The sequence below is a fragment of the Arvicola amphibius genome, chromosome 10, assembly GCF_903992535.2.
Source record: "Arvicola amphibius chromosome 10, mArvAmp1.2, whole genome shotgun sequence".
NCBI lineage: Eukaryota > Metazoa > Chordata > Mammalia > Rodentia > Cricetidae > Arvicola > Arvicola amphibius.
Window position 1 is genome coordinate 77586379 of NC_052056.1, and position 54854 is coordinate 77641232.

Here is a 54854-nt window from a genome sequence, read left to right on the forward strand (position 1 = left end):
TCAAGGAGTAACTCACGGAAGAAGGCTCATTTCAGCGCACAATTCCAGGTCACAGTCCATCACTGTGGGGATGTCGAGGCAGGAGCATCACACCCATCCACAGTCAAGAGCAGAGAGAATGAGTGCCTGTGCGCACGCTCGCTCGTTTGCTGGTTTGTGCTCAGTCACATTCAATTCAGCACCTCCTGCCTCGCTGACGGTTAGGCCTTCCCAAAGCAGATAACATGATGAAGATGCTGCTTCTCCACAGTCATACCACAGGGCAACTCGACGCAGACAGTCCCTTACTGAGACTCTCCCAGGGGACTAATCAAGCTCAGAATTAAAACTAACTGCAACAGCTTGGAAGGCACTCTCACATCTAAGTACACCTTCTTTCCGCCACCCACAAGAGAGACTTGTTTCACAGGCAAAGTAGAGAGCAAATCCCCGGGCGGTCACCTTTAAAGACCTTGGCTGCCACACAACCAGGCTCAGCACCTCTGTGCCAACTCCATATTTGTTTTCTAAACTAAGCAAGTGATTATCTCTCAGGACATAAGAATTCAGTAAGGCTTGCTGAAGACCAACTGCTGGCACACACGTCTGGTTTCTAAGAAATTTGTTCTATTTAAATCTACTCGGCTAGACGGGCAGCCACACGGCTCACACACATGGCTCCACGGGCAGCTACACGGCTCACACACATGGCTCCACGGGCAGCTACACGGCTCACACACATGTCTCCACGGGCAGCTACACGGCTCACACACATGGCTCCACGGGCAGCTACACGGCTCACACACATGGCTCCATGGGCAGCCACATGGCTCACACACACTCACACTTGCTACTCTGAGCCACTCAAGTGTGCGCGTACGTGCGCGCACACACTCACAGATATATTTTACATATATTCTCATGCACTTACACAACACATACAATTCCATCTAAACACACTCACACTCTCTTCCTACTCACACGCTCATAGACACAGTCACAAGCACACGCACTGGTGTCCTCACACACATTCATGTTCTCACACACACATTCACACCTCACCTTCGCACACATGTACACACCTGCCATCCCAGTTCTCAGATACAGCAGGTAGTCCAGAGAGAGGAAAGCACAGCTCTGCCTGCCTGGAAGAACACAGAGGGGCTCTGCTCTGTGAGCCTAAGTCTCCGTCCAGCTATGGTGACACATCTAGGCATATGGGAGGCCTCGGTGAGTGCCACCTTCCATCCCTACTACTCCCGGGCTCGCTGGTGTCTTGGCCCAGTGGTCACCCTTTAGGTAGGCATCTGGGCAGTGGCTATGGCTTATTATAGTATGTCCACTAGCCATCAGGCTACTAGTCACCCTCAAACACAGTCAGCTCATTATCCACCATGGCCTGCCTCAGGGCATGCCCAGGGAAGACGCCAGATACCACTACGTGGGCTAGCAGAGTCTGACAAGTACCTTTATCTTAAATCAGTATCTTACTATACCTCAAACTTGTGATCCTCCTGGCCTGGGCTCCCAAGTGCAGGCATCACTGGCTGGACCACTAGACCTGGCATCTACTCTTCATGTGACATTCCTATAGAGAGATGCACCAGTCTCAGGCCTAACTCTAGCAAATCTGGACAGATGTGATTATCAACACCATCAAGGCTCTGGCACTCCACCATGTCTGTAGAGCAGTGTCTCTTGGTCTGGGCTTAGTGCAGATCTGGTCCTCTGACTCCACCTCTGACCCAGTTTCTGCCCAAGGCTCTTCTGTACCTCTCGCCTGGAGCTCTCTGATGTGAGCAGCTGCCAGGGCCATCTAAGCTGCAGACAGCCAGCCTCATCTAGCCTCCTTCCCCAGCTTGTTACAGGACGTGTGTGTTCAAACCACTGGAGGACAGGAGGATAGAAAGCTGTTCCCCGTCCTACCAGCTCCATCTTGGTCTTTCCTCTCCTGAGGATACCACTCCAGCTCCTGTTCTCACTGCTGGTTGCTATCCACACAGGACCGAGATTCTACCACAGAGCCAACCGCTTGCTCTGCCTGGGATCTGCTAGTTTCCTGTGTCCCTCTCAGGTCTTGTCTACAGCTCAATAGGAATGGGTGTTAAGTGAGGAACAGAAGGCTCAGCTCTAGACTCCAGCTGTGTGGACCACACTGGCCTCCAACTGTAGGCAATCCTCTTGCCTCTGCTTCCCGAGTGCTAGGTGTATAGGCCTAAGCCATCACATCCTGCCTCAGACTTCTCCTTAAGTCTATCAGGCCCATGGCAGCCTCTAGGCCTCTGGAGTTATTACCTCCAATTATTGAAGAGTGGAGTGCCAGAAAGCATCAAGTGGCCAGTCTCGAGCCCAGAACTGCCCCAGAGCTGGAAGGTTCAGTGTGTCAAACATGAGGCTTGACGTCTGATCTGTGCTCCCTTGTAGCCCTAGGCAATTGTCTCTGCACTATTAGGCTGGAGGGCACCAGTTTCCAGGTCTCCCAGGATTGCCACCTCTGAATCAGATCTGGGAAGCAGCAAGGCCTCTGGCTCCCATCTCCCTGCCTGCCCCTTCCACTGGCTACACAAGCGGATGGCCGCAGAAGGCGGCTGCTCTGCGCTCTACCTGACACTCTGTACCAGTGTGTGATCTGAAATAAGGCCAGCAGACCTTGGGGCAATGAATGGATCCACTTGGGTTTTATGAAATAATGTTATTTTCTTCTGACTTAAAAACTTAATAAGATAGAAAATGGGCTGGGAAGATAGCTCAGTTGGTGAAATGCTGGCCTTGGGGCTGGAGAGATGGGTCGGTGGTTGAGCATGGTCTGCTCTTCTAGAGGACCCAGGTATGATTTCTAGCACCTATATGGTGGCTCACAACCATTTGTTCCTTCAGTCCTAGGGATCCAACACCGTTAGGCCTTCACAGACACTGTATACGTGTGGTGCACATACATATATGTAGCGGGGAGCAGCGGGCCGTCTTCTCGCTGCCCGGCTCCTGGCCACCGGCTAGTTTATGCCCCGAAATAACAACACACAAATTGTATTCTTTTAAATACTGTCTGGCCCATTATTTTCAGCCTCTTACTCACATCTTGACTAACCCATATCGAATAATCTGTGTAACACCATGAATGGTGTCTTACCCAGAAAGATTCAGCATGTCTGGCCTGGTGGCTGGCTTCATCACATCTCTCTCTCTGAGGAGAGGCACGGCAGTCTGGCTCAGAGAGGAGAGGCAGGGCAACTGACTGAGCCATCTACCTCACTTCCTTCTTCCTGTTCTGTCTATTCCACCTAAGGGCTGGCCAAGGCAGTTTCTTTATTAAAACAGAAGACCCTCCCACATCACATATATGCAGGTGAAACCCCCATACACATAGGATAAAATGAAAAAATAACCTGCTTGCAAGCAGGAGGACCTGAGTTTGATCCCAAATCCATCTCCCTCCCCCTTCCCTGCCCCCGGCCCCAATCAAAGTCAGGCATTGCTGCGTACCGCGACCCCGTGTCTGCATTTGGTGCGCTGGCACCCAGTTACCGAGCTTCGGGCAAGGGGCTGGAGGTTAAAATACAGAGACATACACAGACAGAGAGACAGCGACACGGGTTACCCTTGAATTCCCCAAGAATGCCCCCTTTATTGTGTTCAGGGGCAGATTATATAGAGATAGCCACGACCCAGCCAAACCCACCAGAAACCACTCTCCTGCCATCAGGAACTCCTGAAGGTCTCATGCTTAGAGCAGCTGTAGGCACTCAGATCAGGGGATTACAAGAAATTCAGGATCTGGGGTCTCACTGCTCCCAACATCTCCCCCCTAAATTTTTTATAAAACAGTGTCTAATCTTAAGTATTCGGGGGAATAAGGGGTCAGTATCTCCAGGTAACATGTACTTCGGGCACTGCTGTGGCATCCGTCAGGCTAGGCACCGACTGGGCTGAGGCAATGTGCCTTCCACCACAGCCACCTAGCAAAGCTCTGCTCCAGCTGCCTTCTAGCCCCAGCTGCATTTGTTCTGGGTCCAAAATGGTGCATGGAGTGGAGCAGAACTCAGGGAAGCAGGCTTGCTTCTCTGTAACCACTGAAGGGGCCCCACTTAGGGAATTTGGGCGTTGTCAATCTGTCTGGCTACTTCCTGCTGAGCGGGGACGCTGCATTCTTGGGGGTATTTACTGCAACATTTCAGGAGGTCTCGGTGATTTAAACCACATGAATCTCAGATAAATCCTCAGGTTCTCAACGTCTGTGGAGACAAAAACAGAACCTCCTTTCCAAAACATCAAATTCTTAAGCCCATAAAGTCAAGATACCTTTCTTAGCAGTTCCTAGAATCAAATGTCTTTCTCCAGCCCAGAACACAAAAGACAACACAATCAACATATCATACATCTGTACACATTTATCTTTTTAAGCTATATACTTTCTATCTTTTCCCAATACATAAGTCCCCTCCGGCCGGGGACAACCCTGTTCGTTTACCCCTCTTTCTTGGTTGGACTTTCTGGAACCAAAACTGAGCGAAGGACGTCAGGATTAACACATATACCCCAATCCACCCTCACCTTCTGAGGGCGACCTCTCAGCGTTCCCTAGTTCCTGATATCTCAGCTGGGACCTCCAATTGCCGCGCACCGTGCCTCCGTGTCTGCGTCTGGTGCACTGGCACCCAGTTTGCGAGATTCGGGCAAGGGGCAGGAGGTTAAAATACACATTCACACAGAGACACGGGTCATCCTTGAATTCCCCAAGAATGCCCCCTTTATTGTGTTCAGGGGCAGATTATATAGAGATAGTCATGCCCCAGCCAAACCCACCAGAAACCACTCTGCCATCAGGAACTCCTGAAGGTCTCGTGCTCAGAACAGCTGTAGGTACTCAGATCAGGGGATTATAAGAAATTCAGGATCTGGGGTCTCACTGCTCCCAACATGGCATGGTGGTGCATGTTGCAGTCTCAGCACTGGGGAGACAAAGAGATAGGAGGATCCCTGGAGTTGCTGGCCAGCCTAGCTTAGTCTTCCTGGTGAGCTCTAGTGAAAGATCTTATCCTAATGAGGTGTCTTCAAGAAGACAACAGACTTTTGGCCCTCAAATATTCACCTACATACATGCACAGTTTGCATGCACAGGTGTTTGCAAACACACACACACAAACACACACACACATGCACTCGCGCGCACGCACACACATACACACACACATTTAAAAAAAATGGGGGAACCTGGGACTTGCTTTGTTCATATGACCTGAGTTTGATCATCAGAACCCATTTTTTTTTTCTCTCCTGCCAGGTGTGATCGTGTGTGCTTGTATTTCCAGATGCAGGTGAGTTTGAGGCTAGAGACCCTGAATCAAAAACAAAAACCAACCAACTAACCAAACAAACAAAAGAATGGAAAATACAGGGCTGGAAACAGCTAAATGATGAGTGTATTCTTGGCATGGGTGAGACTTGGAGCTCAGCCTCAGCCGTAAGATGACAACGATGGTGACGATGGTGACGATGGTGACAGGAGGAGGAAGAAGGGAAAAGATGCCGGCAAAGTGTGGTGGTGCACAGTTGTCACTTGTGCTTGGGAGGTGGAGACAGGAGGATCAGGAGTTCAAGGCCAGCCTGGGATACGTAAGATCCTGTCTAAAACAAACAAACAAACAAACAAAAAGAAAATACATTTTTTTTTGTATAGAAAAACCTCTAGTATCTAAGCACCCAGAAGTACCTGATTTTCCTGCAGTGAGCACCAGTTTCCAACTACCCAAGGCCCCAGCAGGTGTCCACTCACCAACTTGTTTTGCCTCTTGTGTATGTGTGCGTGTCTGTGTATGTGTGAATGTGTGTATATGTGTGTGTCTGTGTGTGCGCGCGCTTGTGTGTGTGTCTGTGTATGTGTGCGTATGTGTGTCTGTGTGTGTGTATGTGTGTGTGTGTGTGTACGACCTCAGGTTTCATTCCTCAAATGCCTCCCACCTTTCTTTATTCCTTTCTCGTGAGAGCAGGTCTCTCACTGATCCAGAGCTCACCACCAAGTGTACTAGGTTGTTGGGATGGATGATGTCGGATGTTACAGTGACTGGATCTGCTATCAACTAAGTGCTGGGCACTCCTCTCCTCTCCTTTCTTTCTCTCCCTTCCTCCCCCTTCTTTCTTCCTCCCTCTCTTCCTTTCTTCTTTCCTTTCTTTATGTGAGACAGAGTCCATGTAACTCTGGCTGTCCTGGAACTGGAACTGGCTCTGTAGACCAGGCTGGCCTCAAACTCACAAGATCTGCCTGCTTCTGCCTTCCAAGTGCCAGGTTAAAAGTGTGCACCATCATCCCTCTTTGAGGGATTTTCTTTGTTAGATGATTTAAAATGGAAAGACTCACACTAAATGCGGGTGGCACCTTCTGATGGCAACTTAGATAAAAGGGAGATGGAAGAAGGAAGCTTGCTTTTTGCCTGCTTGTTTTCTTTCTTGCTGGCAAATTCACCTGTTCTGTTGCTGCAACTGCTGTACTCCTTACTGATATTATAACCAGCTTTTTAAGGCTTCGGATGTAGACTGAAGCCTGGCAGCTATGAGGCAACCCACCGTTATGAATGAGCAACTACCAGATTCTTGACCTTCATGGTGTGACACAGTCATTGTTGGACTACCCAGGTTTTATGATATATGTCAATATTAAATCTCCTTTTAATATATATTTATTCTATTACTTCTGTTCTTTTAAATAACTCTAATACAGCCGGCTAGTTAAAGAGGCCCAGTAATCCTTCTGTCTGACTCCCCAGTTCTGGGACATACACCATCCAGTCTGGATTTTTTTTTTTTTTTTTTTTTTTTCGAGACAGGGTTTCCCTGTAGTTTCTAGAGCCTGTCCTGGAACTAGCTCTTGTAGACCAGGCTGGCCTCAAACTCAGAGATCTGCCTGCCTCTGCCTCCCGAGTGCTGGGATTAAAGGCGTGTGCCACCACCGCCCGGCCCCAGTCTGGATTTTTAAAATCATGCTGGCAAGGCAAACACTTTACCAAGAGAGCTGTTTTCCCTAGCCTCTTATTTTGATTTTTTGAAACAAGGTCCCCCAGTATAAGCGCAGGCTGACCTTGAGATTTCAGTTCTCTCTTTGGCCTCTTAAGTGCTGGGGTTATGGCCCCTTGGTGACCAATGTGCTAAAGGTCCCATCTGAAGTCCTCTTTTGACCTATTTTTGACAGGCTTAGAGCCCAGCCAGGTCCCAGAGACGCTGATGAGGCTGAGGTGGTAATGCAGGACTCTTGAGTGGGGAGATGTGTGGTCAAGTTAGATTATCAGATTGCTAGTCGGGACTTCGGCCTCTTTCCACCTGGTTCTGCTACATTCCAGACCCAGCCTGGGGGACCTGGCCTTCAGATTCCCTTCCTCAGAAGGAAGCCCTTGTTTCTGGTGAACATAAAGCTCAGTCCCACATATCCTAGCAGGCTGTGTTAGATCTCACTTGCTCTCCTCCCGACCGAGTGGAAGGCATGCTCTGCCCTATCCTGGAAGCTTGGTCACTTGGATGAAGTACCTCCAGTTTGCACCCGCCTGCCCATCACACCTCACTTGTTCTTCAGGCCTCCCCCACTCCCATCTGGTGGCTCCGAAAAGGGTGTCGAGCTACACGCAACTGGAGGACAGGGGAAATGCAGAGCACCATCTGGAGATGCAGATACCCGAGCCGACTCATCAGGGAACAGTAAGGCAGCATATACTTAAGGAGGCTTTGCCAGGAGCTCTGGAGGAGTTGTGTGGGTGGGGGGAGGGGGAAGACAGATGGATGTGTGGATAGCAGGGGGCAGGGCCTGATCAGGAACCCCCAGATTTGCATGTTGGCATTATCTTCTTCTGGGCTTGTTGCCTAGTGGGCAGCTGTGTCCCCTGGGGGCAGGGAGCTCTGGGGACAGGCTAGACATCAGCCTACTAGTCAGAGAAGATATCTGTAGGCGAGAGGTGGTTTGCAGGGGTAGTAGGGAGATGTGCGAGGGTGGGTTGGAGGAGTGTATGCAGTGTGCACATTTGAGAAACAACAGAGAAAAAAAAAGAATTCCCACCTCTTTGCCTGGCTCTGCCACACCCCAGCCCCAGCCCCCCAGGCCCAGCAGCAGCAGATGACAAAGCATGCTCTGCAGCTTTGGAATGGCCGTGTGAGTGGCTGAGAAAGGGCTGAGAGAAACAAGGTAGACAGCTGGGAACAGCAGAGGCCCAGAGGCACAGGCAGAGTAGATGGGGCCTGGACTGAGCCGGTGCTGGGGCCGAGGGGGTGCGGCAGGCCTAGGCTGATTACCCCCACCCCCCAGGCTTAAGGCACATGGTCCTCTCCCCGTTCTAGGGATCAGTTCAGAACATTTTAAAAAACAGAGTGAGGTTTACCGGAAGACCTCTTGGCTTTCAACAGTTTATACATTACCGGGTTTCTTTGTGGCATTTTCACACACACTCTGCTGTGAATGACCCATCCTGTCCTCACTGGCGTTTTCCAGCCTGTGCTTCATGCAGGCAGCTTTAATGTTCTCCAAGGCTCCCTGGGAAAGCCCAGGAAGAGGCTGCTGCCGCTGCCTGCTACTTTCTTCTGTTTGAGGAAGGAATCCCAACCAGGTGGCAGCAACTACAGTTAGGGGTTCTGAAAGTCACCCCTTCCTCAGGTTGAAGAATTGCCCCTGAAGACTTGGCAGGCAGTGTATCTTCCACTCTTGGTGGAGACTTGGTGGCTGGCTCTGTGGGCTGCCCTCATCTCAGCGTTGGGAGCTGTGTGAGACAGATTGAGTCCTGCTACTGGTGGCTTCTCAGTCACCTTGACGCATTGATGCTGAAGGGCACAGAGAAGGCTTGTGAGTGTCCTATGTTCTGGGGGCTGAAGTCTACTTGCGTTTGTTTGCATTTGCTTACTGGAGCTGAGGCCTCTGGGAGCAAATCCCAGCCTAGCCACTGTCCCCAAGGTGAGCTGGAGGTCACTGTGGATGGATGGGAGGCTCGGGTCTAGACTCAAATGGGGGTTGGATGGGTCCAGGCACATCTCTCTTAAAAGCCACCTGCTCTAATAGTTCTGAGGCACGTTTCTAACCTGGCCAGGTAAACCTTGAAGGACCAGTCTTACTAGCCATTAGGTCTGTAGTCCCAGGCCCTTCACTAGAACAACGAGTGAGCCTTGTCTAACATGGAAGCCCACTACCAAGAAGGACTCTCAGGCTGTTGTCCTCCATACCTTTGACCTAAGCTACCTGGACTGTGGATCCATGTGGCTGCCCAGGCCATTGCCAGGTCTGCAGAGAGATGCTGGGTCTTAGCACCCTTCTCTTATGCTAACAGCTGATCTCTCACAAGCTTCTTCTTTTCTTTTTTTTCGGTTTGTTTTTTCAAGACAGGATTTCTCTGTGTAGCCCTGGCAGTCCTGGAACTCACTCTGTACACCGGGCTGGCCTAGAACTCACAGAGACTGTCCTGCCTCTACCTCTCTTAGTGCTGGGATTCAAGGCATGTGCCACCAAACCAGCCTAAAACATGCTCTTGGCAAAAGTGGTTTCTAGATATAACAAAGCCTTTTAGACTTGATTCAGTTATAGAACTGTGTGTAAATCCTGCATAGCTCTGTGCCTCAGTTTGTTTCCATAGCAACTCCAAGTCCTCATGACTCCTCTCAGCCAAAGACTTCTAAGGGGTGTTTTAAAATTACCTGGTGTTGTGGCTTGATATGAAATGCACCCCACAAGCTTGTGTATTTGAACACTTGTCCTCAGCTGATGGTGCTGCTTGGGACCTTCTGGGTGAAGTGGGTCTCTGGGGAGGGACTTTGAAGGTTTATATTTGGCCCCACTTTCTGGTCTTTTTCTGCTTCCTGTGTGGATGAAATGAGATCTGTTCTTCCAGGATGCTGGGCTGGCCTTATGCTCCTGACATGCCTTCCCTGCTCAGATGGACTGTACCCTTCTGGAACCTTCTATGACTTGCTCTGTTTTTTTTTTTTTTTTTTTTTTTAATCACAGTAATGTGAAAGTAACTAATTCATTTGAGTATTTGGAGATATTATACCCAAATTATGGTATTTTAACATTCATCTGTTCTACTGAAATAAAACTTGACTGAAAACAAAAGCATGTTTGCTGTATTAAAACAGAACTCGGGAAAAATCTAAACAAGGAAAAAGAATGTCCCATAGCCCTGCCTCAGAAACCAGTGAAAGCTTAGTGCATTCACCCAAGGCTCGGCAGTTCTGCCTCCCACCGTGCACCCCTCTTCTGAGAGCTCCTCTCTGCCTTGTTTGAAGGCCCCACCTGCAGGAAAAGAGTTCCAGGCAGAGGCTGGGAGTCTCAGTGGCCAAATGCCTGAGCCACTCCAGGCTCCTGGCTGTGGCGAGGCATCACTGATGCTCCTGAGAGGCCTGACCCCTCTCCTGTCCTCATGGCCGGTGAGACAGACAGTCTCAGGATGACAACTAGGACCAGCTGGCTAGGTGTTCCTCCAGATCCTCAGCAGCTTCAAAACCCTGGGCACCAAGAGGTTCCTGAATCCAAAATGCCTCTCAAAGGCTCATGTTTTCAACGCTTGGTCCCAAGTTGTTGGTACTATTTTGGGAAATTGTGGAGACCAGCAAGCAGAACTTGGCTTGAGGAAGCAGATCACTTGGTGTGGGTCCCTGGTCATCTCTCTTCACACTTCCTGGGTTGGCTTTGAGGTAGACACCCATAAAGTCTGTCACATGCTCCTGCCACCATGTCCTGTGCAAGCACATTGAACCAACCACAGGGTAAACTCTCCAGAATACCTCTAGCTAACACCTTCCTTTTAAAGGGTTTTCAGCTAAGCATTTTGTCAGTGATACAGAAGTAACTACAGACACTCAGAGGGGAGAGATGAAAGTGGTACTCAGGAGTCTTGAATATATGGTTTATTGACAGCAGCACAATGGGCCCCGGGAGACTGTCCTTCTGAATTCATCAACTTGGGACTTGTCCCAAAGATTAGAGAAACATGGTATCTTAGAACAATACGTGCTGTTGCACATGACTCCCAGGAAGCCCCTTGAATAAACCCTTGGCAAGGCCCACATCGCATGTAAATGGCAAAGCTCAGTGTGCATGGTAGGGGTGCAGCGGCCAGCGAAAGCACAGGACTCTGGAAGATGATCCCTGGAGGCTTACAGAGGCACAGCTTGAAACACAGCTTGCTTTATACAATTTGGCCTGGCTTCCCTACAGTATGGCCAGGGCAGTCCTCCTGGCCCTGAGAATACAGCTGAGGAAACCAGGACCCCCATGCTGAAACCTACCATGGGGAGAGGGGGCACTGCATGCAAGACCCAAAAGGGCAGGGGCAGACAGATCATGGTGACCAGCAGGGGCAAGGGCTTTCCCAAGCCCTCCAGGTGCCTGTGCCTCTCCCATCATGAGTCCCGAGACGCCCAAAGGTAGGCTGCAAGTACGTTGCTTCCACACCCTTTAAAACACACCATGTCCTATGCTGGTTTCTGACTAAAACCCTGAAAGCCTGCCTGTGCCCTCCCACCTCTTACTCCTACGGGCTTAGCTGGGAGGCAGCCCGACTGCTTTAGCTTTTGTATCCATGCAAGACACTGGCATCTGTAACTCAGCTCTTTTCCAGCCCACTTAATTTTAAGAATAGACTCTAGTAATACTTTAACCCCTCTCTTCTGGCGGTGGAGGATGGGCTCCTCTGCTCTGGCAGCTGCTCACCTTGAGCAGCTCCTACACCTCTAAAACTCCAGGCTGGAGGGACTGGTATGCTGCATACCCCTTCCATGCCTTGCCAAAGGGTAACTGAGGCCAGAAAGGTACAGTGACTTGTTCAGATCATGCAATGAGATGGCGGCAAAGCTGAGACTTAAGAAGTAGGAACATTCTGGCTAGGGGATCCTCTTGGAATGAGAGCCTGAAGAGGGAGTGGCCAAGAAGTCTTATAGGCTAGATACTGGCAGCTCCAGTCACGACAGAAGAGTCCTTTTCTGTGTCTATGAACTAGCACAAGGCCAGCCCTAAACAGCACGCAATGTGCTCTCCCTTGGCCACTAGGTAAGGATGGAGCAGCGCCTAATGCTGGTCCTGGACTACTACCCAGCAGGGGCTTGGCTATCACCACTGCAGATGGACTGAGGGGACGGGGGAGGCACTCAAGAGAAGCCTGGGAAAGGGGCTTCCCTTTACACCTAGGCCTTGATATCTGGCACAACCTTGTATGTATGAATCAGACCATCAAGGGACATCTATGGGGCCTGAATTCCACTCTTACCAGCAATGAACAGAATAAGATTAGCAAAAAAGGGAGAAAACCAAAGTCAGTATCTCCTTCTATCAAGGTCATTGCTACAGGAAGGCTGGACCAACAACCACACCCCTGTGCTGAGAGAGGGCACCAGGCCTTCAAGATGAGCAATACACAGTCATTATGGTGGCCAATTATCTGAGTGTTTAGGATGACTCCTATTAGACTTTGACCATGAAATCAATTACATGGTCTCAACTCCTCCATCCCTGCTGCAGGAATGGGTGAATGCTAAGCATACAGGTGGTGTGCCCAACCAAAGCTGCCCCCCACCACTGCTGGACAGTGGATTTGCCTCAGGGGCAAAAGCATATGTGCCCTTGCTTCTTTTGAGACAGGGCTTAGGTGTGCTGAGCAAAGCTCTGGCAGCCTTGCTGAGGCTCTGCTCTCTACGGGTGGACTATCATCCTCTCCACGGGGCCCTCACAGCCAAGCTCTTCCCAACGCTGCCCTCCCTGAGCCTCTGCTAAGCCACCCATTATCCTCTGGACATACTGGTGTCTGCATAGAGCAGCCTCGACTCACACTGGACCCTCCCTCGGGCCCTCCTTGGTCCTCTACTCTGGGTGTCCCTCCCTCTGCCTGGCTTTCTTGTCTGATTTGATACATCCCAGCTCTTCTTGATACATCACCCAGGCATCATTGCTGAGTCTCCCATCCACTGCTCCAGGGATGTGGAGGTCTTTCTTTCACGTTGCTCAGGTAGAGGACAGTCACATCAGCCACAGGAGACAGGTGGCGACCATGGTGGCAGACTGCAAGCAGCCTCCCCAAGGAGGTGGACCGCTGGGCTTGCCAAAGTTCCTTAACCATGCACTGTCCTCAACGACTCAATGTGACTGCAAATACACCAAGAGATTCTGAAACTTCTAGCCAAGAACAGTAAGATCTTCCTAGATAGAATCCAGCTAGATCCCAAGGGTAGGCAAGGAGGCCACTGTCACCTCAGATGCTCACAGTCACAGCCTCTGCTGATCACTTCAAGGAAGTTCTGAGGTGCCCAGAAACACAAAGGGACCTTCCCAGAAAGCATGTCAGCCCAAAGCATACCTTCCCACAACAAAGGCTGCTTTTTTGACAACTGAACATGTCTGCCTATCAGGATCCATGGTGGGCCCAGCAGCTCTCATCTACGCCAAAGCTGTTTAAGGCACTTCAATGGCTTATTAACACAACCTAGAAAAGTTTGTTTCCATCCCGATTTAGGGAAACAAAATCAGTAATACTGCAAATGTCTCCATGAATACATAAAAAAGTAAAATACTTAAGTTTTCAGGGACAAAATAAATGCTAAGCTTAGCTTAAATTACATGACCTTGTGGGTCAGCTTGGCACTGATAAAACCTGAATACTGATTCTGGATTAGACCTTTCCTTGCAATAAATCTAAGCACACAAATAAAACACACACACGTCTGACATCCCCTCCCTTGGATGCTCAAGGAAAGAGAGGTCTAGAAGACCCTAGTGGCCTTAGTACTCACTTAAGAGTGGCAGTGGGCCAATCCTCTGGGGCTCCTCCCAGCAAGGCCAACGTCTCCTTTTTGGGAAGCCAGCAGCCAAGCAGGACTGTGAGCCTGTCTGTCAGTACAGACCAAAGCCTCCCAGCCACGGGTATAGTGAGAAGTCACAAACTCTCACTGGGCCAGACACCTGGCTGCAGATCTTACCCCAGGACGGGCCTGAAAGGTCTGTGGGAGGGTCTCCTAAGACCTGGCCTGCGTTTGTGGTTAGGCTGCCAACAGGTGCCTGTGGTTTCTGTCCTCAGTCCTGTACTGCCAAGACCACCTCAGCCAACTTCTCTTTAGTGAGGTCATTTCCTATGCTTCATTCTGAGATCCACTTGCTGCCTACTGCAGTTCATGTGGTTCTGAGGACAGACTGTGGAAGGCAGCATGAAGGGCTGGGTGCAAGGGAACGCTGTGAGAGTGCGCACCCCTGCCCACTCTACCTGTTGGATCTAAGGTCTCTGAAAGGGAGGATCACAAGGGCAAAGGGAGAGTCAGGATGGGGCCTGGGGCCTGGACCACTTAGCTTCTCTGTGAGGTATTGGTCTCAAGTTCCGAGAGGCCAGTGGGCAAGTCCTGGCTTCCTACATCTGCTTGGGCATCCCCTGTTCCCTGGGCTCCACCCTCCAGCAGCTCTTGGGGGTCCCTAAGGAAGACTACCATGACTGTAATGTTGTCATGGGAGCCCCGGTCACGGGCCACAGCCACTAGCTCCTCAGCCACACGCAGCCCGCTGCCCTTCTGCCTGATCAAGTGGCTGTGGACAAGACCCGAGACTTCCTGGTGGGGGACAACATCGAAGAAGCCATCACAGGCAAGCAACAGGTAGTCTTCTGAGCCTGTTAGTTTTCGGGATGCTGCATCTGCCTCGCCAGACACATAGGGCTTCTGGAAGACATCCCCTGGGAACAGACAGACAGAGAGCCTTGTTTTCTACTGCTCATACTTCCCCTCCCCATCCCTAAGGGTATCATGTAGGTGCAGAGCCCAGCTGGCTCTTGAGGGGTCACTTGCCAGTGCTTTCCACCCTCCTGGGAGCAGACATCCTCCCCCAGTTCTACGGGAGCAGCTCACACTCCAGGAATGGCTACCGCCTCCAGTGTGTCCAGAGATAAATAGCGACAGCAGCATAAAGATAGGCTGTGAGGAAGGAGCCAACAAAGACGCTTCAGGAGAGCGAGAGGGGCAGATGCCAAACTCCAAGGACAATATGGAGATGGAGCAGTTGGAAAGGGCAGGTGTACTCTCTGAGTTGGGTCCCAGCAGTGGTGGCATACAGAGGAAAATGGGAAGCCATTTTTCCATGAGGAAAATGGATCTTGACCATTGTTTTTGGAGTAAAAAAAGACTCATTAGCATGAATGGGCTGTGAGAAGAACATCATCTATGGACTATTTAACCCTGAGAGGGGTTTCCTACTGCAATTTAGGGGGACTTACAGAGAGTCCCTGAGGATTTTCTATGTTTCTTCTCAATTATTGTTATTTGAGACAAGATCTCTAGTCCAGGCTGGCTTCAAATACCCTATGTAGCCCAGGATAACCTTGCAGCTCTGATTCTCCTCCATCTACCTCCTGAAGGCTGGGAAGGACCACGGCTGTATATCAGTTTAAGAATCAGCAGAAGTGGGAACTGAGCCCAGGACTCTGTGCATGCCAGGCAGCCACTTTACTGACTGAGCTACATTCTTCCTACTTAGTAGTTTCTGGACTTTATAGTGTGTGACAGTATTCATAGTCAACAGAAACTGCAGCCTGAACCTGGGGCTTTCCTGGGTAGAGCGACCTGGTCCAGCCCTCTCAGCGCTGAGGAGGCAGCAGAAAATGACAGCTTACCTCAGCTGGGATCCTGGAGGCAGCTGCTGACGCTCCCCTAGACTGTCCTGAGCTGGGGTCCACTAGGGTGGGTGGATCACATTCGGAACAAAGTATTTTTAGTTTATCATGGTTTATCTGGGGGCAGCTCCACTGGACATCTGGGAGGTCTGTTATGGTATTCCAACCTCTCTTCAGTCAGATAATGGCCCTGAGTTCACTTCCCAGATCTCTCAAAACCTGTCCGAAACTATAACAAGGCCTATATGCTGTGGGTACTTCAGGGAACACTATGCTGCCCTAAGTCTCTGACCATGCCTGTGGCTCCCCACTCTATAGCAGCCCTTCTGTATCCCCTTACCAATGGCTCTAGACACTGCCAGGGTCCCGTTGACTCTCCAGCAGTCCATGAAAGAAACAAAGCCACCCAGTGCTTCAATACGTTCTTTCTCATCCTGCAAGAGACAGCATAAAGTAGGGTCAGGGTGGGGGTGGGCTTTTATTTATAACCACTATATAAATAAAACTTAAGTCAGTCCAAAGCACTTGAACCAAGTCAAGAGGCTTAGTTAGATATCTAAATTAGACACCATTAAAAACAGGGTAATCTGTAACTAACTTATCTTTTAGCTGTGGGAATGGTCGGTTAATCAAGGAATGGGGCAGTATGGAAGGGTCAGCCATGTAAGCCATGATGCATCTCTAAGCAGGGTTTGGGCCAGGAAGGCACTCATGGGGTGGGAGGATGGTCAAACTCCTCAACTTTAGCCTGGGGCATCTATGTCTACCTCGAAAACAGCTGGGTGAAGCACGCGCTGTGTACAGACGGCCATGTGGCGGGAAACACACGGGGGCCAGGCCACGAGAGGCAGCCCTATGTGCAGCCCTAGGTCATCCCTCTCCCTGCTCACTCCTAGGCACTGTCTTTGTCTGCTAGAAGCTCATGGTACTCCAGCCCTGACTGCAAAAAAATCTGCAGAGACTTGGTCTAGCCACAAGTATCTTGAAACTCTCTTTGGTTCTGTCAGTCCCCTCTGGGGAGGTCTCCCAGATGTAGTTTGTCTCCTGGAGGCTGGTGTAAGTAGCTGAGTACACGCCTTGTGTCCTGTGGGTGAGGGAGGTCACTCATATCCCTACTTTACTAGTTTTATAAAACTGGGATCACACCTTCCTTGGGGCAGAGCCGCCCGGAGGCTTCTAAGTGGCAGAACCCTCCTTTCTGAAGCTCCAAGTCCTTATATATTTGACTGGTCTGAACTGGGCACCAGGGTCAATGATCCCCACCATGACAGGCAATTTGGAAATCCTTAGCCAAGGCCTCTGTGCCGACAGGTCCATCCAGTCTGCAGCGGCGGTAGCACCAGGATTCAGAGTAATGTGTGAGCTGGTTGGCCTTGCAGAGCTTGGCCCTGTGACCTTAGTCCTCTCCTGGTCCTTCTTCCCTTTCCTGGACCCGCCTCAGTCTGTACTGACACAGCCTTGCTCTATGCGCATGCTTGTTACAGGTGCAAGCCACTCATCCTTGCCTGTTTCCTCTGACACCCTCCCCTCCACTCCTCCTGCTTTCTCCTCCCCACCTCCTAAGACAGTCTCTCTGCAGCCAAAGCCCGATGGCGCAGCAGCTGCTATTACCAGCCACAGTACCCTTTTCCTTGGCATCAGGGCTGCGCTCAGCAAGGTCTCAGTATCCTCAGTCCTCAGCATCCCTGTGGACCCTAAGGCCCTTTCCATATCTCCTCAAAGCCTGGACTCCTCCCTCCTGAGGTCACCATCTGCAATTGCCATCGACAACCTCACAGCCCCACTCTTTTGAGACCAGAACTCAGCTTGCCCTCTAGTGGCCTGGACATGAGGGTTGTGGAGTTTTCCCACTCTAGTTTCAGTAGCTGCAGGTCAGTGCTACAAAGCCCGCTCTCTCTCATCACTGCCATGTGACTTGCTGCGGTCATGCCTGTCTTCATGACCTAGCCCATGTCTCAAGTGCTTTGTCCACAGTCCTTGACTTGGGTCTTATACCCTCACTGTTGTGCCCCGCTTTGCCACCAAACACAGTGTCTGGGCAGAGGGTACTGGGTCCCGTTTCATCATCTTGCTGCCTCAGGAAAGCATACTATGAAGCAGACACTAAATGTCACCTGGCTTAAACTGAACCTAGGGGCGGGAGGGGCTCTATTTAGACAACTGCAGGATAAGGGACCATCATGAGTCCCCATAGAACCCTCAAAGTCACTCGTGGTGGTTTCTCTGAAGCTCTCCAGGCTGTCAGTGTTTCTGCTGTGGCTTTTCTGGCAGTTGGCAGGCAATGACAGGGATCACAGGCAAGAGCTGGCAGGATCGGGAAGGAGATGGGATCTGATCTCAGCTCCGGCAGACTCCAGGTCAGCAGACACCTGACCCACAGGTGTGCTCCTGTGCAGGCACTAATTCCATATTCATCCCATACCATCAAGTGACTCTGCCTAACAGACAAGCTCCGAGACTCAGAAGAGTCAAGCTAGGACCAAACGGGCTCAGGACTGGGCAGATAAAGGGATTACTGGACACAGCTTGCAGGGTGTTGGCAGTGGGAAACAGAGTATCCTGGGCAAAGGCTGGCACTCATCCAGACCGGGAGCAGATGTCAGTCCCTTGTGGCTGTGGTGAAAACAGAGTGGCAGAGGCTACCACCTTAGTGATGGGCTCTGGGTAAGTGACGGAACCTTTCTGAACCTTCATTTTCTCTTCTATATACCAGTATGAGCATAGTGCCTCTCAAGCCAGGAGCCATATCCCTGCCTGCTGCTACCTGTCCTTACACAACAAAAGAGGAATGTGTGGGAAACATGTCCAAGTCCCCAGGCAGGAGCTGACCTCCCTAACATGGCTGCAGTGCTCACAGTTAGTAAAAACAAAACAAAACAAAACAAAACAACCAACCAACCAACCAAACAAACAAAAACAGGTAAAGGACAGACAGTGCACATGGGAAAAAATGCAAGAATGTTGAACTTCTTAAAAGATGTTCAAGAGCTTGAGAGATGGTTTAGTAGTGAAAAGCACTGGTTGCTCTTGCAGAGAACCCGAGTTCAGTTCCCAGCACCCACAAGGTGGCTCATAACTGCTTGTAACTCCAGTTCTGGGACATCTGACACCCTCCCTGGTCTTTGCAGATACTAGGCAGAAATGTGGATCACATATATGTAGGCAAACACACACGCACATAAATAAAAATAATAAAATCTTAATGACAAGAAAATAGGTTCAAATTTACTCAGTAAGCCTGGGTGCAGTGGCTCACACTTGCAGTCCTAGCAGGACTGTCAAGTCTGAGCTCAGGTTGGCCTACACAGCAGGTTCCAGGCCAGGCAGAGCTACAGAACCTACCTAAAAACAAACAAACAAAAACGCACTTTGAAAGAGAAAATGAAGGGAAAATGAGGAATTCTTGCCTTCAGCTGGTGTTGCATAACAATTTCCTTGCAGCTGAAAAAGACCCTTTTGGAGGGAGAGATGCTCCCTGGACTTTTAATGGTTGGGAAACCCAGAACGCTGTACAGAAAGCTGCACGGATGAAGCCTTCATGAGCCTGGGGTAGGTTTTCCATGGTGCAGCTTCAAGCTACCCATAAGTAATCCTGATAAACGCCTGGTTCCCCCAGGAGACTTGGGAAAAGTGACTCGGGTCTGCCACTGATGCTTTATCTGGAGAGAACAGGCATTGTACTCTTAGCAGCAGGGCTTGGCTCAGGCTGGTCCAGGCTGAGGACAACTGTAGTGTGCCTACCATGACTTAGCGTCTTTTGTCCTAGAAACCTGCTGTGTGGATACCTGAGCCTGGACCATGTGAGCACACAGTTATCACTGCTGCCGCATTTCGAAGTGGAAAGCAGAGAATCCCGGTGAATGTCTGTGACGTGGGGACTGCACTGTCAGTGAATGGAAGGCCATGCTGTGTCTGTAAGAAAGTGTGGAGCTTTATGTGCTGATGAGGGAGGTCCCAGCTGCACAGTGAAGTGGCACGAGGCAGGAGGAGCATAGGGAAAGGAGGGCTGGGGAGGTGGTGGAGAGCATTCCTTGACTCTGAGCATTCCCTTTCTGGACGTACTGGGCAGTCCACACATTTGTGAGGTCAGAATCTGAGCACTTGTAACTCCAATGTCCAAGGTGAAGACCACAAAACTCAAGAGGCTGCATGACTTTAGAATTCTGGGATTCTAGGGCGGACTCTACCTCAGGCCTACCTGAGGTCTTCCAGACCTGGGGCAGTGTGGCTTCCTTGGTCACTCTCAGCCAGGGCCATCTGCTCTTTGACTGTCACTGCTGCAGGATTCCGTGCAGGCCCCGCAGGCCCAACAGACCCCACTTCTAGGTTTGCCTGTTAGGGCACAAGCCCCAGTTCTTGCCTGAAACTCTGAGCTCCCAGGAAGGGCTCATGTGGGACCCCCTGACCACTTTTACCAGGCAAAGGAACCCTTCCTTTGCAGGGGCACCGGGAGTCTTCTGGACCCTTTGCTCCTTCCTAGTTTACACCAACAACATCAAGCTGGGACCTCCTGGCATTCCATTTCCCTGTGAGGTCCTAGACTTGGGTCCCCTCCTGGGGTCCAGCACAACAGGGGCTCGAGAGTGTCTTAAGCTTGAACGAGAGGTGCCCCTTACCTGTCGCTCGGGTTTGTGTGGCTCCATCAGCTTCACTACCTGGCCCTGCTGTACCAGGATGACCTGGGAGTCTCCGAGCCAGGCTACGTGCAGGGTTGCTCCCGTGATGAGTGCACACACACCTGTGGTACCACTCTGCAGTCGCTGCAGGGAGAGAGGAGAGCCATGGAGGGTTGCGGACTGAAGAGGAAGGGCCCCCACGGCTACTCATGGACCATGCTGTTTTCATGCTGTGTGGAGAGAACATGTCCTACAGGAAGCCCTTCACACCCAACACTGGGACTGATGAGATGGTCTACAGTGGTGGGAAGCAGACTACGATACTGGGAAGGCATGGAAGGGCAGGTACCACAGAGAGCAGGAAAAAGATCTAGGCATGACCAGTATTGAGGCAGGGCTTCGTGAGTGTAAGTCAAACTTTTCCAACTGCATACTGTAAACAATGCTTGAATCGCATCTCAGAGAATCTCTACAAAAACACAAAAGGGCTGCAGATGTAGAAGAGTGGCAGACCACTTGTGTAGCCATGCGAGCCCTTAGGTTTGGTCCCCAGAGCGAGGAGGAAGCTAGGGAAGGAAACACCTGCTTAAGAAACTTCTTTCTCTATTCGGAGGGGTAACCCTAATCTCCGTGGCCTGCTTCACCTGCTGGATGTGATGGGGGCCATGAGGCCCCCCTAGAGTTGTGGATGCTGAGAAGAGGAACGCAGTTCAGTTGTATTTTCACTAAAGCCTTTCGGTCAGCATATGATGAAAGAGACTCTCTCTCCAGGGTTCTGTTATTCCAGGGTGGTCCTGGGTCTTCCAGATTCTGGAAAATACGGCTTCCTTGCTCATTATCAGCCGGGCCATCCAGTCTTTGCCTGTGTTGCAGGATTCTGTGCTGGCTTGAGCACAGGCCCCGCAGGCCCATTTCGGGGGTTGGTTTCGTAAGTGTCTAAGCATTGGTACCTCAGTGTCTAAAATGGCTGCAGTATTAGACCCTGCCCTCACTGCTGCTGGGAGGGCCCAGTGAGGTCTGCTTTAGGGCATAGAGGAGAGGCCCATTGTCTGTTTTCATCAACAAGGGCCTTATCCCTACACTCCAAGAAGAGAAGTTCCAGTGGCTATTAGTGGCCTGTTGAGACCTGGTTGAACAAGGGGCACTGGGACAGTTTGTTAATCATGATATATATATATGTTTTAATGAATTGACATCTGGGGCCTTACTGATCCTGACGAGACCACCACTCCCATGGCTGTCGAACTTTTAGTGACACAAACCCTGCTCTGTTAGTATTACCTTTCACAGGCACACCAGATAGTCTGGAGCCATGTCCCCAAAGCCACCTCCTTCACCTACAGGGCCCAAGTTCTGACACAAGTTGGGGGCTGTTCTTACAGCTCAGACTAGCATGGCTTATAACTGAGATTGCTGGGATTTAGATGCCTGGGAAACCAGGCTTGCCTCTCTGCCCTGTGACTCCTGCTCACGGAAGCTGTAAGTGGTTGATTCTTTTAAGTACTTGTCTGCCATTCTACCATCCTTAGCTGCAGGAACCAGTCTGCATCTAAGTCAGGCGGCCCTTTACTGGGTTGGCGGACCATGTCTGTGTCATATAGCTCCAGCATGGTGGCCCAGGAATACTGTGGTTTGTAAGCCCCAAGGCTTTATGTACTCTAACTTAATTTCCATCATGAGATATTAAGAGAGTAAAAGTATCTGCTGTAGTACTGGAAAGATGACTTTGCTGGTGTGAGCACTGGGAGGGGACTGGGACTGGATAAGGCCATGAATGGATAGAGTAGAGGGTAGAGCTCCTCACAGTTAGGTCCTGGTGGCTTTGGGAGACAGATAGAGACCAGAAGATACATATACACCCACATATGTGCACATGCATATTTGTATGTACACACACACACACACACATCTCTCTCTCTCTCCCCCTATTTCTTGTTCTGAGCTACCATGATGTACTAGCTGCAAGGCCATTATCAAGGTCACTTGCCTTGCACGTCTTGAACTGAGTCAAAAGAAACCCATCTTTATAAAGTGATCCGACCTCAATTACTTTGTTATGGTGACGAAGAACAAGACTAGTACAGGAGACAAGCTCTGTGTTGCTTCCATTTAAATGAGAACTGAGCCCCGCGCCTGAAGGAATGAAATAGCTTGCTTGCCAGCAGTGCTTGGTGAGACCCTTCTTTCCTGAACCAGCAACCACTTTCATTTTTCTTCCTCTATGGAGACCAGAACTCTCTGATGCTAACAGCTGCAGTTCCCCAAACAGCACGTTAGTCCCAGCTGCCAGTTCTCACCTCTCGCTTGGCTTTCCAGAGAAACATCTCATCAGTGCGCTGGAAGGCTTCCTTGAGGGCCGCTGCTGGGTCTGTGAGCAGCTCCGGCAGGTGGGACGCATTGGTGTGCACGTGGACAGAGGCATACCTCGCAGCATCCACTCCTCCATGGCCATCAAACACAGCGAAGTAGGCACGGTCCACAGAGTCCTGTGGGAGTAGAGCGGGAGTCAGACCCCTGGCCACCTGCTCTCATCTGGGGAGGGCTGTTCTAGTTGCCAGGCAGCAACCAGGGTAGAGCTATGGCTGCAGTTTGTCCATACAATTCTTACATGGAAACCCAATTCCCGCAGGATGTAAGGGAGATCTTTGGGAGGCAGCTGGGATCAATTCATTTAGGGATGAATGGACTATCAAGGAGTAGTTTTTCTCCTTGGGAAACTTGTTCTACCTTGCTATGGGAGGGCCTGCACTGCTTTGGTGTTCTGAGGAGTTCCCCATCAGACTGAAGGCCCTCTTCAGATGCAGTCCCTTGACATAAAGCCTCTCATTTTCCAGAGCAGTAAGAAATACATTTTTTATAGATGACCCAGCCTCAGGCAATAAAACACTCAAGACAGGTAGGGTCCGGAAGAACTGGCAGGGCCCTGTCCATCAGCCAAGTCACACTGCTCAAGTCCTATAAACAAGGAGGCTTGGGAAAGGTCAGCCTCGGCCTCAGTCTCACCAGCTCTTCCCGGCTACCGCAGACATGCTGCTCAAGGTGAGAGGCATCAGGAAGCATCTGTGGTTGGAGACACAGCAATTCAAGTCTGAACCTAGCACCTGGCTCTTGACATACAAATACAGGCCAACTGTTGGCTTTGTTTTTAGTCTTTGGTTGTGGAAAGCAATGTGCCTGGAAGCCTGGTGCTGTGAACGAGCTTCCCAGGCTCCACGGGGTGGCACGGACTGAGCCCCAAAACAGCAGCTCCTCATAATCTCCCCGGGCATGACTTTGGCTGGCGGCTCTCTCAGCCCGGTACCCCCGTGACACAGTGCCCGTTCCCGGACTCTGCAGGTCAGCACTCACAGACAAGCCGAAGAGGTGGTTGAAAGTAGGAAGGGACACATGCCGATCCTCCATCTTGCGCCGTGTGTTCCGGATGGCATGGATAGAGACCAGCCACTGCCGCTGAGGAGCCTGGGCAGACAATGGCACCTGCTTCTGCCACTGGCTACATACTTCCCAAAGACAGTTAAAGAGGCTTCGGGCCAGGCCTTTGGCATCTAGCACTGACGGGCATAATGGAGAAATTGTTAACCAAAAAGTAAAAACATGCAATTGAGACTTAACTACTCTCCCGTATCCTTTCCTGACACATTCCCAGGTTTTAAATAGCTCCTTTCAACAGCCTATATGGGCCCCACCTCACCAACCAGGGCATGCTCAGCATACTAACCTATAAACTATGCAAGAAAGCCTGTGTTAGGTGGGGAAAAGAAGTCTGCCCAATAATTAGGAATACTTTAGGTCCAAGGACAGAGGCGTAAGTGAATTCTGCCTGTTCCAATGAAAAAATTAAGATTCCCACAACTCAACACACAACTACCTTCTAGGCCAATAACTTTCCTCTTGGGCATGAGTCCCAGAAAAATGAGGGCTGTTCTCACGAAAACAGTGCATGAATCATACTAGCTTCATCTGTACTAGACTAATTCTGTAATCTGTCCAGATTTCCTCCAACCTACAAATGCCTTGACAGCCAGACCCTGGGAGAGGGTTCAGCAGCAGAACCAGTGAAGGACGATAAGCAGCCCAGCTAGCTCAGTCCCTGGGGAATCACACCAAATGGAAGATGCTACTCTCCAAATGTTAAGCTTTTTTTGAAATGACATCATTAAATGGAGAAAACCAGTCACTACTAGGAGTTAGGGACTGGGTTTAGCAGGGGAGGAGTGTTAGTGTGGCCCGTAGAAGGATCCTTGGGACAGGAAACTGTCTTTTGTATGGCCATGTTCAGATCCTGTATGTGACACACTATTACAGCTTTGTATGATGTTCCTGGGAGGAAACTGGGTCATGTACAGTTGGGATGGACATCTCTGCATTACTCCCATAATTAACTGCATGTGTACCTATGATTATTTTCAAAATAAAGGATGGAACAGAATGGAACAGAACAGAACAACCTCCCCCACCTCTCAAACCCAAAGCAAGCAAGCAAGCAAGCAAGCAAAAACCCAGTTAGGGCTAGGGATACAGCCTGATGGCAGTCTCTGCTTAGCACATCCGAGGCTTGAGCTAGATCTCCAGCACCACAAAGAAACTACACAGCAGCATAGAAATAGACATAACGTTTACAAGAATGTGAAACTGTTTATGATATGATTTTAAATTGAGAAAATGATAGAAAATTACATATATAGTTATTCGCAAGTATATGAAAAAAGTCATTTAGTTCCAGAAAAAAAAAAAGGCAGAAATGATCTCTGTATAATCAAGACATAGGTAGTAGGACCCCTGGAGCTATATTTGTAGGCTTCCCAATCCCATATATATGATGTTTTAATACTTTTCTAACTCCCCATTACAAGTGCTTGCCCCCATGTGGCCTTGAACTCTGATGCTTCTTCAGCCAGTGAGGCTCAAGCCACTCCTGAGTGTCAGACTTGGTGGGCTGCTGCTACAGAGCTGAATTCAGACTTTAAAAGAAGAAAGTCCCACAAGTCTAGCTTCTAAGATGAGACCAATGCAGATCAAGGTCAAAGGGGACTCTCGGGGCTGAGCTCTCAGGCCTCACTTCATCTCAACGCATAAAGCCCTCTTGCCAGTCTGGATGTGTGTGGCAGAGCCACCGTCTAAGAGGGCAGCTAAAGGTCAGGTAACAGAAAACCACAGAGTTCAAACATCAAAGCCCATGCCAGAGGGACAAGGAGAATTGGGAGAAGTGTTCTTAGTCGGAAGTATAGCTATGGAAGTAAAGGGAAGGAGTGGAAGCAAGCCAGAGGGAGCCACAGAAGAAAAGCGATGAGCAGGGAGAAGGATAAAGCCAACCAGAATCCTCCATCAAGGTGGGGTTAGGAAATCTAGTCTGCTGCAGTATCATGTCCAAGACAGTGTACCACTCAAGCATTTAGCAACAGCCGTGGGTGTGGCAGACCAAGGAGCTGGAGAACTGACTTTATTAGGCCCAGCCTGGGGACCACAGCTCTGAATGTGACCCAGTGCAAACTCCCGATGCACTTATCCAGCCAGTTTCCAACCACATCACTCCCGAGGTCTTTCATCCTCTCTTCTGTAGAAAGCTGGACTCCTAAAACTGCCTCGAGTGCTGTTGTGGTCTCCCTGCTCCTGGTATTTAGGAAGCTTTGGGCATGCCAGGGCCTCTAGGCCTGGGCTGCCTCCTTTTTAGTCTTGGGTTATACTGCTATTTCCAGCAATAGGTTTGGACTTGAATTTTGCTCAAGCAAATAAAGGGCAATTAAAAAACAAGGCCTGCAGTAATGCCCAGCCTCAGGCTCTTGGAGCCCCAGCCTGACTTCTGGCCAAGGGCTATAGCTCTGAGCCTCAGCGACTACCTGGGAGGTCTGTCTTCACAACAATCACAGGGAAGCTGCTGGCAGGTGGGCACAGAGATGCTGTAGTCACAAGTCTGCCTGTGGCAGTAAGCCTCACACAATGTGCTGATACAGCTGGGCAAGAACAACTTGGAGACTACAGACTTGCCTCAAGTGCTCAATGCCACAAGCCAAGGCCTGCGTGGAGGCTCTGGGACTGACAGGGAGGGTGTGGCAGGCTCCACCCTTCTCCATATGCCCTGGTGGAAGGCCTGGTTTCTCAGCTGCAATTTTCTTTCCTACCAGCAGGTGATGCTGTCTCCCGTCTGGAGGGGTAAGGAGGGGGTGTTTGTTTTGTGGGGCCTGGTGGCCAATGCCACCAGGCTGGAAGCCTGTTAGCTTTACAGAGAACAATGGCTGCTGTCATTGTGAATGTCTCTCCCAAGCAGAGGGGCAAGGCCATGCTGGAATGAGAGGCTGGCAGGGAGTTGTGGAAGGGAACGGAAATAGAGATGGGGAGGGTGGCTGGTAGGCACAGTGCTAGAGGCTGCAACTGGTTTTCTTTTCCTTCTATTGGGTTGTTTTCCCTTCTAAAGGCTGACCTCAAAGAAGGCAGCAAGGAAAGAGAAGCTGCTTCCTACTGTCTGGAAAGTGTGGCCCGGTAGCCTGTGTGGGGCATTCCGGCAGCAGCCATTTCCTTCCTGGCACTTGTGGTCTCACAACAACCACTGTCCTGCTACAAGACTAGGAAAGAGAGACACACAGAGGAAGAGCCCTGTACTCTTAGAAGCAAATTCTCTGCCAAGAGGCCTGGAAGCCTCTGGGCACTCACTCCCAGTCCCTGGGCCCCTCTGGTTGTGGCCTGGAGGTCCCTGGGCCCCTCTGGCTGTGGTGTACCAGCCTTGGGGTCCCTGGGCCCCTCTGGTTGTGGTGTACCATTGTAGGGCCCACCCACTGATGGCTGTGGCTCCAGCAGCAGCAGCAGCAGATACACAAGCCTCTACCTTTGCCACCTGATGATTATGGGATCACTGAGTGTTGCCATCTAATGGTTCCAACCAAGGAAAGTCAAGGCAGGGAAGTCAAGGCAGGGAACCTAGACACCAGCTGCTCCCCTCCATGGGTAGAAATGTCTTGCTGCTGAGGGCCTCTTGTCAGCTGAGGGGAAGCAGCAGGTAGAGGTGAGGCTAGCTGTGTGGCTGTGAGCCAACACCTTGGGTTCATGTGTAAAAAGCACAAGTGTCAGCCATTTCTAGGGGCTTTGAGGCATAACCAAGAAAAGACAAAGGTGGTGCTTGGTACCAGCCAGATCAGTCTCTCTGGCTGATTCTGCCCTGGGTGCTGGTCAGTCCCCACTGCAGGTTTTCTACTGACATGTCATGTCTTCTTTGTACTTTGTCCTTGCTGTCTTGATAGCACCCTGGGCACTGACCTTTAGTGTCAACCTGAGTCTGTCACTTGCTAAGCAATCTCAGAGCCATATGAGAGGACTCACAGGTCACAAGGACTCTCTCTTCTTCTTCTTCCTCCTCCTCCTCCTCTTGCTCAGGCAACTTCTTGAATTCAGAAAGGTCTATCTGTAGTAGCTGGGAAATTGCCTTGTGGGTCACAGCTGCAGCAAATGGTGGGGGAGCGTTCCTAGGGAGAAGACATAAGAGGAAGACTGGAGCAGCTCCCAGCTGAAGTCTAGGCCTAGCACACCCCCCACCTTGGAGATGGAGAGATGGCTCATACCTCCCCCCCACCCAGGGGTTTCTGTGTCCAAAGACCTGGAATGGATGTTTACACAACACCAGAGGTACACTATCTGATAGGACCTGCTGGAAAGGTATCCTTGAGGCATGCCAACCTCAGTGGCCAGGAATCTGCCCTGATTCTCAAGATGTTGATCCTTGGGACCCGGACATGCTATGAGTTAAACTGTATTCCCCAATTCATATGCTGAAGGCTGACCATCTATCGCCTCAGATGGGATCATTCTTATAAGTAGGTTCAGTGAGGACAGCACTAGCAAAGATGAGATTATGGTAGAGCGTGAGACTGGCTTCTTTGTGAAAAGGGCGAACACTGACACAGATGCACCCATGAGGAGAAAATCCTGTAGCTAGAGGACAGGGATGTAGGTGAACCCACACACCAAGGAACGCCCATGATTATCTGCAGACCACAGGAGGGCTCAGTCGAACTGACACTTTCACCTCCTTTTGGCCTCCGTCCTGTGAGCCGACGATGACATCATGATGACAGCTATGCTGTCTAGTCTGCACGCTCTGGGCTGATAGCCCCAGGGACCTGTTCCTGGGAGGAGGGGTCCCAGGTGATGACCCATGCGGCCCAGGAGAAGCCTCTCTGAGCTGCTGGGGTGTGGAGAAGGGAGCTGGGGGTGGGTCAGGCTGTGGCCACAGAGAACTCTGGTCTGTTTTGAGGAGAGACAGGATAGTGTCAGACAGAGTGCTGAGATCTCTGGGCCTCTAGAGGATGGGCTGAATGACTGCTGGTGACAACAGTCTAGAGAGGCCAAGGTCAGGGCTGGGCAGGGAGCCTCTGTGTAGAGACAACAGAACAGTACTGGGAGCTGATTAAGAGTGGGTCAGAGGAAAGAGCAGAGAATCGAAGTATCTGATGTGAGCAGTCAGGCTGAGGGAAGGGGAGCCCCATCAATAAGCCCAGCTGGGACAGGGAGTCAGGTTCTGTTTTCACAGGTCCTGCAGAGTTCAGGAGACCTGGGGAGCTGTGGGAACGTGGTTCGGCAGGAGATAGAGCCCAGGAGGAATGAAGGCGGGGAGGCCCAGCTCCAGAAGAGTTGGTGGAGTGAGGAATGGTAAAATAAGGGTCCTCCTCGGGACCACGGAAGAAAGGTCTGGAGGAATGTAGACCGTCTGGAGTCACAGAAGGATGAAGAGCACAGGAGGGTGGGAAGGAATGTCACCTCGTGCTGATAGCAGTCGGGAGAGAGGAAATGTCAGTTTCCTGTTGGGGCCTTGGGCAGGCATCAGCGCAAATGGGACAAAGGATCAAAGACAAGAAGCGCCTGGGAGACAGACAAGTCTGTTGTAGCCGGAGCAGTGGACAGTGGGCTGAGATCACGTATCTCTCTCCATGGCTGTTCTGCTCTCCCCAGGGCTTTGGGGATCCTGTTTAAAACAGAGGCCCTGAGTCTCTGGCAGAGGGGTCACACTTCCTGGGGCATCAAAAGCTTCTAGAATGCACCTCAATCTCAGAACTTGCTTCCATGTCTGGAGGGGGAATCCCTGAAGCTAGGCTATGTGCTCTAGCACAGTGTGCCTATTCCAAAGGGCATCTGGCTGAGTCTTCATGCCTGACAGTCTGGTTTTTAAAACTTCTTTAAATTAAAAAAAAATTGAGGTAGGGTTTTACTTTGTAGCTCAGACTGGCTTATAGCCCACACTGGCTTCAAACTGGGATTCCTTGTTTCAGCTGGGATTATAGTTGTGAACACTATGCCTGGATTTTATGTGTGTATGTATGTGTGTGTGAATATGCGTGTGCACTCACATGTTCCTGCAGAGGCCAGAGGAGGACAGCAGATGTCTGGCTCTATCACTCCCTATGAGTCCCTTGAGACAGGGTCTCTCACTGACCCTAACAGCCACTGAGCTCCTGGGATCTGCTCGTCTCTCCCCTAATCCTGGGATTACAGGTACATGCAGACACTTCCAGCTTTCACGTGGTTACTGGGGATCTGAATGTGGTTCTCATGCTTGCACAACACTCTGACCCACTGAAGCATCCATCTCCTTAGCCGCTTTACTGCCTTTGTTGTTGTTGTTTAAACACAGTATCTCACGTAGTCCAGGTTGGCCTCAAGCTTGCTATGTAGCCAAGGCTGACCTTGAACTCCTAATTCTCCTACCTCCGCCTCTTCAGGTAGAGAGCCAGGGTTACCATCATGGCAGGCTGACATTCCACTTTGATGAGAACAATGACCTTCTGAGAGCCTGGCTGATGAGTCATATCCTAAGGCGACTGGCCATCTACTGATGGTCTTTAGATTTAGAGAACTGGGGACTGAACCTAGAGACTCCTGCAGGCTAGGTAAAAGTCTGTCATGGTTTTCTTTTTACTTTTTGAGCCAAGGTCTCACCCAGACCCTTGGATTATACCCTGTATTCTAGGCAGGCCTGAGCCGTCAATCCTCCTGCATCGACCTCTTGAATAGCTGAGATTACGGGACAGTACTGCCAGGCTCTACTACCGACGGCCTTTGGGACTGTACAATGAGCTGAATTTTTTTTTTTTTTTTTGAGAGAGAGAGAGAGAGAGAGAGAGAGAGAGAGAGAGAGAGACAGAGAGAGACAGAGAGACAGAGAGAGACAGAGAGACTCAGGGAGCAGCCTCTGAAGTGCCTTTGAAAGACAACCAGCAGAGACGGGGCGCAGTTCAGCGGTAAAGCACTTGCCTAGCTTTCTGAGACCCTGGGTCACGTCTCCACCCCACTCTTGCCATATTCCCTGCTCCCAAATAAGGAAGAGTACATCTGGGTGAAGCCAATACGTGAGAATAAGCTCCCCGTGTGAGGCATTTCCTGCCAGGCGCTGGGCTTTCCTTCAGAGGCAGGGAAGGGGTACCCACTCATCTGGTGAGGTCATGCTGACGCTTCCTGCCCGCTGCCTGCTGCATTTGATGGGGGCAGGGAGGCGGCTTCCAGCCATGGAGACACAGACAATGCCTGGCCTCTAGCCATAAGCACTTCCTTCCTGGACAAGGCCTCTACCTTATTCCAGGGACCCACCCAGGGATGTGCTCTGGAGGCCCTCAGCCCTGTCATCACACCACAGATGTCAGCTCTGAGTCTGGGAGTGGAGCGCGTCAACTCAGCTCGAGGAGGCTGTGCCTAGGACACGGGCACCTCAAGGGTTACCAGGAGCCTACAGGGGGTGAAAATGATGTCTAGGTAATTACAGTGTAAGTTTTATATTGCCCAGGGACCTAAAGATGTGATAGTGAGATCAGAATAAATGGAAAAGAAAGGAAAAAGAATGTGCAAAGCCCAGAAGTCAGATATATGACTTCCGGATGGTCTCAGAGGAATATCCCTTAAAAGCCGAAAAAAGAGCCAATGGATCAACGTATTAGAAGACCTTTACACCCACAAAGCTAACTTGGCTGTGGGGACATGAACAAGGCAAGAGGGTCTGTGAGGCACAGAGGAGCGATGTGTGCACACACGGGTAAATGTGAACTGCTGCGTGCGAGGCAGCCGATGGAGGAGGCTCACATCACAGGTAATGGTGACGCGTGCCCATGCCCACACATAAGAGAAAATGCTGGAAATGAACAAACAAATCCATGTGGAGGGCTGGAAGACAGACCTTTAGTTCTCTACTAAATTTTTGTTTGTTTGTTTGCTATTTTCTTTTTTGAGACAGGGTTTCTCTGTGTAGCCTTGATTGTCCTGGAACTCGCTCTGTAGACCAGGCTGGCATCGAACAGAGACCCACCTGCCTCTGCCTCCCGAGTGCTGGGATTAAAGGTGTGCACCACTACACCTGGACTGTACTAAATTTTATTTTATTTATTTATTTTTTTAATTTTTTTTAAAGATTTATTTATTATGCATAAAACATTCTGCCTCGATATATGCCCGCACACCAGAGGAGGGCGCCAGATCTCAGTACAGATGGTTGTGAGCCACCATGTGGTTGCTGGGAATTGAACTCAGGACCTCCGGAAGAACAGCCAGTGCTCTTAACCTCTGAGCCATCTCTCCAGCCCTGTACTAAATTTTAATGGTATACTTATGGTATACCACAGGGCCTAAGCAGGTTCTTGGGGTTTTGTGCCACCCCATCCATCTTCATTTTTTTTTTAAATTGAAAATAACTTTTTAATACAGTATTTTAATCATAGTTATTCCTTCCTAATCTCCTCCCCTCCATCTAATTCCATGATCTTTTCTCTTTAGAAAACGAACAGGCAAACAAAATAACAACACCCAAAGAAAAGGCATGAGAAACACACACACACACACACACACACACACACACACCATTAAAAAAATACAAAATCAGAAACCATGTTATATAAGCAAAGGCCAGTAAGATTTTAAAAAAAAGCCCAAACAAAGAAACAAAAAAATCTACAAAAATACCATTGTGTTGGCTGTCTATAGCTGGGCATGGGCCTGCGTATAAGTCTGGTTTGTAACCCAGTGAGACTCCATTGGAGAAAACTAATTTTTCCTGGGCAAGTGGTTGTCAATTGGAGATAGCTTCCTGTTAGGGCTGGAAGCCCATGTCCACTTCCCCCCTCAGCACTGGGACCCCATCTGGCTTGAACCTGTGCACGCCCTGTGATTACTGTACATCAGTCCCGTTGTGCCTGGAAGACACTGTTGCCATGGCATTGCCCCCCCCCCCCCCCCGTCTTTTGACCCATCCAGCTTCTAACGCAGGGCTTTTGCCTATCATTGACCACTTGTGTGTACCTCAAACAAGTTTTGACCTGGGGCTCTGTGTTCCTCCCTCGTCCCTCACCAGGAGTAAACATAGGTCCAGCTATGGCCATCCCTGGGTTATCTGCTGATGCGAGCAGCCATCAAAGCCTTTACACTCCTCCCCTTCCCATCTCACTGCTGTAAAGCAACACCAGCCCTTCCCATCCAGGTCTCCCCAGGAAAGTCTTTCCTCAGCACCACCTACGCTGGGAACCTATGCACAGCTTAGAGGCCCTGTCATCCCCTGGGGTTTAGGAACTGATCCCTAGCCCAGGCCGCGTGTCCTTGCCATCCCAGCAGCTTTCCCCCGTCCATTCCAGTCTTTCTGGACACTCCTGAGCCCTGCAGGTAGCAAGGCCCTTTGTGTCTATGTAGAAGATCCAGTGGCTGCTCTCTCCTAACTGCTTCACCCCTGCAGCTCCCAAGTGTGGCTGTGCTTCTCTGTCCCCCTCCCTCACTTCCTGTACTCAAGGCTTTTGACCATGAAATGGCCAGTTCTTTCTCACACTGGGGATGAGTTAATTTATATCATCCGTCTCCAAAATACTTTCCCCAAATTAAGCAGCTACACCACATGCATATAACGCAATCACAGAGCAATACTCCTGGGTCTGTGGGGTCCATGGTGGACATGGCTCTGAAGCTGACTGCGCGTTGTCTACTGTGCTAGGGTCCTAGCAACTGTTGCTGGGTGAGTAGAGATGGAGCTGATGGGCAGCAAGGAGGCAAGGAAAGTACATCCCCAGGGGACACTGAGGTGACAATATGCCGAGGCTGGACATTGTTCTAGCTTTGGGAGATCTACAGAAGAGTCATGAGCAATGCTGACAGTAAGAGTCATGGGCTCATTCCCCTGGTGAATGAACGGCCAGGTGTGTATGGATGCTGTATGGCCTGCAAGTCCTCTCGCCCCCATGAGCTACCCCTTGACTGACAGTAGCCTGACCGCAAGAACCTGCACCCACCTGAGCAGAGGGGCAGAGATCAGAGAGGGCATCTGTCCTTTATTGTCTTTCATGACATAAATCCTTCTCGAGTGGATAACTGACGGGGAAGGGCCACAAGGGCCAGCCCAAGGGACAGACTTGCAGTCCCTCACAAAACCACTTCTCGTCTTCCAGTCTGCAGAGTGGCTGGACCACACACTTCGCTGTGCCTGCACACCTTTCATCTGGGAGATGGGACAGCGCCAGCTGCCTCTTGGATTGTCCAGGCTTGAAAAGCCGTATGTGGCCCGGCCTTGCCCAGACCATGAAGCCAGTCTTGTGGCCCACTTACCTCTGCCTTAAAAACGGGCAGAAACAGGACTTAGCTCTGAGCACCGAAAATGGTTCAGTTGTGTCCCCCTCAACAAAGGCATGAAGACCTAGGGACCCAGAATGTGACCTGATCTAGAATTACACCTTTTATAAATGCAATTACTGTAAAGTGGGGCCATTCTGGGGGAAGGGCAGCCTCTAATCCAATATCTAACGTGACTGGTGTCCTCCAAGGAGGGAGGTCTCAAAGGAGAGGACCCTGGGGAGATAGCTCAGTCGGTAAAACGACCGTGAAGACCTGCGCTTAGATTCCTCAAGCCAGGTGAACATCTGAGTGTAAGGCTGCACACCTGCAATCACAGTGACAGTGAGATGGGAGGCAGAGAGACATGGGCATCTCTAGAAATTTGAGGGCCAGACAGCCCAGCCCACATGGCGAAGTTCAGGCCAATGAGAGACCGCTTCAAACAGAAGGTGGACTGTTGCACTGATACCCAAGACCGTCCTCTGCTTGCCAACATACACTGCTCATACCCACACAAAGTGACGATTAAAACGGTGAGGGCACATGGGCACGGAGGATGCCACTAGATAATAAAGGCGTTTACTACAAGCCAAAGAGCACAAGCAGTCACCATGAGGAGAATACTAGACAATCTCCCCCAGGGTCTCCAAGAAAGCAAGGCCTTGTTTGCGCTTGATTTTGGGTTTGGCCCTCATACCTGTCAAAGGACAAGCTTCTGTTTCCACTGCCTCGAGAGCACTACTTTGTGACTGCGGCCGCAGACATCTACACAGGTGTGTCCTTAGCTCAAAATCGTACTTTCTGTTTCTCCAGTTACTTTTAGCAATGAGTTGAAAACATTAAGTGGAAAAAAGGCATGGTCTGGAGAGATGGCTCAGTGGTTAAGAGCATTTGCGGTCCTTCCAAAAGACCTGGGTTCTGTTCCCAGCACTTACATGGTGGCTCACAACCATCTGCAGGCAGGCGTGTGGTGCATATCTGGACGTACAGACAAAATGCTTGTACATAAAATAAAATTAGTAAAAGAAAACAAATCCACCTGCAGCAGTAAGAAATAAATACCTTTAAGCAGGTGTACTATTCTGAGCAGCAGGTGTACTATTCTGAGCAGCACGGTACTTTGCCAGGTGCTTGTCTTCCGGGAAGAGTAACCACGTCTGTCCAGCGTACCTCTCCACTAGCCATTCAGCAGCTGTCTTAGAACCACAGCCTTCAAAAGGCCCTCATTTTACCTAGCAACAGCTGCAAAGCACGGAGTAGTGGTACAGTGACAAGAAACAACAAAGCATTTCCTTTAAATAAGATGGTGGAAGTTCTTGACCTAATAAGGAAAGGAAACAAAAGAAATCCCAAAATGCCCCTTCCCCAAACATGCTGAGATTGCTAAGATCTATGCTGAATGAGTCTTCTGTCTGCAAAACTGAAAGACAAAGAAGTGGCATGGTCTGTGCTTCTGAGTGCTTGCCACAGAGAGAAAAAGACACCGAGTAACAGGGCCCATCATTGCACTTTTCGGCTGTACCAGAATGTGCCGCTATAGATAAGGGGCGGCCATGCCACTCTCATGACTTAGCTCCAGGTCAGCACCGACATACAATGCCGCACCCTGCTCCTTCCTACCAGGCTTCTCCCTTTTGCAGTAGCCCAGGCTTACCTGCTGCCCAGGAAGGCCATTGCTAGCTCAGCTAGCTCAGCCTCCACCTCTTCCTGGCTCAGTACTGTCCCTGGGACCTTCCATGGCAAAGGGCTCTCCGGGCTCGGTGGGACTGGGAAGTCTTGGAGGAAGGTGTCCAGGAAGCCTGGGATCTCGCTGTCACAGGCCATCTGGCTGCTGTTCTGTGGGGCTCCAGAGGCCATGCCCAGTGCATCCCGGGGGGCTTGCAGCTAGGCTGGGGTGAGATGGTCCCCAGTCAGGTCTTCACTCTGGGGAGAGATGTCAGAATATCAGGGTGACAGTTTCTGCATGATGAGGAGTACAGGTACCCCGCTTTGTATCTTCCACCAGGAAGCAAGGTGAGGCAGGTACCTCAACAAGCCCTGGGCCTCATAGTTCAGGGAACACAGCTTTTAGTATCTGACATGAGTTCAAGTGCAGAAACACACATGCACAGAGTACAGCCTCAGGAGATGGTATCAGAAGCAGGGCATGAAGACATCTCAAAGAAGTGATGGGGGAATGCATGTTCCCTGCAGAGTGGCAGGCAAGAGTGGAGGCAAGCAGGAGAGGGACACTGGGACCAGGTCATCAACATTTAACCAGACCTCAGAATGCCAGTAGCCAGGAGGGCCCAGGGAAGAAGTGATGCCAGCATGGTAATAATTGACCAGCTGGCAGCAAGGGACATGCCAGGCTGTAAAGATGGTGGGAAACAAAAGAGCCAACATACAGGTGCTGTCAGCGCATTGTTATTGGGAGCTAGAACGAACTAAGAGAAAGGGCTCCCCAGGTACTTCTGGGGCTGCCTGATGGGAGAAACAGAGGCTAGTCAGGGATAAGTGGCCTTTGGGACATGGTCAGGTCTCTTCATTGCTCTCTAATAGGAAGTGTCAGCCAAGGGTCTAGAACACCTCAGGCTCCTGAAGCTGGGGACATGGGTTCCAGCCTCTTCCCACATCTTTATGGACACTGAGGGCTCTGTAGCTGCCAGGTCCTGGGTGGGGCCCTAAGCTCTGCAAAGCCAGGTTAAATCCCCATTTCAACAAGATTTGGAGAAGATTGTCCCTTGACCAAGGTCTCAGGATAAGGATAGGACTTGGAGGAATGCCTGCCTGAGCTTCAGACTGTCACTACCCACACCAGCCCTTTCCGATTTGAGGTTCACAAAATACCCAATACCCAAGACTCTTGCACGTCAATAGCTGTACCCTGCCCTCTTCCCTGGGGTATATTTTAGTTCTCATTTGGCTCAGAGTCACCTCCGGTATGGTCAACCAGCCTTTCTATACTTAATGTCCAAGCCTTGCAGGCTGGTCCTTCAGTCTGTCACCCCTTTAGATACTGGATGGCAAATGGATTCCTACCTTCCTTTACAATCATCCACCCTCAAATAGTACTTGAGTGTCTCTTGTTTATGTCTTGATTTTTCTTTCTCATGCATGCATGACAAGCCCAGTATTACCGGGCCACACATCAAACCCTTCTGCCTTTCTTTCTTTTTTTTTTTTTTTTTTTTTTTTTTTTGGTTTTTTCGAGACAGGGTTTCCCTGTAGTTTCTAGAGCCTGTCCTGGAACTAGCTCTTGTAGACCAGGCTGGCCTCGAACTCAGAGATCCACCTGCCTCTGCCTCCCGAGCGCTGGGATTAAAGGCGTGCGCCACCACCGCCTGGCCCTTCTGCCTTTCTTTTAGGACCTCCTATGATGTGCTTTGGTTCCTCCCTCCACCTGCTCCCCTTGGTGTTGGGACAAAGCCCCACAACCATCACACCTGGGCAGGTAGCCTCCCTGCCAGCATCTGCTCACACAGGTCCCCTCTCTGCAGTCACTGATTTTTGCTAGGTACACAGCAGGCCTGGTGTAGCTGTCCACTTACTTAACACCTTTTGTGGCACCTTTTGGAGTTCTACTTAATATTCTGGCTTAGGAACTTTCATTAGGACGAGTTCAATGTGTTTACCATCAGAGGGGACAAATGGTGATCTTTACGGTGATAAAGTGGATCTATGATCTGAGTACCCCAAGTTCTAGGCAGGAGAAGTTGGAGAGCAGCTTCACAGTTCATCTCCCTCTGAAGGCTTTCCAGATTCTAACTACCAAATCGGCCGGGTGGAAAGATAGGCGAGACTTCTAGAACCATTGGTCTTAGGAAGGCCACAGATGGGTGTCTCTAATCTGCTGGGAGGGAGGGCTGAGCTGTGAAACAGGGCTGAGGACGCCAGGACAACTCACAGCAGCCGCAGCAACTGTCCTCACTGTAACAACGTGTTTAGCACACACACGCACAAAGAGTAGAAAACACAAAGAGGGGATGGAGAGGCATTTTAGTTGGTAGACTGCTTGCTTGGCATGCACAGGGCTCTGGGTTCAAACCCCAGCACAACATAAACTGGTTGTGGAGGTGGACACTTGTGATCCTGCACTGAAAAGGTAGGGGCATGAGGATCAGAGTTTCAAGACCATGCTGGGTTACATGCAGAGTCACAGGTCAACCTGAGATACAGGAGATCGTCTCAAATAACACAAAACTAAACAAAACCCAAAAAGAGAAGTCGATGTGAGAGGGGTTCCAATATCATAGTTAATCAAAATAGTATTTAGGGTACAAAAGGAAAGGAGTGGTTCGACAGTTAATATTGTCAACTTGACAGGATTAGATTACTGAAAAGACAAGTCCTGTCTGTCTGGGAGTGTCTGAAGTGAGGCCAACTGCAACTGCGGGTGGCAACATTCTATCGGCTGGGGTCCTATACTAAATAAATGAAGTATACTAGCTGAGCCCAGCATCTATCTCTTGTTTCCTCACTGTGGACACAATGCAACCAGCTGCCTCTTCAAGGTTCTGTTGCCACCATGGACTGTATTCCTTCAAACTGAAAACCAAAGTAAACCCTTCATTCCAGAAATCCCCTCTGTGAAGTATTTATTCTTCCACAACAAGAAAAGTAGCTGATACAAATGATAAGCAAACAAAACACAACTCCTCTTTCTTCTTTCAGAGGCTGCAATCAAGAGCTAATCTGTTTTAAGAAGAGACACAAAAAGAAGCTATAGCTGGTGGTGACACATGACTGTAATCCCAGCATTCAGGAGGCAGAGGTAAGAGGGTTGTCTCAAGTCGGAGGCCATTCTGGTCTACATAGCAAAATCCAAGTCAGGCCTAGCTACAGACGTACGATCAAGCAGAACAACTCAGCTTAAGGGAATGCGAGATGACAAGCTCTCTGCTGCCACTTGCAAACTAAGGGACTTGGAGATGATGCAGTAGAAGAAAAAGGCGAATGAAAAGGAGGACCCCAAGAGGCTTCGTGTTCAACTTTCCCTTCCTTTGTGTGTATGGAATCAGTCCCATCATGCTCATAGGTTCAGGAACCTTTGTCTTGACTCTGCAGGTCCTTTTTTTGTTTCCTTTCTCCCTCTTGGGGGGTTACCCTTTCCCAGTGTTTTTTTTTTTTTTTTAAATTCCTATGGGGCATACCCCAAAGTATTAAAAATACAGTACTTTTTATTGAAGGTTATGTTGCTAGAGTTAAAATTCACTGTCTACACTCACATTTACTTACAAGTTAATAAAATGTAGCCTGGGTTACAAAGAGTGAGCTTGTAAAAAGATAGCAAAGAAGGAAAGATCCGGATGGGAACAAAACAGACACATTCTGACCCAAAGTTAAGAAAAGAAGAACCAACTGGGCCTGGGCTAGGGGTTGGAGAGATGGAGGGCAGAGGTAGTAGGCAGTTTGTACACAGGCAGAGCTGCAGAACATGGAGATGAGGAGATGGAATTAATTTCCAAGAGGACGAGGCCAAGTGTCATACTGTACCCCACTCACCAACTGCTCTAGCCTTTTAGTAAGCAGGGTCAGAAGTATGAACACTGCAAAGGCGTTCCCAAGCAAGTGACAAGCATTTGGATTATTCTGTGCAATTCTACAGGACCCAGAGGCACCAAAATCTGCAGCAGTGCTAAATGGGTCAAAGGGAAAGGACAGCACACTTACACCCCAGTACACAGAAAGCCCCAACCAGTGAAACCCTACCCACAGCATCACCCTACCTGCCACTGTATCTGCTAGATGTTCCAGAAGGCAGGTGCCTCTTTCTACCCTTTGGCCTTGGACGGCTTCCTGCATCTGGCGCCCTTCCCCACAGTCTCATCCCCTTTGCACTGCAGCACTCTAGACCAAAGCCTTAAATGGACCTGGCTATGAGCCTGCTCTCACTGCCCTGTGCCCAGCGCTCCATGCTCAGGACCCGCTATGAACCCCAAGGCCATCTGCACCATGCATGCTGGGTGGGGCCTGGGCGGCAAGGCACACACCATGCTCACGTTCTTGTGTAAAACTCTGCTTGCATCTGCTGGCTTACCCTCAGGGACTGTACTGGCTGTTTACTTCCACTAGGAAGACAGTATGCCCAGAGAAATTCTGCCTGCGGCGGCCATTCTACATTGTTTGGGCCATGGTGAAGAACTAGGCTACAGTTTTCCTTCTCTGGGGTCTAGCTGAGTCATAGGATAAGAGTACTTACTACTCGTTCTTGCTTTCCCTCTTTCTGACAATCCCCCAAATCTGCTGCATGCCTTTCCAAGCTATATGAAGCAATCAAGTTCTGGGAGCCCCAGCGTGGACAGAAAGGCTTAGACGGCAGCAGGAAGGACTGGCAAGGGGCATGGCACCACTGGGGTCACTGGAGGGGAGAGCGGTAGCCGACTGGTAGCCAGCAGCTGGGCAATGGAGTCTGGGGAAGACAGGGGTAGGGCAGAACAGAAGTGCTGGGCCCGGTGTGGGGCCATTTGACTCCAATGGTGTCCTCATAGTAGCAAACGGCTCAGGCTGAGAGGGATATGTGCATGAGTGTGTGCAAGCCATCAAGCAAGGACCTGTGGGGAGGGACACCAAGCTCCTGACTCCCATGGCTGCACAGTCTTGACTGGTTTGGCCAAATGTGACACTTGGCTGGTTCCTCCTGGTTCCGGGACTTATGAGCTAGCAGCTGCTCCTAAGACCCTGAACTTGAGCTCTCCTTGCCTCCACCTCTCTACTGTTGGGATCCTAGGTGTGCACTGCATCTGGTTTACGTGGCACTGGGGTCGATCATGTGTGCTGGGTAAACAGTCCAGCGGCAATTACATCCCTAGACCCACACTCATTTCTCTATTTGTGATTGACTGCTAGGTACAGTTTGGTGTAAATCCTTCTAGAGCTTAAACAATCTTTTACTTCAGACATGGAAAAGATTTTATTTATATTTAAAAATGATTATTATAAATAGTGTGTAAAATATACGTTAAAGATGATCACTTCTGCTTCACATGGTGGTTCATGCCAGTGAAACGGCAGAATCGCTACCAGTTTAGTGCCAGCCTGGCTACGCCGAGTGGAAACCCTGTCTCGAAAAAGACATCCAGCCGGGCAGTGGTGGCACACACCTTTAATTCCAGCATTTGGGAGGCAGAGGTGTGTGTATCTCTGTGAATTCGAGGCTACCCTGGTCTCCAGAGTTAAGTTCCAGGACAGCCAGGGTTACACAAAGAAACCCTGTATTGAAAAACCAAACCAAACCAAACCAGGAAAATAAATAAATGAATAAATAAATAAATAAATAAAAGAACCACCAACCAATCAACCAAAAAACCAAAGGGCAGGTGGTGCTTGGAAGTGTAGCTCAGTTGGTGGCTACTTGCCTTGAGGTCCTGGGTTCGTCTAGAAACTGGATGTGGTGGTGAACACCTGCAATTCTAGTACTCAGGAGATGGAGGCAGGAAGACAAGTTCGAGGTCATTCTTAGCAACATTATGAGCTGGAGGCTGGCCTAAGCTACATGAGACCCTGTCTTAAAAAAACTCAAAGGAACACAGAAAAACACTTTAAGAATATTTTTTTCTCTGTAGTGCTGGAGATTCAACCTGGTGCCCTGTGCACGCTCAGGATGCTCTCTACCCCAGCCACATCCATCCCCTACTTTAGCTATCTTTAATGGGCCATTTTGCCACAACAAGGATAGCCATTTTACTATGCAGCCATTTTTCTTTTTAAAGGGTTGGTATTTTTTCAATGGATCAGAGTTCCATGTGTCAGGGTCCCTGGCTCTTTGTGCTCAGCAAAACTGAATGGCCAAGGAATACAATACACAGCCTGAAGCCTGGAGCTATCAGATAGGAAACAAAAGCATTTCCTTAGCACACTAGATAGCAAAGACAGCCTTAAAGATAAGGTTGGCTCCGGGTAACATCACAAAGGAATTCTGAAAATTAATCTGTTGTGGAAGGTTTATGGTTTTTAAGACAATTGTTTGTCCTGTCTACCTGTGCACGTCATCAGGCCACCCTGCAGCTGAGAAAAACAAGAGCTGGGGGAAGTACTACTCTAGGGTCACAAACCAGAGATATGACCAAGGCAGGACTCTGATGCGCAGTGACTTGGCCACTTCCACCCGATGGTTGCGGAGAAAAAGTGAAGTTTGACTACGGGAGGGAGATGGGTATGGAGTCCATGAGGTAGAGACGGGCTCGCGCTCAGTTCCTCAGGTGGGAACAGTTCACAGAACTTGTTCCAGGGCATACTGTGAAGACTAAGTTACTAAGGGACCTCCAAGTAGAAGGCCTTGGTGGAGGAGACCACCACCTTCCGCTGGGCCTCCCCTAGATGTTAGTCTCTGTGCAGAAATTCTACAGCTTGGTGCCTTTGCTTAGGGGCCAGCCTGAGACCACACAGTTGTAATGGTGGAGCCCCAGGCTCTCATGACCTAGGCTCTACAGCAATCTAGCTAACGGGGTTCAGTCCCAGCCTCCAAGCCAGGCGTTAACTAAAACACCAGCTTTAAACACAATCAGGGGCGCCACGGGGCGCCAGGCATTCCGGATGAAAATGTGGTCCCAGAGGGGGCCTCTCTGGGAGGGCTGAGGGCAGGCTGTGGGCCTGGCCCTTATGTTTGGGCGGGGTTGGGGGGTTGAGAGATCCTAGAAAACGGAGGGCTGTCACCCCTTGGTATTGTTTGGTCTCACAGCTCAGCCCCCTCCTGAACCTCGGTTCCAGTCACACCCCATAGAGTCAATGGATTCCCAGTTCTGTGTCCTTAGTTCCCCATGCTTTGCCTCTGTTCAGCAGGGTCCAGGCTGCTTGCCCCGCTCTTTTGCTCACTGCTAACCCCATGTCTCTCGGGTTCGGGCACCCGAAACCCGTCTTGGCCTTAGTGCTTTCTCGTCTCTCCATTCCGTCCTCAGTCTCATTTCACCCTCATGCACCCCATGCCCCCACCTGACCGTTAGCACAGTCCGAGTCTTCCACCCTCGCCCTTCATCCCTAGCACCCCGAGGGCCTCACCTGCCAGCTTGCCGCAGTGCTCCCCACGAGCTGCTCTGGGCCGGCCCCGCCTACTTCCCGTCCAGGGGCGCCGCAGGCTCTGCGCAGGCGCAGTCAGGCCTCAGGTGGGCCCCCTGCTGCCCCCTGGCGGCCTCTTAGCCCTCTTGTTCTTGGGAGGAGATGTGCCCCATTCGCGAGTGAGTTGCTTCACTTCTCGGTCTTGAGTAGGCAGAAAGCCGCCCTTGCTTCACAAAGCTCAGAAATTAAACAACTTGTGTGGTGATCAGCCACAGGGCAGGGATGTGGCTACATACTGCCTAGGACTGGCCACTCATCAGAGACAAGAGGCGCAGTCCTCTGAGTGGATGTGTATAACACTGTGTACGGTGTTTAAGTACCTCTTCAGGTTTCACTGTGGCCCTGCCTATAGGCCCCGCGAGCCATGTGGTCAGTGTTACTGACCCACTGTGCCTCAGCAGGGCTGCCTGGCCACTGAGTAAGATAAGTAGCCAGTAGCCCGAGGCCTGGGCTATCAAACAGGAAATGAAAACACTCGCTTACTACATTGGGTAGTAAAGGCAGCCTTAAAGACAAGCATGGCAGTTAGGTGGTGGTGGCACACACCTTTAATCCCAGCACTTGGGAGCCAGAGGCATGTGGATCTTTGTAAGTCTGGGGTCAGTCTGGTCTACAGAGAGAAACCCCGTCTCAACAAACAAAAAAACAAGGTTGGTTTCAAGTGACATTACAAAAGAAATTCTGCAAATTAATCTGTTGTGAGAGGCTTATAGTTTTGTAACGATTTGTTTACCCCTCAGAACTGTGCTAACAAGTACATACCATCAGAACACATTGACTCAGGGAACTAAGGTCTCAGGGAATCCTCAGACTGGAAGGCTTCAGGGAAGCCATGAGCCTGAAGAGCCAATGGATGACTGCTCCGAAAGGAATCACCTCTGTGGTGCAGGTACCGGGGGTGGGGGTGTGGGGGGGTAGGGGTGTGTGTGCATGAGGAGATTGTCGCCGTGCAAGTGCAGTAGTGCTTCATTCAATCTGAGCAAGGTTTGAGACCACTGAGGATGATGCTCAGAGATGATAGCAAAGGCAGGCACTAGGAACTTACCTCGTTAAACTCTAGGCCAAGGACATACCCACAACATTCCTTTGGTCCTGCTTCCAACGTAGTTAATGTCTTCCCTATAATCCATTTTACCGAAGCCTTCAGCTTTGTTAGCTATACCAACCAGCTCAGCTCAAACCTGTACTTCTCCAGCAAGGAACACCCAAGCTGTGGGGTGGCGCCAGGAGGTCCCAGATCTTCCATCCATGTCCCCTCTCCCCGCCTCCCTAAAGTCTTTTTCCAGAAGCCTGCTCTGAGCATTCTGTAGGCGGTGACAACCTCCCTGTCACATCAACACATATCACCCTTCTCAGAGACCAGACACACCACGCTCTGGCTTTAAAAACTCTCAGTGATAGGTGGCTGGCTCCCTCTTGGGTACTGATTGTTCTGGTACAGATAGGAAGGAATGATGTATAATTGTAGGTCCATGGTACTTCTATAGTGCTGGGAGGGTGCTGCATTTAAATGAAACAGACTGCCTCATGTCAACGTGCACTGCAATCCCAAGGTAACAGAAATGGTATCTGCAATGACAGTGGGGGACAAGTAAAGACAAGGAGGACTAGCATGAGATGAGATCTCGTTTGCCTCGCCCAACACAGGTCACCCGGCAGCTCTGACCTCATCAGCTTGCAGAGCAGAAGAGGCGATGCTCCAAAGACATTTAGGCTTAGAACACGACTCACCCTCGTCCTAACTGTTCCCAGTTGGCAAGCTGGCAAGGATAAGGAGGCTGGATACTGATGATGAAAGGCGAGGGAATCAGGTTCACAGAGCAGTTTCAAACAAAAGGGACAATTTCAGGGAAAAACAACAGGATACATTAAGAGGCCCATATGATTAAAACCTCATTGTAGAGTTTTAGACAACAGTCTGGGCTTATGGCCTATAGGACAGTCTTTTCCCTAAGCCCAAACTAACCACACAACTGAGCTGCCTTCCTGCAGTCTATTCAGGACGGAATTGGGTCAAATGGGCTGAACAGCATAGACACATCCTTGGGCCTTATTAAGGTCCTAGATTATGACTGGAATGGAGAGGACAGGTTCTGAGTATCCCTTTTTTTTTTTTCTTATAGCTTATATTCCTGGGACACATTCCAGCAACTTCTATGCAGCTTCCTGGTCCACTGTCTCCGGGCAGCTTTCCCAGGGTATCACCTCCTCTTCTGTTGTATGATCTTAGTTGTCAGGGGATCAGGTGGGACGTCCTGGTGGGCTATGTGGACAGACTGCTACATGAACAACTAGATGTCTTCTGGCTTTCTCATGAGTCTCCCTGCCCTGTATGACCAGGAACCTGCTGCAGAGGAAGGGCTCCTATGAGGAGTGCTGTTGGCCCCATCTCAACCATGCATTCTAGGGCAGCAGGCTTGCTGAACCCCTGCTAGGCATGGCCAGAGGGCAGTCAGTTTCTATCACAACTAAAGCAGGTGAGTGGGTGGAGAAGAGGACACAGGAAGGGGTTACAGTCAGAAAGGTGGCCTACAGCTACACCCAGCTACTACAGAGCAGTCTGGTTGGCTTACAGAGTATTTTCTGGACTTGACATCTGACCAGCTTTAATGGGGTACCCAGCGCCTGAGGCAATACATTCTCACGATGAGAACAGGAGTCAAAACAGACCAACACCATTACCAGAGTCACACACAGGCTCTACGTGCCAAACTTAATTTCTGAGTGGTGGCCATAACAACATGGGTTAGGGATCTGGAAGCTAGGCTATAGGCAGTGAGCAAGGGATTGGGAACCAGGCTGGGTACTTCACCTGGCTCATCAAGACTTCTCTGGGCTGCTGATGCCCATCTTCCTGCTAACCTTAGAGTGCCTACTGCTTGTGTTGTATACAGCTACAGCACTGTACATGTACATACTTGGTATGAGCTATAGACTGATTGCTCCCATCAGGGGTGATGGCATTCTTGCTGGCACTGCATGGTGTGGCCAGAGCAGAGTACATTTTAAACTTTAAAGGATAGAGGGTAAAAGAGAATCCTCACAGGTTTCCATAGATACAGCTCCCGGCTCCTTTCACCAGTAAAAGGCCCCAGGCTTTTTGCTCCAGAGAATACAAAATAAAAAGCATTTTAATAGTTTCAGGTGCTCAAAGGCAACCACCATGACGTGTCTACACCGAGCTCGAGTGAGGGAAGATGGGTTGTCATACAAAGTAAGCAGCCAGGGCTGACATCTTGTCTTTTGGCCGCCTGGGGTTGGGTTTTCCTGGAGGCCTCCGGCCCCGGGCACGCCCACGACCCTGCCTCCTTCCAGGACCACCTCGGTGCATGGGATGGCAGGAGGCTGCATGCTTCAGCTCCACCAGCTCCTGGAAGACAGGGTCGCAGAAGATGCAGCCTGTGTGCTGTGTCTCGTTGCCAGGAAGCGGAGACTTGACTTTGTTGAAGTCTACATCGAGCAAGGCGGCCTCGCAGGTGTTGCAGGTGTCGGCTGATACCCGTACTCGGTGAGCATTTTCAAAGCAGTGTGCCACCACATTGCATGTATTGCAGGCCACCTTCCACTTGGGACCAGAGGTGGGGTCCAGAACCAGGACTCCGTTCTCACACTCCACACACTGGCCAATGCCCAGCATGCTCAGTGAGTGCTGGCAGGTAGGATGTGTGCATTCATTGCAGCCCATGCCTGAAGGGAGAAGAGTCCAGTAACCTAAACCTGCCCTGGCTCCCTCATCTCTGGCTCCTTTCAGTGTCAGATGGCTGGCTCCTTGTTCTAGAACAAAGCAGCACTCTTAACCTGCTTTGGGGGCATCTTGTTCATACTGGCCTGGGTTCTAAGTATCATCAATCTAGTTTCTGCCTATTTAAAAATGTTCAGTCCTCAACGCTGAGGATTCCAGCAGACCCCTAAATCCTCATTTTGTTTCTGAAGCTTATACTAATGACTATTCTAGTTTGCCCTCCAATCACCTGGTACTTATCTGCTGCTCTCTAAGCCACTTGTGGGAGGAAGAGAGCCTTATTATCTTGGCAGCATGAATGCAGACTGAGACCCTGAGGATTCCTTATAAAAGCCATGGGTAACAAGGGTGCTGGCTCCCAGTCTGAGACAGGGGATGGTACCACTGGAGAGTGGGTAAGTGTGCTGGCCAGTGAGCCCCTCTGGTGGCATGCTCTGCTTAGTCTGGATACATGCTCTCTTTTATTCCAGCAAAGGGTGCTAACGAAGACAACAGTAGTGTCTGAGAGCCTAGGGGGCTTTGTTTGTCAGGTGTCATTATCTGAGGCTGCCTGTCTCTTACTTAGCCCAGGCCCTGGGGCAGCGTTTGCTCCCTGCCCAGATCCTAAGTGAACAAGCCGCTTGCTCAATTATGACCCAGGCATACCCAGGCCAGACAGGCTGGCCAGTGCCAGAGCTGTGGCACAAGTATCTCCTGACCCAGCACTAGTGGGTATAAGTAAGGAAGGATGGGTAAGGGACCCATGGGAGTCTGGTAAGTATGAAGCTGGGAACAGCCATGGGCCATACTCACCTTTCTTCATGTCTCGGAAGGGTGGGTGGTTATAGCAGTAGGGACATAGTGGGTAGCTCTTGCCCCGGGAGCCTGAGGACCACAGGACCAGTTCAAAGTCATCCAATGGGCACCGCAGCTCCTTGTAGAGCTTGATGGTACCATTCTGGGGGAGGGTGTAGGTCTCGTCACAGTGGGAGCAGTGTAGGCGGCTTGGCTTGGCCTATGGGATGGAAGAGTAAGGGATGAGTGCTGCTGGGTCTGACTCTCTTCCCTATGTCCTTCACTCACAACACTGGATAGGTAATGTGGAATACCTAACACATACACCGATTGTACAGTTCAGTGTCAGGCAAGGACCTCTCAACTACTGGAGTGAGCCCCGTGACACACCTCCACTTTCCTAACTCTCTCACAAAGGCATGGATTCTAAAGACCCAGCAAGGGGCTGGTGGATGGTTCATCAGATAAAGGTGCTGGATGTTAAGCCTGAGTTCAATCCTAGTTCAATTCTAGAAGCCATTTGATGGAAGGAGAGAACTGACTCCTACAAGTCGTCCTCTGACCTCCACGTAGGTTGTGGAATGCATGTACACACACACACACACACACACAAAATGTAAAGCCCCCCAGAATGTTAACGATATTCATGAGAACAAGAGAGATGATGGCAGTGGGTGGTGGTGGTGTGCGCACGTCTTTAACCCCAGCAATTAGGAGGCAGAGGCAGGTGGATCTGTGAGTTTGAGTCAGCCTGCTCTACAGACCAAGTACCAGAACAGCCAGGGCTACACAAGGAAACCCTGTCTCAGGGAAAGAGAAATGGTGGCAAGAGTGAATGGTCACTGTGTATGTAGCCTGTGGTTTATGTTGTTGCTGGTGCTGATTCAGGCCTTTTAATCATTCTGTGTGACAACTGAGACAGTGAACCTTATTTCTGCACGAGGCTTAAGGTGATGCCTGTGCAGGAATACTGCAGGCACAAGTGGCTATAGTCCTTCAAGCCACACATACCTGGATATACTTCATAAATCGATGGCACTTCCCACAACGTGAGAGGGGCTTGCCTGTGGCAGCCAGGGGTGAAAAGGATACCTCCATCAACTCATCCATGCCTGAGAACAAACAGCACAGGAGTAATGTCTCTCCCGGTCTTTGGCAGCCCTCCCTCCAACAGGTGAGTTGGTGGAACTAGGTAAAACTACAGCTGGCCTTTCTAGGCCAGCATACATGGTCAATGGTCCAAGTGTGACTGTGTCAGTGATAGACTATGGAGCTGCTGCTTTGTACATCCCTGATGTAAACTTTAATTAACCTGCTCCCGACAACAGCTAATGAGGAGACATTATTGTTGTGACCTGCAGGACCTTAGAGCCCAGATCTGGCAGTGAGCCTCAGGAGGCTCTATCCTATTGGAATGGCTGCTCATGAGGGGCAGGGGAGAGGCAAGACTTACCAGCAATAGAATCAACAAAGTAGTGGAACTTTCTTTTGAAGATATCCAGGGTGTGGCCCAGGACCTGGTGGTAGTCAGCTTTGCCCTGGGCAATCAGGTTCAACTGCTTCTCCACTGCACTGCGGATGGTGGGGAGTACCAGCTCTGCATCTATAAGCCAGTGAGTGGATGCTGCTGTGGGCATTGGCACCTGGAACCTGCCACCGCAACAGGCAGGCAAGACCTGCTGTCTTGCTTGACCCAGTCTTTCTGGGTTCCCCTTGGACTGTTTGTCTACAGAGTTGAAAGGCATCAAGGGCAGCTCCTATTGCCATCAGACTTTTCTGTGCAGAATGGCCAGGTCTGTGTTGCATTCTTCCATTTCCCAAAGAACTGGGGGCACACTTTAGTGGGCAGAGATGGTGGGTATCTTAGTGAAGAACACAGGTTTGGTTTGTAGAAGAACCCTCTGTTGGACCCATTATAATCTGTTCATTCATCAGATTCCCACTGCAAAGATGTTGTAGGGACTAGGGAAACGGATGAGGAGTACAGGGCCACTGCAGGAGTCAGCAGAGCCACAGCACAGCAAGGAGCCTAGATGCCCAGCAGGTCATAGGTAGTGGGTAGAGAGACTCACCAATCTTGTAGTAACCATGTACCAGGACGATGCCAAGGTTGGTGGGCTTGAGCCGGCGGCCACTTTCCACAGTGACATAGTTGCGCTGGCAGATGTTGTTGATGTGCACAGGGATACTGGCATCAGTCCCTGGAATGCACAGCATGGCTCTGGGTATTCCTCAGCCTGCCCCAACAAGATGCTCTGGACTATGCACTCTAGTTTCATCCACCTGTCAGAGGAACCCTGTTTTTCGGACCCTCCTAGACATCCATGGAAGGAGCATCATGTCACAAACTGAAGCTTATTTTGCTCACTGGGTCCAGGCTGCTGTCTCCTGTATGGCTGCCAGAAGCCATGACGCAGAAAGGTTCCCAAGACAGAGCAGGGCTGTCTCTGCACTGTGCTGGCATAGCTGTGAACCTAAGGACAGCCTTCACTGGTGTTTATTTTAGTTTTGTAGTTAGAAGACAGAGGCCCAGGGCTGTTAACAGAGTCAGAGGACATTTCCTGAAACCATTAAATACAACCTGGCTTTTCCACCTGGCTGTGGCACATATGCCCTCTAGATGTCAGAGCCCAGCTTCTCCCAGAGAGTTCATAAAGCTACTGCTGAACCTCTCCCTCACCTTCTCCCTCTCTCTGGGCCCTTCACAACACCCAAGGCATGTTTCCTACTCCAGGAACACAGCTTCTTTTACCTTGCAGAAGTTTCTTGATAGAGAGGTGGAAGGTGAGGCATTCTGCTGTTGCTGGGCAGAGGATGTGAAAATGGAACTTAACACTGACTGCACTCCTATCTTTCAATGGGTGCTGTGAGCAAGTTTTACAGGGAATATACTGGCACTGGGGGTTAAGGAGCCTTCAGAGGTTCCATGGCTCCTAGCCAAGGGTAGGACTTGGCCCCAATCATGGCAGTTTGCACCTGCAAGAGTTCCTGGATGGCTGTTATAGTCAGATCCTTTTTTTTCTTAAAAAAAAAAAAAAAAAGACAGTCTCACTCTACAGCCTATGCTACCTTTGAACTTGTGGCACTCTTTCTCAGCTTCCTAAGTGCTAGGATTACAGATGAGTCAGTATGCCCATGGACCTTGTTCAACAGCACTGCCCTCACTCACTTTCCTGTTCAGAAGTTCACACAAGAACTCTGTTCACTGTCCCAAACTGAAGTGTATGTTGGTCCTTGGGTCCAGAACAGTCTCACATGTGGGTATGAGAAGTCAAAGACATGGAAAAGGTTCTTAGCATTTGGCTAGGCCATCAATGGGAACTTGCTGCAGGCTGAGCTTACTCTCAGATTACTTCAGGCACCTAGGCCCTGGGGAGAAGCAGACCCAGACCAGAATTCTAGGGTAAGCCTGCCCAGTTAGTTGTGTTTTGGGGATGCTGATCTCTTCCAGGAATCCTTCAGAATCCTGGGCTAGCCTTGAGTCTGGTGGGCACTTGTCATGCACCATGGGTCTCATGGTGCACAAGGCTGTATCACAGTCTTCATATGCAAAGGCCTTGTAAACAGCTTTACTCAGAGTCTGCCTGGAGCCACAGGTCTTACACTGGGCACCTGTGACCACACGCTGAGCCAGATGCATATGGATCAGGGACAGGCTTACTAGCATCACCTCTTGGCCCAAACCCTAGATCTGGGTACCCACCGATACCATGCTTCTCCATGAGTGTGATGAGCTCAGCCTCAGTCAGATAGTCTGGTGGGCTCGTCTGCTTCTCTAGCATCTTCACCTCACCCACAGTGAAGGTGTCACCTTTCTGGCATGTGGGCAGACTTTCTTCCAGGGGCACGCTCTGCCAAGGCATGATCTCTGTGAAGCCTAGAGAGATACCACTGCCATTTGAGGTCCCCACCTGGGCCTCCCATCAGGGATCCCATGTGTCTGTGCAGATGAGAAGAAAGGGACCCCAGGGCCTGCCATTTTACCTGGGGAGATGACTGTCTTTCCCGAGCATGTAAATTTTTCAGGCCCAATTCTGAAGGAGATAGTGCTCTGTAGATACTTGCAGTCATGGCTGACTGTGGCAATGAAGTGTCTGGTGATATACTCGTACAGTCGCCATGCATCACCCCCTGTGAAGACTGAGTGTTACCAGGTGTCCTGGACTAACAACAGGGTCCTGGCATGAGTACCAAGGATGTATGCATACTTATGATGTCAGGGATTGAATGTAGGGCCATAAGCACATATCAGGCAAAGCCATATCTTAAGTCCTATTCCCAGCCTCAAAGTCTGAAGGAGGTAAATCCAGCAAAGGAAGCTGCCTCTGCTGCCTGGGTGACCCACTTACATGTTTCCAGTAGACTTCCCTCCCTTCTCTACAGGCATTGTTTTGGAACAGAGTCATCAGAACAGCCTTAGGCTAGGTAGGAGATACAGTCTACCTTTGAGCTCTGATACTCTGCCTCATTCCCTAACACAAGGCTGGATGTAGACTGGCCTCTCCCCAAGCAGCTACAATCACTTATCTTCTGTCTTAGGTGCTTGGTGATGAGAGCTTCACTAAGCCAGTGACAGGCTGAGGAAGAGCCGTACTGATAAAAGGCCCGTCCCTGTCCACTGGTGCCATGTGCCTGCAGCAGCTTGCCCTTCACACCCTGGAAGCTTGAGGAGTGTGAGAATGTTGGGAAGAGGCGCGCCCAATACCTAATTCAGCCTCTGTAGCTGACTTCATAGGTGTGATGGGAGGATGGTCGCCGGCATCATGGCCTTTCCGTGGGCGGTTGATGCCTTCTGCTAACAATTGCTTTACCTAAGGGATGGAAGGCAAAGCAGAGTCAAGTTGGGCTGACTGCTTCCCACTGGTCTTGCATTTGGTCAAAGCCTGTCCAGAGGCCACAGCTGATGGGCTATGCAGGGCAAGGCCCACTCCACTCACCAAGTCTGCCCAGTAAGGGTGGTTGGCTTGCTGTCGCAGAGAGCCCTTCAGGTCAAAGTTCTCGGGATAGTGGGTGGTTTCTGTCCGTGGGTAGCTGATGTAGCCCTGTGTGTATAACCTCTCAGCTATTTGCATGGCATGCTGTGGTCCCATACCTGCCAACAAACAGGAGGCTCAGAGGTCTGCAAGGTGGTCAGGAGCTCACCCACAGGCTTGGGCAGTCTTGTTTCCCCCCAAATAGGCCAGCACCTCCTAAGAGGGCAAAGAGCTCTTAGTGGGTATTGCCAGGGCTCAGAGGTAATGGCTGGGTGGGTACTTGGGACATAGCCTGTCTCCAAACGTGGGCCCAATGGGAAACACTGCTCACTGTTCCATGGTACCAATTTACAGTGCTCATAGTGGCGCTGATGACACAGTCTGAACTAGGCCTCTGGGTAGTTGAACACACCTCATTTCTGTGCCCCTAGGCTTCTGTACTCTAAGAGAGCTTGTCCTACTGCTCTCTACCCTGGGAGCTCTGCAAAGACAGTGCTTTAGGATACAACTGTCAAAGACCACCCATTTTTCAACCTAACTCTTGTGATAGCTATGGAAGCAGTGCTTACAGAAGTCCTATTCTAGGACTTACGGAGAAAGGAAACTCACATGAGACTCAAGATCCCATCTCCAAAGCTTCAAACATCATAGCACGAGAGGTGCTTGGTGGGTTAAGATACTGGCTCTGCCCTATGCTGGTCTAGAGATGTCTTTGGGGAGCTTTAGGGAAATGCTTTTACATACCCAGAGCTGAGCTGGCCACACGCAGCATCTCCACTGTGTTTAGGGCAAGTGGTCTCTGCTTGGCCTTTTCTTTCCTGCTTGTAGCCTCCACCTGAGGACAGGACAGATGGAGGAACATTTGGCAAGACGAAGAAGCCATAACAGAATTAAAATGTGTGGACAAAGGTCTGAACTAATTAATTTGGTCTGTTTCTGAAATTCACTTTTCCCCAGCAGTCTGACAACTGAACTGAATATTTAGATAAAGAAAGCAAGAGGGGAGGGGGAATAAGAAACACACATTCTGTTTTCCTTGAAGGAAGAATAAAATGAGGAGAAATGGGGAAGAACTGAGAACTGGTGGAGGGGCTGCAGATGTAAATCCCCCTGAAGTCAGTATAGGCCCAGCCCCAGGGTAGCCTGTGGGGTGTGGTAGGGAAATGGCTGCTGCTGGCTGTTTGTGAGTGCTGTCAACTGGGGCCCTAGCATTGCAAAACCTACCTATTTTTTAAAGGAAGCTGCAAGTCATGATTTCTATGCTAAATCTCCCATTTGCTCAATGATAACCATTTTGAAATTATCTATGGGCCATGTTTGTCCAGTGAGCTATTACTTCTCACTATGGGGTAGCATACCCATAGAAAAGTCGACTCTGTTTTGCCTACTGCAAAAATAATCCAAACAAAGCAGCCAGTCTGTTGCCTTTACCAATCTTACACAGACTGGACAGGGTAACACATTCTGGACTCCAGACCAACAAATACGGGTGCTGACACTGAGGATATCTGTGTGCATGTGGCCTGGAGGTTAGGGTTCCTGATATCACCACCATGGAACAGCAGAGCCTGAGCAAAATGGCATCAAAAGGTGGCTCGAGAAAAGCAATTAGAATGTGACTGGAGGAGGCCTGAAGCGGCTCCGTGATGATCAGCCGTGGAGTGCTGTATCTGCTCCAGCTGTGCAGTCAGCCTTTGCTGAGCAGCACCATCTTCCTAAGCACCAAGAAGCAGATCCCTCTGATATAAAAAAGCCCAGAGCAAGAAATACTACCACTCAAGTGTGAAAATTGACTGAATATGAGATCTCAGACCTATATCCTTCTAGATGTGTGACCTCAGGCAAGTTCACCAATGCGTATAAAGGTCTGTCTGCAGCTGGTAGCTTTGGATACTGTAGACAAGAAACATCTGTGTTAAATGGAGTCTGGCCAGAGGAGACTTGCACCTGGGAGTGCGGAAAGAGACAGCAGAAATGGCCCTGGAGTGTCTCAGGTGTGGACAGCACCGGAGGTAGTACTTCACAGCTGCTGCACGGGCAGAAGAATGTTAGGAATGTATGTGCGAGTAACCATTCATTTGTCTGAGAAGCCATCTGCGTTTCACAAAAGGCAGAGAGGCATGGTTCAGCATCACAGTGATTCCTCTGATCACAGGTTTCTAGGGCCTGCCCATTCAGGACAAATATGACAGATGTGGACAGAGAAAGAATACCTGAGCTTCTTTCTCTGACTTTGTCATGTTTAAAAACATCTGTGCAATTTCCCGGTCGAACACTCTAACACGGTCCCAGTCCAAAAGGAGAGACTCCTCTTTTTTGGTATGAACCTGTAGGAGAGACAAAAGGAAAACACACTGCACGGAGGAAAACCAAGGCAGAGGAGCTGGTTTTGTCCACAGGCAAAATGGTCTAGCTCTGATGTCTCATTGAGCACCACAGTCCTATTGAGGTGGACCCTTAACAGAGCTGTGCCTCTCACGCCATTCCTGTCTATCAAGGCCTGCCTACCCAAAGTACCTTCCCATCCCCCACATAGTCCCTAGCCTTGGAGGTAACCAGAACTCTGTCTGTTTTAAAC

The 54854-nt window shown here is 50.2% G+C and overlaps 2 protein-coding genes across 7 annotated transcripts in view; both read right to left on the reverse strand.

Annotated features, from left to right (window-relative positions):
* Positions 1–10939: 10939 nt before the first annotated feature.
* On the reverse strand, positions 10940–42789 carry Ppm1f (protein phosphatase, Mg2+/Mn2+ dependent 1F). Its single transcript, XM_038346547.1, has 8 exons — positions 42731–42789; positions 35409–35677; positions 27509–27651; positions 23546–23748; positions 22495–22683; positions 20198–20341; positions 15922–16015; positions 10940–14648 (listed from the first exon to the last, which is right to left on the reverse strand). The coding sequence occupies exons 2-8, from the start codon at positions 35609–35611 to the stop codon at positions 14269–14271; spliced, it is 1356 nt and encodes a 451-aa protein (XP_038202475.1). The 5' UTR covers positions 35612–35677; positions 42731–42789; the 3' UTR covers positions 10940–14268.
* Positions 42790–45900: 3111 nt separating this feature from the next.
* The window catches only part of Top3b (DNA topoisomerase III beta), a 25843-nt gene continuing 16889 nt past the window's right edge, over positions 45901–54854 (reverse strand). For 4 of the 6 annotated variants that reach the window (XM_038345083.1, XM_038345079.1, XM_038345081.2 and 1 more), the window contains 11 exons: positions 54490–54603; positions 53021–53111; positions 52241–52395; positions 52009–52114; positions 51288–51434; positions 51007–51180; positions 49376–49504; positions 48757–48906; positions 48315–48415; positions 47322–47523; positions 45901–46474 (listed from right to left, as the gene is read on the reverse strand). In XM_038345083.1, the coding sequence (XP_038201011.1) occupies positions 45993–46474; positions 47322–47523; positions 48315–48415; positions 48757–48906; positions 49376–49504; positions 51007–51180; positions 51288–51434; positions 52009–52114; positions 52241–52395; positions 53021–53111; positions 54490–54603 (1851 nt within the window). In that variant the 3' untranslated portion in view covers positions 45901–45992. The remainder of the gene's footprint in view (positions 46475–47321; positions 47524–48314; positions 48416–48756; positions 48907–49375; positions 49505–51006; positions 51181–51287; positions 51435–52008; positions 52115–52240; positions 52396–53020; positions 53112–54489; positions 54604–54854) is intronic. The other 2 variants (XM_038345082.1, XM_038345084.1) reach the window with 2 other exon arrangements.

What these genes read in the sequence shown, in the direction of transcription:
- Ppm1f (XM_038346547.1), bottom strand. Translation starts at nt 35,611, where the DNA reads ATGGCCTCTGGAGCCCCACAGAACAGCAGCCAGATGGCCTGTGACAGC. An exon ending in TCTGGAAAGCCAAGCGAGAG is followed by an intron (nt 20,342 to 22,494) that starts GTGAGAACTGGC and finishes CTCTCCCTGCAG; the next exon opens with CGACTGCAGAGTGGTACCAC. An exon ending in GGCAGTGTCTAGAGCCATTG is followed by an intron (nt 14,649 to 15,921) that starts GTAAGGGGATAC and finishes GTCTGTTCCCAG; the next exon opens with GGGATGTCTTCCAGAAGCCC.